The 54,172-nt window shown below is 45.1% G+C and overlaps 5 protein-coding genes across 5 annotated transcripts; all 5 read left to right on the top strand.

Annotated features, from left to right (window-relative positions):
- Nucleotides 1-18,954: 18,954 nt before the first annotated feature.
- LOC136789138 (heat shock transcription factor, X-linked-like) lies at nucleotides 18,955-20,988 on the top strand. Its single transcript, XM_066989142.1, has 2 exons — nucleotides 18,955-19,843; nucleotides 20,311-20,988. Exons 1-2 carry the CDS (start codon nucleotides 19,187-19,189, stop codon nucleotides 20,986-20,988), a joined length of 1,335 nt encoding a protein of 444 aa, XP_066845243.1. The 5' UTR covers nucleotides 18,955-19,186.
- A 6,248-nt stretch (nucleotides 20,989-27,236) lies between these two features.
- LOC136789024 (heat shock transcription factor, X-linked-like) lies at nucleotides 27,237-29,265 on the top strand. Its single transcript, XM_066988496.1, has 2 exons — nucleotides 27,237-28,120; nucleotides 28,588-29,265. The coding sequence occupies exons 1-2, from the start codon at nucleotides 27,464-27,466 to the stop codon at nucleotides 29,263-29,265; spliced, it is 1,335 nt and encodes a 444-aa protein (XP_066844597.1). The 5' UTR covers nucleotides 27,237-27,463.
- Nucleotides 29,266-35,455: 6,190 nt separating this feature from the next.
- Nucleotides 35,456-37,489, top strand: LOC136788902 (heat shock transcription factor, X-linked-like). Its single transcript, XM_066987932.1, has 2 exons — nucleotides 35,456-36,344; nucleotides 36,812-37,489. The coding sequence occupies exons 1-2, from the start codon at nucleotides 35,688-35,690 to the stop codon at nucleotides 37,487-37,489; spliced, it is 1,335 nt and encodes a 444-aa protein (XP_066844033.1). The 5' UTR covers nucleotides 35,456-35,687.
- Nucleotides 37,490-43,871: 6,382 nt separating this feature from the next.
- On the top strand, nucleotides 43,872-45,688 carry LOC136788418 (heat shock transcription factor, X-linked-like). Its single transcript, XM_066987192.1, has 2 exons — nucleotides 43,872-44,543; nucleotides 45,011-45,688. The coding sequence occupies exons 1-2, from the start codon at nucleotides 43,887-43,889 to the stop codon at nucleotides 45,686-45,688; spliced, it is 1,335 nt and encodes a 444-aa protein (XP_066843293.1). The 5' UTR covers nucleotides 43,872-43,886.
- Nucleotides 45,689-51,994: 6,306 nt separating this feature from the next.
- LOC125181821 (heat shock transcription factor, X-linked-like) lies at nucleotides 51,995-53,926 on the top strand. Its single transcript, XM_066986346.1, has 2 exons — nucleotides 51,995-52,781; nucleotides 53,249-53,926. The coding sequence occupies exons 1-2, from the start codon at nucleotides 52,125-52,127 to the stop codon at nucleotides 53,924-53,926; spliced, it is 1,335 nt and encodes a 444-aa protein (XP_066842447.1). The 5' UTR covers nucleotides 51,995-52,124.
- The last annotated feature ends 246 nt before the right edge of the window (nucleotides 53,927-54,172 follow it).

Here is a 54,172-nt window from a genome sequence, read left to right as displayed (position 1 = left end):
GAAGTATAAGTTATTCTACAGATGTAAAAAAGCCAATATCTGCTGTCTAATAAAACACCTGTTGCCTCACTTTTTTTAGTTGTGCTACTCTCGATTCATCTCAGTTTCCTAGTATAAGTGGTATTTTAGTAACATATGACCTCATTCATGCTAAAATGGTGTTTCACAGATTGTCAGTCACTATTTAAAAATACACTTTAAATATTCCAACATATGGAAGATGTTCCAAGGAGAAATTTTTTAAAAAATGCTTTCCCTAAAACTGTACATAAAGTGAAATCTTATTTTAATAATTCCCCTGAGTACTAACAGAATCACATTTTTGTCAATTTCTGATTTTGTTGCAGATTATTTTTGCAGAAAAAAAAATGTTAAAACAAACCATTACAGGAGGCATCTGGTCCACTTTACTCACATTGAGGCTGATCAGGGTGAAGCTGCTCCATGCCATAGAAAATTGACTTTAAAGGCATAAACATTGGTGAGCTACATCCTTTAGCTTCACATTACCTGTAGAATTTCCAAAAACACCTAGATTGTAAAGCTCAGAACTTGTCAGATATTAAAATCTAGATGGTATATTCCATTTGTCTGTCATGGTAATTTAAAAAGTGCCTTCACACCAGCCACAAAAATAAGTTATTTGTTGATCCAATCTCATCTTGCAGTCCATAAGGATAACCATCTCAAGTCTGCATGGAACTGAGTAGAGAAGTGTTTTTTTCTTCAGTAGGTTTCATCCTCGGTGAGATCAGAACATCCAATATGATGAATTCAAACTACAATTTTTTCCAGACAGAAATCCAAAGGCAGAGGTCAATACTTCTCTTTTGTCTTTTGGATGATAGGAAGGTATAGATAAAATATGCATTACTTAGTTTCATCTCATTCACAACCGTATATCCCAAGTTCTAACGACTGGAGCAGCCAACAGAATACTTCATTACTCTTCTTAGATACTGCCTCCAGTCTCCTTCCCTGGGTAGTATTTTAATGGGGGTAAAATAACATACTTTCCCCCAAGCTCTACAATCATAAATGTCTGAACCCTATCAGATGAAATTAATTAATTAAAAACAACCTGACGCAGACATTGAACAGTGACAAAAAATAGCACATAAATGTTATAATTAACGGTAAATTGACGTGCAGTAGCTGAATTCAGTTATATAGGGTCATACCGATCTAATGAAGGAGATTGTTCCAGAGAAATTTAAAAAATTGGCTTAGTCGAGGTGATGTGGAATTACCGGAGCTGACTCAACATTTTTTCACCTGCTTTATGACCATCTGGAAATAACTGCATCTTGAATCATTTGAAAGTCTAACTGGTGAAAAGCTCTGTCTCTTCCACAGCAACCTCTAGAGAAAAACTGTGGGCCGCTAATGCTGCTAACAGGAAGAAAGCTTAAGCCTTTGAGATAGGATGCTGCTTTGGCATCCTCTCATATCTCTTGGGTGGAAAATAAGATGAAAGCTGAAGTTAGAAATATTATTGGAAAAGGATCACTGTTGTCAGAAATCAACAGGTGCAAACTTACACACTTCACTCGCATCAGCATAGAGATGCAAATAACCTTTAGAAACTAAATACAGGAAGAATGGTGACAGGTCATCTCAACAGGGAATGATGGAGGATATGCAAAGACAGGGTGCAATGCACTAGGAGATCACCAGCCAAATGTTCAAAGCTAGCACTGGCTAGTACTGGTTAGCTGGAAACACCAGCACTTTCTTGAAAGAACTAAAACCAAAAGACATCAATTTTGTTTATTGATTTTGTCACTAAACCACATCCAATTGTTCTAGTACAGAAAGACAATTCTCTTACAGCCGCATAAAAGTAAAGTAGTCACTCCATTTCAATTGGAATTGCCATGTCCCGAAGGCATGTTTAGTTTACCTTGCATAAGAACTTACCGGAAGGGAATACTGCAAGACATTACATCCTCACTTGTTGATGATGGCTGAGGTCGTCATACTCTTATGGATATAGGCACGAGACTTCTAAACTAACACACTTTTTCATCAAACTTTCCTGCTATCAGGAAGAAATCAGCCTCCAGAAGAACCTGTGGCAAAATTCCCACCTGCAAACATGGAGGAGAAATTAAGAAACAATACACTCTAGAATATTTATTAGCAAAACTTGTTCATTATGAAGCACTGCTTATAACAGTCTAGAAAGTCCTCACACCTCCTCTAGATATTTATTTTCCCTCTCTCCTCGAAGAGAAAGCATATGGTACTATAACCAGCAAGAGTACAGAAGACAGTTCTGCAGTGGTGTGCAAGTATCAGGCCCAGGACTATCACACAATGACAGGATGTGTGTGCATGAATTTATCTTGATCTATAGAATGAGCTACACTAAACAGGATATCATTATTGTTACAAAGTCAAACACTTTCAGGCTTATGAACAGCCTGCCTATTCACATATGGTTCAGAACCCTTGTGCATCTCTGATACGATCTTTAACAATGGATGCTTACACCACTTCCCCCCAACAACCCAAATTCAGCCAAAATGGCTTGTTCCAATGAAAGGTATTATATTTTTAAAAAGGCACACTAGGAAAAAAAAATGTGCTTGCTCTGGCAGATGAATTGTACAAGACACATTCAAAGGCCAGCTTACCTGGGGATGGCCCTTTCCCAGAAAATAAGGCTGTTTGTACTGGGACACTGGCAAGACCAAGTGGGGTAAGGACAGTAAACCGCTTCTTTATTTGCTGGGGAAGAAGGTACTTGAACGTCATTCTTCCTAAAAGATGACCCGTGTGCCTGAGGCTGACTCTAAGTGAAGGACCAACCACAACCATTTTCTCGTTATTAATGCCATACTCTTCCTCATCTCACCAAATTTTAATAATGAACAAGCAGATATTCTTGTGATTTAATATAGAGGATTAAGCCAGTGATATTAATACGTCGGAATATTCCCATATTAAGACACCTACACAATACTAAGTATAACTATACTGCCAGGAAAGCTTGGCATTACCTTATTAACATTAGTCAAGATGACATATTGCTTCTAGAAATGACATAATATTGATATTTCTCGCATGAAAGAAATGTGCTGGATCTGTCATCAGTTTCTCTTTCGCTCTCTATCAAAGATTAACAAAATACCCAAATTACTCATATGATTGTGAGTACTCCACAGGTGAGAATGCCAATGGTTTTAGCACTTTAATTAGAACGTGTCTGCTACAGGATTTTTGTCAGATTGGCAGTAATGACCCCCAAACATATTGTTTACCTTTAAAAACCCACAGTTTCAGACAACAGAGAATAATCACTGATTTGGTAGTTATTCACTTACACCTACCTCTTATTACGAATAGAAGCCGACGTTTACGGAGAGATACCTGCTCTTCAATGCTGCCCCTTAGAGGACACATTCAAGAAATTCATCCATTTCCTGTAAAAGAGCCTATGAAGACAAGACAGAAAAAACTGTATCGAGACAATGTAATGTTGCACTATTTGAAACCTACTAATTATTAACCTATTAACCACTATGGCATATTAACATGCAAAACTCCTTAATCACTTTTAGAAATTTTTTTTCGCTACAGCTGTGTTTGTCAAAAAACAAGCTTGATTCGCCATATCACTTTTGTGCAAGTCCTTTAATGGCATCCCAGTTTTAACTTTATGATTTTATTCATATGGTAATCCACAATAATCCAGGAATAAAATGAAATTTCCAAGCTAAACATGTACTGAGTCTTTTTCTTTTCTTTTTACTTTTTACTTTTTAAACTTTTTTCCCTTTTTTTTTTCTTTTTCCCTTTTTCTTTTTCTTTTTCTTTTTCTTTTTTCTTTTTCTTTTTCTTTTTTTTCTCTTTCTCTTTCTTTTCTTTTTCTCTTTTCTTTCTTTTCTTTTTCTTTTTCTTTTTCTTTTTCTTTTTCTTTTTCTTTTTCTTTTTCTTTTTCTTTTTCTTTTTCTTTTTCTTTTTCTTTTTCTTTTTCTTTTTTTTTCTTTTTCTTTTTCTTTTTCTTTTTCTTTTTCTTTTTCTTTTTCTTCTTTTTCTCCCTTCCTTTTATTAAGGTTTGTTGCTGGTACCAGCTAAATGTTTTAATACCATGAACTATACGCAGGCTGCCATAGCTCTTGCTTGAGCTCTCTAAATCCTGATTCTCTTGTGAAAGTGACAGCAATGCCACTTTAGCAGGGCAGCAGCAGGGAATACTCATCTCTAAATTATCTGAATTAGGAGATCCTGACAAAAATGTTTAAGAATCTCATCTTGCAGAATGCATGATCTCTATCCGTGTGTGACGCTTCATCATACCTTGAATACATATAGAAGAGCACAGTGAGATCTTAATATCTGGTAGCCATCCATTTCAGACGAAACATTATGAAACCCAAGACTGCAGTCTCAAGTATTCTCCAATGGCATCAAAAGAAAACCTGTAAGGTACATGGTGTAGCACACTTGAGAGGACAAATTGCTCATTCCAGGTTACAGCTTATATCATCAATCTGTCTACCATTTGACCATTATGCCTTCAAACATAGTGCAAAACTAAAAAATTGCTACTGAAATACATAAAATGAAAATTACTCCTGTTCTATTCTTTTGGCTCCTACAGTTTTACAGCCATAAATAAAATGACACTGGTTTAAAATGAGTAAAACCAGCTCTCAATAGAGCCCACATTTCTTGAAATGTTAAATCCAGTACAAGAGTGTTCTTTAGTAGTACCAGACCATTTCCATTACCACAGCTTAGTGGTTGATGAGATTGCAATTTTAAAACATTACTTTCAAGAGTTACAAAAAATATGGCATATAGACATGACAGACTGTTTTTGAATTTTAAAAATGCAAAAGAGTAAGAAAAAGAAACTTGCTTCATGCATTTATCTTAAAACCATATTTACTAGACAAATTATGTCATTATTGCCATAGCAATTATAAAATACTGATTTTTTTAAAAGATTGTCTAATTTCACTTGCTGAGAAGAATCCTTTTTTAACATTCTGAATATTCAAATATTACTAGGTTTTTGCTATTCATCTTCACATTGCCACTCACAGTTTTCACCATAAACTTATTTACTCCTCCTAAAGCCAAGAAACACACAAAAATTTTAAGCAGTAAGCTTCTATGAGACTGTATGATGACAAAGGATTCATTCTTTAATGGATTTAAGGGAGAAATATTGAAAGTATTTATCTGGAATCCTTTAGCACAGGCATCTAGTGATAAAGCACAATAATTTATTTTTATTTGTTTTTACAGTAAAATTACTGTACTTGGCATCCTAAAAAACATACACTCTGTGTTTTACTGTTTTTGTTTGGGCTGTGATTCCAGTATGTAAAATCAATTATTAGCTCTCAAATTCATAAAGTTTCATAAGTCCCATCAGAACAGCACATTTTCTGTCATAGTTCTTCTGTACATGCCAGTGATAATGGAAATTCAAGACTGAAGAGAAATTGCTGGTTAGACCATATCATAGAGGACTGGAGACATGGAAACATAATGAAGTACCCCATTAAGTGTGAGAGATCAAACTTCAGGACTCTGAAGGCTTGACAAGCAGACATCAGGCTGTCTGTGAGAGCAAAAGAAGTTACACTTGTGTCTTCAAAAGCATTGTAGATGGAATCACATACAGCTGAATGAATACTATGTTTTCCATCTTTTCCACAGATTCCTTGCTGAACCCTTAGTTGTCAAATGTCTTCTTTTATTTACAAAGAAAATGAAGTTTAAATGAAGCAAAAAGATAGCACTGTGGTTTGGAGTCCTGTAGACTCTGCCTTCTGCCACTCCCTTCTGTGAAGATGGTGTCCTCTGGGCCAACCTACCAAAAGCCTTTGTAAGTGATCAAACAAGCCAACTGCTTTCTCAGACCTTCTGCAGGTGTTTGGAAAGATGACTTCTTCCTAAATCCACAGCATGCTGATGTTTAAAGTAAGAGAGAAAGCGGTAGTATGGCTTGCTGCCATATATTGTCCTACTTCAAGCACTGGTTTAAAGTCTTCTGTTGTTTCTTTGCCAGTTGGCTGACAACAAGGACATCTGTTAGTGGATCAAAATAACCAGTGTGAAGCTTTAACATATGTTTTGGACCATTTTTACACAAGAGAATAATTAACAGAGAATCTGTTGTGAATCTCACATGTGGCTTACTGATGCCCAAATTTTAGTCCACAGAATTCAGAACCTAGACCATAAAGATTCATAACAAACATTTAGACATTCATTTCACTGTATTACATTTAAAAATGAATAAATGATAGAAATGAAGAAGCTCAAATGCGTCACAGATAAAATCAAGAGTTGGTAGCATATGCAATATCGGGGATGAAAAGAAGTTGTGACAATTATCCTTCAAAAGCAAAAAAAAAAATAAAATGGCAGAGAGTTCTTTACTGCTTGATTACTGTTTCAAGAATCTTAACCCCAAAAGAGGATTCAGAACTAAATCTGGATGATAGCCAACACGGAAAACTACTGACACTGCTGAGCTGGTGATGTGTTTTCGCCACCTTTGCCTTGGAACTTCAATGTCCAGTAACATCCTTTTGCTTCCCTAAGCCTAGTTCTCATGTCACCCATTCATTGTGTAGTACACAAAGCTTCCAGAGACCAAATGCTTAATAAATACACACAAATCCATGTGAAAAAAGTAATTCAGTGTTTTGGTAGCTTTACATATTGTCACAACACAGTATAAACACTAGTTACTGCTGATCAGATGTACACTAGGGAGATTGTCTTGTTAAGTAAACCACCATAACATTAATTTTGTGAACTATTACTTCTCTTTTAGATAGATTGAAGCACTGGACAATTGGCAACGTTATGAAGTTCCAGAAAGGCAAATGCCAGGAGCTGCACCTGGGATGGAGAAGCGCTGGCCACAGGCACGGCCTGGGAGAGGAGTGGCTGGGGAGAGGCTCAGCAGAAAGGGACCTGGGGGTGCTGGTCGACAGCTGGCTCAGCGTGAGCCAACAGTGTGCCCGGGGAGCCAGGAGGGCAAACTGCATTTTGGGGTGTGTTACACAGCACAGCCAGCCGGTCAAAAGGGGCGATTCTCCCGTTATATTTAGTGTTCGTGCAGCCTTACCTTGAATACCCTGTGCCATTCTGGGCTCCACAATATAAAAAGGATGTTAAGTTCCTTGAAAGTATCCAGAGGAGGGCAACAAAGCTGGTAGAAGGGCTGGAAAGCATGTCCTGTGAGGGACAGGTTCCTTGCAATTGAAGCTATTCTATGATTCCATAGTTTAGAGATAACTGGGCAAGAAGTCTTCCATTGACCTGAGTTCTAGAGAATTTATGAATTTCTAAATGGGTATATTTGGATGATGTATAATCAGGAAACCTAAGATTAATCCCCAGATAAGAATGGGGACAATACAAGAAACAAAATTTGCAGTTACTTGGACAAGGTCTTTAAAATTGTTTGGGTAGAGAAACAAAGTATAAAAAAATTGGAAAAAACTCTGTCCTTGTTCTAAAGATCTAGTACTGTTTTAGACCATCCTTAGAAAATTCCAGATTGGTCAAGGCATTACACAATGAAGAAAGATTACAGACCTCTGTGGTCCAAGCACCAGCAAATGTAAGTTCTGGTCTTGATCTCAGAATCCTACCTTTACATTTTTTCTACTTTGTGTCTGCAGAGCTGAAAGAAATGCAGATCAGGTGTAACAGTAACTTGTTTCTACAAGTCTACAAACAGTTGTGATTTCATTTACTCTTCATGAGTCCTTTTCTGTGTTATTTCTGCAGAAGTCTTTAGCTATTAGCTGAAAGCTCATATACTGGGGTAAGAATACACAAATGGTAAGAAGATTTTGCTTTCCTGACTAGCTTGCTCCAACAAGTGAGATAAGCCCAGGATGCTAGCAGCCCTTAGCCCAGGAGCTGTGCACTAATGGCCTAAGAAGTATTCATAGTTTATTAGAGTGCTCCTTTTCACTCTGTGGCAGGTGAGATAAGCACAATCTGGGAAAAGCTGAAGTAACTACTGCTGCTGTTACATACAGAATAATTTTCATCCTGATTGCTCAGCCCTATGTGGTTCACACTTCTGTTTGTCAGGTATAAGCATGATTCTCTGCAAACTAGGTATGGTCCTCAGGCTTCCCTCAACATGGCACTCACATTTTTTCATTGGCCAAACATCAATGTTGTTTGACAAACACAATCAGATATTAGTTACACTCACAGTTTCACCAAATACTTTTCTATTCCCTATTTTTCCAATTGTTTATGTTCCCACTGCTGAATAAGTAAATAGAAATTAAGCCCTTTAACATTCTGTCCTTTGTACAAACTTCCCAAGACCTTGTTAAATTTTACCATCCCAGAATTTGACAAACATATGCCCATAGATAAGCTGGGGATTTCCATGTGTACAGTAATAGATTTTGGCTGATGAAAGGACAGCCAACTGCCAATGGCCAACCCTCTGACCTTTGGATGGTCCTTTAGCATGGCAATATCTGTGCAGAATATAAATGGTGTATATGAATAGCTAAAAAAAGATCAAGGCCAAGTCAAAGTCATGCTTAGGCATCGAGTCCCAAGTAACTCCTGATTATAACAGAAGAGATGCTTCAGTGACAGTTTAATACAAACTAATATATGTATGTATATATTCATAATAATGCACATACATATAGCACACACATTTATATTCTAGCTTTAGTGGTATTCTAGCTTAAAAAAAAAAAAAAGAAAAAAAAGGAACCACTATAAGCTTCACTGAAGGCATCATACCAACAGGGCAGTTCCTGAAATAACTGAAGGTAGGGTAAAGCAGCACTGCCACAGAGAGACTCTGCCTTGTTTCCCTTCAGGTCTCCTCGTGCCAGCCCAAGATTTTGCACAACCATGTAAGTGAGCAGGAAAGCTGAAAGCTGGCCAAGCTGTATTGGGGTTAGTTTTAGTGCAGATCAGTTCTCTAATTTGCTTCACTGCTTGGGTGATCAAAAATCAGGCAAGAGAGGATTTGAGTGGAGGAGAAGGGGAATGCAGAGGTGAAAGAAGCAGGCAGACATGGGACTGCCTTTTTAGCCATTATCCTTCAAAATAATGGACCTGGAGTGTGAAATCATTGACCAGCAGCAACTTCCTTTAGGAACCTGCAATATTATAAGTAGAAACAAACACTGAATAAATTTTCTTCTCCAAAAAAAAGCAGCACTTAGGAAAAAGCCTAAACTGAAGTAAACTGGACTACTGAAGTGCTGAAGTAAGAAAAGGGGTTTTCACCCCCAGGTTGCTTACTTAATTGAAGAAGAGTTGACCTAATAGCAAGCACCATGCAATGTTGCAACTGTGGGCCTGCATGAGCTGTCTTTGCATTTTGCTGTAGTTCCAACATGACAAAAGCTACACTTCCTGTATATAATCATAAAATCACAGAATATCCTGAGTTGGAAGCAACCCACAAGAATCATCAAGTCCAATTCTTGGCTCCATACAGGCCCACCCGAAATCCAGACCATGTGGCTGAGAGCGTAGTCCAAACACTCCTTGAACTCCGGCAGGCTCGGTGCCATGACCACTGCCCTGGGAGCCTCTCCCAGTGCCCGACCACCCTCTGGGTGAAGAACTTTTCCCTAACACCCACCCTGACCCTCCCCTGTCCCAGCCCCATGCCGTTCCCTCGGGTCCTGTCGCTGTCCCCAGAGAGCAGAGCTCAGCGCCTGCCCCTCCGCTCCCCTCGTGAGGGAGCTGCAGGCCGCCAGGAGGCCTCCCCTCAGCCTGCTCTGCTCTGGGCTGAGCAAACCGAGGGACCTCAGCCGCTCCTCATATGTCTTGCCCTCCAGACCTTTTACCATTTTCATAGTTTCCTTTGGACACTCTCTAATAGCTCTGTGTACTTCTTATTTTGTGGCACCCAAAACTGCACACAGTGCTTCAGGTGAAGCCACATCAGTGCAGGGCAGAGCAGGACAATGCTTTCCCTCAACCGGCTAGTGATGCTTTGCCTGATGCACCCCAGGGTACGGGTGGCCCTCCTGGCTGCAGGGTACACTGTTGATACATATTCAACTTGCCACTGACCACAATGCCCAGATCCCTTTCTGCAGGGCTGCTCATCCCCCACTCTGTATGTATAGGCAATGTTGCCCCCACCTAGGGGAAGAATCCATCACTTATTGCTGTTTTATTCCATACAGCACTGATTGCCCGGCACTCTAACTTGTCAAGATCTCCCCACAAGGCCTGTCTATACTCAAGGGAGTTAACATCGCCTCATATTTGGTACAATCTGCAAACTTAGTGTGCATTCCAGTCCCGCATCCAGACACTACGTCCACATTGAACCGTTCCTTTACAAAAAGAAACACACTTGACCCTGTAGAGAGGGGTGTGATTGAAAAGGCTTGGAGAACATCACTGCTTTTGTTGAGTTGCTTTCTAAATTTCTCAACTGTCGAATCAAAGCATAAGAACCAAATCAAAGAAACAAGGGCTTGTACATCTACCATTTTATGTCATTAGCAAAATCTATATAGGTTTTATTCTGGTTGGACCTGCAGAGCAGCCTCTGGGAGACTGCTGACCTCAAGGAGCATCACCTGGGTACATAGCTACTCCCTTGCAAAAGCAGTGCTGTGCAAATCACAGAGCATTTACAGGAAGTGGCAGCAAACTAGGAAGAGATTGCTACATTCTTTAGTTAACATTGCTTGGGAAACTGATTTCCCTCCCCAGATGGAAAACGCACAGGGACATCAAGGAGGCCAGAAGAGAGCTATCACACAGGGAAGGGGAAGCAAGGTCTAGGGAAGAAGCGATCCCCTTTAAACACGGCTTTATGTGCTTCTTTTGAGTCGAAACACCCGTGGTACAGCACCAGCAGCAAGTGCTGGACAGCAACATCTGGCTGTTCCACTGTGATGTCACTCTGATGACGGGTGGGTGTCATGGTGATGCTCGAGCATCTCCCACCAGAACGCCCAGACAGACCAGCTGGGTCTCGCTCGCTGAGTGGCAGGACGAAGACTAAGCTGGCCACTGAAATGGCTTCAGGCGGAAACTTCAGTGAAAATGAGATAAAAGAAATTAAGAGGGAGCCGCTTCCAGCAGAAACTTCACCTGTTTCTGCTCCAGACAAGCTGGTTGAATCCTCAGAGTCCCCTTCTGCTGAGCCTCTGGGTCAGCACAGAGGAGCAGCTTGTGATGGTGCTGCAGCATCAGTAAAGGAAGAAATGGATTGGCTGGCTTCCACTGATAACTGTGAGAGCAAACCCTGCAGTTCTTCTGAGGAGAGCGCTGTCAAAGCCAACGTCTTCTCCTTCCTCAGTTTCCCAGAGAAACTGTGGCAACTAGTTGAAAGCAACGACTTTAAGACCATTTGGTGGGGTCACTGTGGAAACTGCATTGTGATTGATGAAGAAATATTTAAAGCGGAAGTGCTGGGAAGGAGCGGGCCTCAGAAAATTTTTGAGACTGGGCGTATGAAAAGTTTCATCCGTCAGCTTAACCTGTACGGATTCACCAAAATGCAACAGGACTTCCAAAGATCTGCCTCACTTCCTGAATTCCTTGCAGAAGAAGATGCGTTTTCTGCTCACAGGAAGGTACATCACTTGCTCCACACACGAACCAACACTCACAATAGTCTAGTGGGAGATATGGGCGTAGGCCTTGGCAATACAGGAGATGAGGATGACAGTAAATGTTCTAAATTTAATGTCTTTCTCAGGCTGGTGTGGAGGTATTTTTCAGGTGGCGTTGATGAGTGGTAGAAATGTGGAGACAATATAATTGGGTTATACTCAAGGATTTCAAATTCATGGAATGGAAAGATAAATAAATCAGGCTATGATGAGTCTACTCAGTTGAATATATTCGCAAGAAATCTTGCTGTGCCATAGGTGAATTCTTTTTTCAACCGTGGGATGCATATTAGCAGTGTAGCATTACCTACCTGTTAGTTCTACCCAGAAGCATCTGAAAAGTTATGGTATCTGGGTTTCTTGATCAATTATTTTTTATTATTTTTGGAAAATGTTAGCAACTAACTTTCCTCCTTTGCATTTTTTAGTTACTCCTCTACCACAACCCCAACTTCAAGAGAGATTCTCCCCACCTGCTCGTCAACTGCAAGCGCCGTGTTGCTCTGAAGAGGAAAGCCACGGCTGCCCATGCAACGCAGGCGGCTCTGTATGGAAACTGCCCCAGCAGCAGCCCAGGCATCCAGCATGGGTGGGGAGCAGATGCCGGGGAGGAGAAGGACGGGATGGCAGCAGCTCCAGCAGAGCACACGCAGACAGCAGCCCCCGCAGGGCCCCCACTCCCAAAGCGCCAGGCAAAAGCCACCCCCCAGGCTAGCGGTGCCCATCCAGCCTCAGGCGTGGATGCTCCCTCCCTGCCAGGCCCCGCTGCAGAGGCAGCAGGCAGGGACGAGCAACAGCCTCCAGCCTCCTCCCAGCTGCCACCACGCAGCAGCCCGAGCCCATCTGCCTCTCCTACTCCCACACGGCACTACTTTCTGCCTCTCATGGGAGCCGGCTCGGCGCCTACGCACCAAAACGCGCCAGCTCCACGGATTCCCTGGGCCACCATACCTCCCTTCCGTCCTTTTGCAATTCTTGGGCCGGCAGCAGCCGCTGCCACGGCCATGCCGAATCCACCCGACTGGCAGCCCTCAGCAGCCCCACACTGCCCAACTTGCACCTGCAGCCCAAACAAGGCAGCTGCAGGCAATGGGCTGGAACCCTAGTGCAGGACCCTTTGGAGACAGTGGGGAGAGCGGCACCCAGTTACAGGTCCCTAGTTGTCCCTAGTTGTTCCTAGTTGTTCATAGCTGTTCATAGTTCATAGGCCGACTGTTTTGAAAATAATTGTTTGTATAATAAACCTTTTACAGTTCTCCTGTGTCTTTTCATTATTATTCCTATATACATTTTTATGGTGGAATCTCAGATCGAGTTTGTATTTCATTTCTCAGAAGGAAGGAGAAGCAACTGTTCTCACATCCATGTAGTGGTTTTCTCTAACGGTCAAGCTCCAGGTACTTAGCCATAGAGAGTAAAAGACTGGGTAATGTCGGCATGCTGCATGCACCGAGGATGCTCTTCCTAATGATGACTTCTGAGGGCAAGTTGAGAAAGTCTAAGTAACAGCATTTTAATTACAGAAGACTCAGAAAGGGAATGTCACCTTCATAGTAGGATGAATGCTCACAAGGGGAACACTCTACATCGCCAGGCAGTAACAACCTGTGCTGTGATTTCTGAGCTAACATTCATGAGGGCGCTGAGAAATCAAGTGCTTTGGAGAGGCATCCCTGAAAAGCAAGAGAACAGAGTTCAGAAATGATGAAACTATGTATATTTAAAATATTTATATTTATAGAAATGTTGGACCACTTGCCGGGTAAGGAATTGGCTGGATGGTTGCGCTCACAGAATTGCAGTCAATGTCCAAGTGGAGAACAGTACTGGGTGGTGTTCCCCAGGGGCCAATATTGGGACCACTGCTTTTTAACATCTTTGTCAGTGCCCTGGACAGTGGGATCAAGTGCACCCGCAGTAAGTCTTCTGATGACACCAAGTTGTGTGGCGTGGTCGACACACTGGAGGGAAGGGATGCCAGCCAGGGGAACCTGGCTCAAGAGGTGGGCCGGTGAGAACCTCATGGAGTTCAACAAGGCCAAGTGCAAGGTCCTGCACCTGGGCCAGGGCACTCCCAAGCACAAATATGGGCTGGGTGGAGAATGGGTTGAGGGCAGCCCTGAGGAGAAGGCCCTGGGGGTGTTGGTTGATGAGAAGCTCAACATGAGCCAGCAATGTGTGCTTAAGGCACAGAAAGCCAGCTGTATCCTGGGCTGCATCAAAAGCCGGGTGGCCAGCAGGGCGAGGGAGGTGATTCTCCCCCTCTGCTCTGCTCTCGTGAGACCCCACCTGGAGCACTGCCTTCAGCTCTGGGGCTCCCAGCACAAGAAGGACACAGAAGTGTTACAGTGAGTCCAGAGGAGGGCCCCAAGGATGGATCAAGGGGCTGGAGCACCTCTCCTGTGAAGACAGGCTGAGGGAGTTGGGGTGGTTCAGCCTGGAGAAGAGAAGGCTCCAGGGAGACCTTACAGCGGCCTGCCAGTACCTGAAGGGGGCCTACAGGAAAGCTGGGGAGGGACTCTTTGTCAGGGAGTGTAGTGACAGAACAAGGAATAATGGTTTTAAAATAAAAGAGGGTAGAATTGGATTAGCTATAAGGAGGAAATTCCTTACCGTGAGGGTGGTGAGGCACTGGCACAGGCTGCCCAGAGAAGCTGTGGATGCCCCATCCCTGGAGGTGTTCAAGGCCAGGCTGGAAGGGGCTTTGAGCAACCTGGTCTGGTGGGAGGTGTCTCTGCCCATGGCAGGGGGTTTGTTCATCGTTATAAAAGAACTGATATTGTTGTGGCTCGTTTGGAAGTAAAAACAGTTATTTGTAGTAGGAATGGGAAAATAATTGGATTTTATCTACCGAAACTTGGTAATGCTTCAACTTAAATGAGTAGAGAATAAAATACAACCTAAGTACAAGCTTTTGAAGATTAACTCGCAGAGCTTAGTCATTTATGGACATCTAAGGTTGGCAGTCTTAAAGGACTTGATTTTCCACAGTTCTGTGCTTACAGTTTTCTGAGCATCCTTTTTAAGGGTTACCAAATCGGTCACCATTTTCTAGTCACCATTTTAAAGTTTTGACTATTTTCGTAGGAGTTAAACCATTGATTTTGTCACTAAACTTTAAAATGTAAGTGCTATGCAGTTGTTTTTTCTTCTCTCCAATCTGAAACGTACCTAAAGTTCATATACATTGCATTAGGTAAGATCGGAATAGAACTTGATGATTCCTGAAGTTTTAAGAGATGCACATTTAGATAAATCTGATTCATTAACACTTTGTTAGCCTAGAAAATGTTGTTATTTTTATTAGCTTTCGCAGGTTTGCACTCTAGTAATAGATCCACACAGAGAAGGCTTTCACAACTAGGAAATTGTTTCATGACAAACTAGGATCTTGACAATTTGAGGACGTGTAAAGACTTCCAGAAATTGCTTTGGAATGGGTATCAGCGATCCAGGGAAGCAAGCCACTGAAGGTAGGGCATTGTATTTGAAGTCCATAACATAACGCTAGAATGATTTTATCTCCAACCCTCTCCAGAACAGGGGCAGGGGATGAGAGGGGAAGGATGCTCTCCGTGTTCTCGTTAGCAGAACTGAAATTGGATTTCACGAGCTTGAACAAAACGCTGTTCAGGGAGAACAACGGACAAACAGAATTAGATCTGCACAGGCTTGAAAAGAGTTAGTTGTTAAGAGGGGGTGACAGGAATGTCAGTTAAGAAAGGAAACAGAAGAATCTGGAGAATTCTTATATACTTGAACTTGTATTTAGTCCAGTAATGATAATTATGTTGATTAAATCTCAGTTGTATTTATGGAGAAAGTCTTTACTGAACAGTTTATCTTCGATTGCTAATGTTGCGGGGGAGGGAGGTAGAAGGAGAAGATCATTGAGTTTAGGGACTATTATTTATCTCAGCCTACTTTTAATTTTTTTCCGTAAAATTGTACCTTGTCTGATTGTTAGGATGACGCTAAACTTAATGAGGAGTTTAAAACAAAACAAACAAACAAATAAAAAAAACTCTTTTAAATGAAATCAAATAGAAAAGACTGGAAGGAAAATGAGATCACTTTTCCCCTTTCATCTCCTTAGTTTCGTCTTATTTTCTATTTTCAGAGTACCATATTGAACTCATGTCTAGGTTCGTATAAGAACAAACTTACTGCATGCAGTTTGAGATCTTGACTGGAGTGCAGGCGGTTTGAACGAAATAACCGGTAACATCTGATTCACTCTTGATTACACATGGATTCAAATGTTGCAGCCTAACTAATTGTGCTGTTTTTACCCTGCTGGGCAGCTGAACTCCAGTACAACTGCTCTCTCACTCTCCCTCCTCATAGAAAGGGGGAGAAGAGAGTACGATGGAAAGGATGGAAAAAAGGGAGGGGGAGAGGGGAGATAAGGATAATTTAATTAAAGTGAAAAGGAAGAGGAAGAAAACAAGCAAAAGCCGCATGGAAACAACAGGGGAAGAAGGAAAAACAATTATTCTCTAATTCCCACCAATGAGCGATGCTTGGGCCCATCCTCGGAAACAGGGCCTCAGTACATATAGTGGTGGTTTGGGAGGACAGATGTCTTCATGCAGAGACACCCTCCGCCCAACCCATTCTCCTTCCCCACCTATTACTGCAGACTCTGACACTACATGCTGTGCAATATCCCTTGGGTCGGTTTAGGTCAGCTGCCCTGGTGCTGTCCCCTCCCCACCTCTTGCCCACCCCCTGCCTGCTGGCTCTGGGGAGTTTGGAGGGAGTCTGGATGCTGTGCCAGCCCTGCTCAGAAATTTAAAATAAAAATAAATAAATAAATAAAATAAAAATAAAAATAAAAATAAAATAAAATAAAATAAAATAAAATAAAATAAAATAAAATAAAATAAAATAAAATAAAATAAAATAAAATAAAAAAAAATAAAATAAAATAAAATAAAAAAATAAATAAATAAAATAAAATAAAATAAAATAAAATAAAATAAAATAAAATAAAATAAAATAAAATGAAATAAACTATTGGTGTGATAGCTACAAGTTGGCTGTTCTAGCTACAAGTGCAGAGTACAACCCTTATATAGGCCCCTGCAGGGAAAGTTAACTCAATCCCAGCCAGACCCAGTACACTAATGTGTATGAAGTATAGAAAAGGTATAAAGGTGCAGAAGAGAAAAATGCAATACAATAGAGGAAAACAAGCTGAACCTAGTGCAATCCGCTCATAGTCCAAACCTGGGAGAAAAAAGAAAAAGAAAAAAAGAAAAATAAAAAGAATACTGGTTTAAAGCAGCAAAGGCAGGAACAAGATACAGCAGCCACACTTCTGTGAGAAACTCCATAGGCATGCAAAGAATATCAGCTCATCCTCTGACAGCCCAGTTTTGCATACTGCAATCCCAAATATGTTAGGGAAAATAAGTAAATAAATAAATAGATCATCAAACCAGCCACACACACAAAATGTACGCATGGAGGAGAAGTGGGTAAATGTGTGTCTGATGCTCTGTGAAAAACCTTTCCCTAATATCCAACCTGAATCTCCCCTGACGTGGCCTTATGCCATTCCCTAAGGTCCTATCACTGGTCAGCAGAGAGAAGAGTCTCCCGACAGTGAATTTGTAAGATAACGCAATTGACTCGTAGTCAAACTCAGATTCCCTAACACGTTCTTTAACTCCAGCGTGTGAAGAACAGTCCTGTCGAGGCCTACTGTGGCTTGTAAGCCTGAGCAAGACTTAGGTCAGGCGCAGGAGTAGAGCACACACCCCAAGACGAGCAGAGCGGGACATGCACTTCCCTCGACCGTCTAGCAGCGCTGTGCCTGCTGCACCCCAGCATACAGTTGGCATGCTGGTGACTTATATTCAACTTGCTGCTGACCAGAACCCCCAGATCCCTTTCTGCGGGGCTGCTCTCCAGCCTCTTGTCCTACAGCCTGTACAAAGAGCCAAGGTTGCCCTGTCCAGGTGCAGGGTCCGACACCTCCTCTTGTTGAACTTCATGCGCTTGGTGATGGCCCGGCCCTCTAACTTGTCCAGATCCCTCAGCAAGGCCTCTCTACCCTCAGCGGAGTCAGCAGCTTCTCCTGATTTAGTGTTGTCTGGAGATTTACTTAGTATGCATTTGAGTCCTGTGTGCAGATCGTTTTTAAAAACATGCAGAGAGGTGGCCCTAGAACAGAGCCCTGTGGAACCCCGCTAGTGACAGGTCACCAGACTGACATAACCCCCTGTGCTACAACCCTTTTGGCACAATCCACCAGCCAGTTGTTCACCCATCATATTATATGATGGGTGACAGACAGCAGAGAGCAGAGCTCAGCAGACAGCAGAGCTCAGCGCCTGCCCCTCCGCTCCCCTCGGGAGGGAGCTGCAGGCCGCCAGGAGGTCTCCCCTCAGCCTGCTCTGCTCTGGGCTGAGCAAACCAAGGGACCTCAGCCGCTCCTCATATGTCTTGCCCTCCAGACCTTTTACCATTTTCATAGTTTCCTTTGGACACTCTCTAATAGCTCTGTGTACTTCTTATTTTGTGGCACCCAAAACTGCACACAGTGCTTCAGGTGAAGCCACATCAGTGCAGGGCAGAGCAGGACAATGCTTTCCCTCAACCGGCTAGTGATGCTTTGCCTGATGCACCCCAGGGTACGGGTGGCCCTCCTGGCTGCAGGGTACACTGTTGATACATATTCAACTTGCCACTGACCACAATGCCCAGATCCCTTTCTGCAGGGCTGCTCATCCCCCACTCTGTATGTATAGGCAATGTTGCCCCCACCTAGGGGAAGAATCCATCACTTATTGCTGTTTTATTCCATACAGCACTGATTGCCCGGCACTCTAACTTGCCAAGATCTCCCCACAAGGCCTGTCTATACTCAAGGGAGTTAACATCGCCTCATATTTGGTACAATCTGCAAACTTAGTGTGCATTCCAGTCCCGCATCCAGACACTACGTCCACATCGAACCGTTCCTTTACAAAAAGAAACCCACTTGACCCTGTAGAGAGGGGTGTGATTGAAAAGGCTTGGAGAACATCACTGCTTTTGTTGAGTTGCTTTCTAAATTTCTCAACTGTCGAATCAAAGCATAAGAACCAAATCAAAGAAACAAGGGCTTGTACATCTACCATTTTATGTCATTAGCAAAATCTGTATAGGTTTTATTCTGGTTGGACCTGCAGAGCAGCCTCTGGGAGACTGCTGACCTCAAGGAGCATCACCTGGGTACATAGCTACTCCCTTGCAAAAGCAGTGCTGTGCAAATCACGGAGCATTTACAGGAAGTGGCAGCAAACTAGGAAGAGATTGCTACATTCTTTAGTTAACATTGCTTGGGAAACTGATTTCCCTCCCCAGATGGAAAACGCACAGGGACATCAAGGAGGCCAGAAGAGAGCTATCACACAGGGAAGAGGAAGCAAGGTCTAGGGAAGAAGCGATCCCCTTTAAACACGGCTTTATGTGCTTCTTTTGAGTCGAAACACCCGTGGTACAGCACCAGCAGCAAGTGCTGGACAGCAACATCTGGCTGTTCCACTGTGATGTCACTCTGATGACGGGTGGGTGTCATGGTGATGCTCGAGCATCTCCCACCACAACGCCCAGACAGACCAGCTGGGTCTCGCTCGCTGAGTGGCAGGACGAAGACTAAGCTGGCCACTGAAATGGCTTCAGGCGGAAACTTCAGTGAAAATGAGATAAAAGAAATTAAGAGGGAGCCGCTTCCAGCAGAAACTTCACCTGTTTCTGCTCCAGACAAGCTGGTTGAATCCTCAGAGTCCCCTTCTGCTGAGCCTCTGGGTCAGCACAGAGGAGCAGCTTGTGATGGTGCTGCAGCATCAGTAAAGGAAGAAATGGATTGGCTGGCTTCCACTGATAACTGTGAGAGCAAACCCTGCAGTTCTTCTGAGGAGAGCGCTGTCAAAGCCAACGTCTTCTCCTTCCTCAGTTTCCCAGAGAAACTGTGGCAACTAGTTGAAAGCAACGACTTTAAGACCATTTGGTGGGGTCACTGTGGAAACTGCATTGTGATTGATGAAGAAATATTTAAAGTGGAAGTGCTGGGAAGGAGCGGGCCTCAGAAAATTTTTGAGACTGGGCGTATGAAAAGTTTCATCCGTCAGCTTAACCTGTACGGATTTACCAAAATGCAACAGGACTTCCAAAGATCTGCCTCACTTCCTGAATTCCTTGCAGAAGAAGATGCGTTTTCTGCTCACAGGAAGGTACATCACTTGCTCCACACACGAACCAACACTCACAATAGTCTAGTGGGAGATATGGGCGTAGGCCTTGGCAATACAGGAGATGAGGATGACAGTAAATGTTCTAAATTTAATGTCTTTCTCAGGCTGGTGTGGAGGTATTTTTCAGGTGGCGTTGATGAGTGGTAGAAATGTGGAGACAATATATTTGGGTTATACTCAAGGATTTCAAATTCATGGAATGGAAAGATAAATAAATCAGGCTATGATGAGTCTACTCAGTTGAATATATTCGCAAGAAATCTTGCTGTGCCATAGGTGAATTCTTTTTTCAACCGTGGGATGCATATTAGCAGTGTAGCGTTACCTACCTGTTAGTTCTACCCAGAAGCATCTGAAAAGTTATGGTATCTGGGTTTCTTGATCAATTATTTTTTATTATTTTTGGAAAATGTTAGCAACTAACTTTCCTCCTTTGCATTTTTTAGTTACTCCTCTACCACAACCCCAACTTCAAGAGAGATTCTCCCCACCTGCTCGTCAACTGCAAGCGCCGTGTTGCTCTGAAGAGGAAAGCCACGGCTGCCCATGCAACGCAGGCGGCTCTGTATGGAAACTGCCCCAGCAGCAGCCCAGGCATCCAGCATGGGTGGGGAGCAGATGCCGGGGAGGAGAAGGACGGGATGGCAGCAGCTCCAGCAGAGCACACGCAGACAGCAGCCCCCGCAGGGCCCCCACTCCCAAAGCGCCAGGCAAAAGCCACCCCCCAGGCTAGCGGTGCCCATCCAGCCTCAGGCGTGGATGCTCCCTCCCTGCCAGGCCCCGCTGCAGAGGCAGCAGGCAGGGACGAGCAACAGCCTCCAGCCTCCTCCCAGCTGCCACCACGCAGCAGCCCGAGCCCATCTGCCTCTCCTACTCCCACACGGCACTACTTTCTGCCTCTCATGGGAGCCGGCTCGGCACCTACGCACCAAAACGCGCCAGCTCCACGGATTCCCTGGGCCACCATACCTCCCTTCCGTCCTTTTGCAATTCTTGGGCCGGCAGCAGCCTCTGCCACGGCCATGCCGAATCCACCCGACTGGCAGCCCTCAGCAGCCCCACACTGCCCAACTTGCACCTGCAGCCCAAACAAGGCAGCTGCAGGCGATGGGCTGGAACCCTAGTGCAGGACCCTTTGGAGACAGTGGGGAGAGCGGCACCCAGTTACAGGTCCCTAGTTGTCCCTAGTTGTTCCTAGTTGTTCCTAGCTGTTCATAGTTCATAGGCCGATTGTTTTGAAAATAATTGTTTGTATAATAAACCTTTTACAGTTCTCCTGTGTCTTTTTATTATTATTCCTATATACATTTTTATGGTGGAATCTCAGATCGAGTTTGTATTTCATTTCTCAGAAGGAAGGAGAAGCAACTGTTCTCACATCCATGTAATGGTTTTCTCTAACGGTCAAGCTCCAGGTACTTAGCCATAGAGAGTAAAAGACTGGGTAATGTCGGCATGCTGCATGCACCGAGGATGCTCTTCCTAATGATGACTTCTGAGGGCAAGTTGAGAAAGTCTAAATAACAGCATTTTAATTACAGAAGACTCAGAAAGGGAATGTCACCTTCATAGTAGGATGAATGCTCACAAGGGGAACACTCTACATCGCCAGGCAGTAACAACCTGTGCTGTGATTTCTGAGCTAACATTCATGAGGGCGCTGAGAAATCAAGTGCTTTGGAGAGGCATCCCTGAAAAGCAAGAGAACAGAGTTCAGAAATGATGAAACTATATATATTTAAAATATTTATATTTATAGAAATGTTGGACCACTTGCCGGGTAAGGAATTGGCTGGATGGTTGCGCTCAAAGAATTGCAGTCAATGTCCAAGTGGAGAACAGTACTGAGTGGTGTTCCCCAGGGGCCAATATTGGGACCACTGCTTTTTAACATCTTTGTCAGTGCCCTGGACAGTGGGATCAAGTGCACCCGCAGTAAGTCTTCTGATGACACCAAGTTGTGTGGCGTGGCCGACACACTGGAGGGAAGGGATGCCAGCCAGGGGAACCTGGCTCAAGAGGTGGCCGGTGAGAACCTCATGGAGTTCAACAAGGCCAAGTGCAAGGTCCTGCACCTGGGCCAGGGCACTCCCAAGCACAGATATGGGCTGGGTGGAGAATGGGTTGAGGGCAGCCCTGAGGAGAAGGCCCTGGGGGTGTTGGTTGATGAGAAGCTCAACATGAGCCAGCAATGTGTGCTTAAGGCACAGAAAGCCAGCTGTATCCTGGGCTGCATCAAAAGCCGGGTGGCCAGCAGGGCGAGGGAGGTGATTCTCCCCCTCTGCTCTGCTCTCGTGAGACCCCACCTGGAGCACTGCCTTCAGCTCTGGGGCTCCCAGCACAAGAAGGACACAGAAGTATTACAGTGAGTCCAGAGGAGGGCCCCAAGGACGGATCAAGGGGCTGGAGCACCTCTCCTGTGAAGACAGGCTGAGGGAGTTGGGGTGGTTCAGCCTGGAGAAGAGAAGGCTCCAGGGAGACCTTACAGCGGCCTGCCAGTACCTGAAGGGGGCCTACAGGAAAGCTGGGGAGGGACTCTTTGTCAGGGAGTGTAGTGACAGAACAAGGAATAATGGTTTTAAAATAAAAGAGGGTAGAATTGGATTAGCTATAAGGAGGAAATTCCTTACCGTGAGGGTGGTGAGGCACTGGCACAGGCTGCCCAGAGAAGCTGTGGATGCCCCATCCCTGGAGGTGTTCAAGGCCAGGCTGGAAGGGGCTTTGAGCAACCTGGTCTGGTGGGAGGTGTCCCTGCCCATGGCAGGGGGTTTGTTCATCGTTATAAAAGAACTGATATTGTTGTGGCTCGTTTGGAAGTAAAAACAGTTATTTGTAGTAGGAATGGGAAAATAATTGGATTTTATCTACCGAAACTTGGTAATGCTTCAACTTAAATGAGTAGAGAATAAAATACAACCTAAGTACAAGCTTTTGAAGATTAACTCGCAGAGCTTAGTCATTTATGGACATCTAAGGTTGGCAGTCTTAAAGGACTTGATTTTCCACAGTTCTGTGCTTACAGTTTTCTGAGCATCCTTTTTAAGGGTTACCAAATCGGTCACCATTTTCTAGTCACCATTTTAAAGTTTTGACTGTTTTCGTAGGAGTTAAACCATTGATTTTGTCACTAAACTTTAAAATGTAAGTGCTATGCAGTTGTTTTTTCTTCTCTCCAATCTGAAACGTACCTAAAGTTCATATACATTGCATTAGGTAAGATCGGAATAGAACTTGATGATTCCTGAAGTTTTAAGAGATGCACATTTAGATAAATCTGATTCATTAACACTTTGTTAGCCTAGAAAATGTTGTTATTTTTATTAGCTTTCGCAGGTTTGCACTCTAGTAATAGATCCACACAGAGAAGGCTTTCACAACTAGGAAATTGTTTCATGACAAACTAGGATCTTGACAATTTGAGGACGTGTAAAGACTTCCAGAAATTGCTTTGGAATGGGTATCAGCGATCCAGGGAAGCAAGCCACTGAAGGTAGGGCATTGTATTTGAAGTCCATAACATAACGCTAGAATGATTTTATCTCCAACCCTCTCCAGAACAGGGGCAGGGGATGAGAGGGGAAGGATGCTCTCCGTGTTCTCGTTAGCAGAACTGAAATTGGATTTCACGAGCTTGAACAAAACGCTGTTCAGGGAGAACAACGGACAAACAGAATTAGATCTGCACAGGCTTGAAAAGAGTTAGTTGTTAAGAGGGGGTGACAGGAATGTCAGTTAAGAAAGGAAACAGAAGAATCTGGAGAATTCTTATATACTTGAACTTGTATTTAGTCCAGTAATGATAATTATGTTGATTAAATCTCAGTTGTATTTATGGAGAAAGTCTTTACTGAACAGTTTATCTTCGATTGCTAATGTTGCGGGGGAGGGAGGTAGAAGGAGAAGATCATTGAGTTTAGGGACTATTATTTATCTCAGCCTACTTTTAATTTTTTTCCGTAAAATTGTACCTTGTCTGATTGTTAGGATGACGCTAAACTTAATGAGGAGTTTAAAACAAAACAAACAAACAAATAAAAAAAACTCTTTTAAATGAAATCAAATAGAAAAGACTGGAAGGAAAATGAGATCACTTTTCCCCTTTCATCTCCTTAGTTTCGTCTTATTTTCTATTTTCAGAGTACCATATTGAACTCATGTCTAGGTTCGTATAAGAACAAACTTACTGCATGCAGTTTGAGATCTTGACTGGAGTGCAGGCGGTTTGAACGAAATAACCGGTAACATCTGATTCACTCTTGATTACACATGGATTCAAATGTTGCAGCCTAACTAATTGTGCTGTTTTTACCCTGCTGGGCAGCTGAACTCCAGTACAACTGCTCTCTCACTCTCCCTCCTCATAGAAAGGGGGAGAAGAGAGTACGATGGAAAGGATGGAAAAAAGGGAGGGGGAGAGGGGAGATAAGGATAATTTAATTAAAGTGAAAAGGAAGAGGAAGAAAACAAGCAAAAGCCGCATGGAAACAACAGGGGAAGAAGGAAAAACAATTATTCTCTAATTCCCACCAATGAGCGATGCTTGGGCCCATCCTCGGAAACAGGGCCTCAGTACATATAGTGGTGGTTTGGGAGGACAGATGTCTTCATGCAGAGACACCCTCCGCCCAACCCATTCTCCTTCCCCACCTATTACTGCAGACTCTGACACTACATGCTGTGCAATATCCCTTGGGTCGGTTTAGGTCAGCTGCCCTGGTGCTGTCCCCTCCCCACCTCTTGCCCACCCCCTGCCTGCTGGCTCTGGGGAGTTTGGAGGGAGTCTGGATGCTGTGCCAGCCCTGCTCAGAAATTTAAAATAAAAAAAAATAAATAAATAAAATAAAATAAAATAAAATAAAATAAAATAAAATAAAATAAAATAAAATAAAATAAAATAAAATAAAATAAAATAAAATAAAATAAAATAAAATAAAATAAAATAAAATAAAATAAAATAAAATAAAATAAAATAAAATAAATAAATAAAAAAATAAATAAAATAAAATAAAATAAAATAAAATAAATAAAATAAAATAAAATGAAATAAACTATTGGTGTGATAGCTACAAGTTGGCTGTTCTAGCTACAAGTGCAGAGTACAACCCTTATATAGGCCCCTGCAGGGAAAGTTAACTCAATCCCAGCCAGACCCAGTACACTAATGTGTATGAAGTATAGAAAAGGTATAAAGGTGCAGAAGGGAAAAATGCAATACAATAGAGGAAAACAAGCTGAACCTAGTGCAATCCGCTCATAGTCCAAACCTGGGAGAAAAAAGAAAAAAAAAAAAGAAAAATAAAAAGAATACTGGTTTAAAGCAGCAAAGGCAGGAACAAGATACAGCAGCCACACTTCTGTGAGAAACTCCATAGGCATGCAAAGAATATCAGCTCATCCTCTGACAGCCCAGTTTTGCATACTGCAATCCCAAATATGTTAGGGAAAATAAGTAAATAAATAAATAGATCATCAAACCAGCCACACACACAAAATGTACGCATGGAGGAGAAGTGGGTAAATGTGTGTCTGATGCTCTGTGAAAAACCTTTCCCTAATATCCAACCTGAATCTCCCCTGACGTGGCCTTATGCCATTCCCTAAGGTCCTATCACTGGTCAGCAGAGAGAAGAGTCTCCCGACAGTGAATTTGTAAGATAACGCAATTGACTCGTAGTCAAACTCAGATTCCCTAACACGTTCTTTAACTCCAGCGTGTGAAGAACAGTCCTGTCGAGGCCTACTGTGGCTTGTAAGCCTGAGCAAGACTTAGGTCAGGCGCAGGAGTAGAGCACACACCCCAAGACGAGCAGAGCGGGACATGCACTTCCCTCGACCGTCTAGCAGCGCTGTGCCTGCTGCACCCCAGCATACAGTTGGCATGCTGGTGACTTATATTCAACTTGCTGCTGACCAGAACCCCCAGATCCCTTTCTGCGGGGCTGCTCTCCAGCCTCTTGTCCTACAGCCTGTACAAAGAGCCAAGGTTGCCCTGTCCAGGTGCAGGGTCCGACACCTCCTCTTGTTGAACTTCATGCGCTTGGTGATGGCCCGGCCCTCTAACTTGTCCAGATCCCTCAGCAAGGCCTCTCTACCCTCAGCGGAGTCAGCAGCTTCTCCTGATTTAGTGTTGTCTGGAGATTTACTTAGTATGCATTTGAGTCCTGTGTGCAGATCGTTTTTAAAAACATGCAGAGAGGTGGCCCTAGAACAGAGCCCTGTGGAACCCCGCTAGTGACAGGTCACCAGACTGACATAACCCCCTGTGCTACAACCCTTTTGGCACAATCCACCAGCCAGTTGTTCACCCATCATATTATATGATGGGTGACAGACAGCAGACAGCAGAGCTCAGCAGACAGCAGAGCTCAGCGCCTGCCCCTCCGCTCCCCTCGGGAGGGAGCTGCAGGCCGCCAGGAGGTCTCCCCTCAGCCTGCTCTGCTCTGGGCTGAGCAAACCAAGGGACCTCAGCCGCTCCTCATATGTCTTGCCCTCCAGACCTTTTACCATTTTCATAGTTTCCTTTGGACACTCTCTAATAGCTCTGTGTACTTCTTATTTTGTGGCACCCAAAACTGCACACAGTGCTTCAGGTGAAGCCACATCAGTGCAGGGCAGAGCAGGACAATGCTTTCCCTCAACCGGCTAGTGATGCTTTGCCTGATGCACCCCAGGGTACGGGTGGCCCTCCTGGCTGCAGGGTACACTGTTGATACATATTCAACTTGCCACTGACCACAATGCCCAGATCCCTTTCTGCAGGGCTGCTCATCCCCCACTCTGTATGTATAGGCAATGTTGCCCCCACCTAGGGGAAGAATCCATCACTTATTGCTGTTTTATTCCATACAGCACTGATTGCCCGGCACTCTAACTTGTCAAGATCTCCCCACAAGGCCTGTCTATACTCAAGGGAGTTAACATCGCCTCATATTTGGTACAATCTGCAAACTTAGTGTGCATTCCAGTCCCGCATCCAGACACTACGTCCACATCGAACCGTTCCTTTACAAAAAGAAACACACTTGACCCTGTAGAGAGGGGTGTGATTGAAAAGGCTTGGAGAACATCACTGCTTTTGTTGAGTTGCTTTCTAAATTTCTCAACTGTCGAATCAAAGCATAAGAACCAAATCAAAGAAACAAGGGCTTGTACATCTACCATTTTATGTCATTAGCAAAATCTGTATAGGTTTTATTCTGGTTGGACCTGCAGAGCAGCCTCTGGGAGACTGCTGACCTCAAGGAGCATCACCTGGGTACATAGCTACTCCCTTGCAAAAGCAGTGCTGTGCAAATCACGGAGCATTTACAGGAAGTGGCAGCAAACTAGGAAGAGATTGCTACATTCTTTAGTTAACATTGCTTGGGAAACTGATTTCCCTCCCCAGATGGAAAACGCACAGGGACATCAAGGAGGCCAGAAGAGAGCTATCACACAGGGAAGAGGAAGCAAGGTCTAGGGAAGAAGCGATCCCCTTTAACCACGGCTTTATGTGCTTCTTTTGAGTCGAAACACCCGTGGTACAGCACCAGCAGCAAGTGCTGGACAGCAACATCTGGCTGTTCCACTGTGATGTCACTCTGATGACGGGTGGGTGTCATGGTGATGCTCGAGCATCTCCCACCACAACGCCCAGACAGACCAGCTGGGTCTCGCTCGCTGAGTGGCAGGACGAAGACTAAGCTGGCCACTGAAATGGCTTCAGGCGGAAACTTCAGTGAAAATGAGATAAAAGAAATTAAGAGGGAGCCGCTTCCAGCAGAAACTTCACCTGTTTCTGCTCCAGACAAGCTGGTTGAATCCTCAGAGTCCCCTTCTGCTGAGCCTCTGGGTCAGCACAGAGGAGCAGCTTGTGATGGTGCTGCAGCATCAGTAAAGGAAGAAATGGATTGGCTGGCTTCCACTGATAACTGTGAGAGCAAACCCTGCAGTTCTTCTGAGGAGAGCGCTGTCAAAGCCAATGTCTTCTCCTTCCTCAGTTTCCCAGAGAAACTGTGGCAACTAGTTGAAAGCAACGACTTTAAGACCATTTGGTGGGGTCACTGTGGAAACTGCATTGTGATTGATGAAGAAATATTTAAAGTGGAAGTGCTGGGAAGGAGCGGGCCTCAGAAAATTTTTGAGACTGGGCGTATGAAAAGTTTCATCCGTCAGCTTAACCTGTACGGATTTACCAAAATGCAACAGGACTTCCAAAGATCTGCCTCACTTCCTGAATTCCTTGCAGAAGAAGATGCGTTTTCTGCTCACAGGAAGGTACATCACTTGCTCCACACACGAACCAACACTCACAATAGTCTAGTGGGAGATATGGGCGTAGGCCTTGGCAATACAGGAGATGAGGATGACAGTAAATGTTCTAAATTTAATGTCTTTCTCAGGCTGGTGTGGAGGTATTTTTCAGGTGGCGTTGATGAGTGGTAGAAATGTGGAGACAATATAATTGGGTTATACTCAAGGATTTCAAATTCATGGAATGGAAAGATAAATAAATCAGGCTATGATGAGTCTACTCAGTTGAATATATTCGCAAGAAATCTTGCTGTGCCATAGGTGAATTCTTTTTTCAACTGTGGGATGCATATTAGCAGTGTAGCGTTACCTACCTGTTAGTTCTACCCAGAAGCATCTGAAAAGTTATGGTATCTGGGTTTCTTGATCAATTATTTTTTATTATTTTTGGAAAATGTTAGCAACTAACTTTCCTCCTTTGCATTTTTTAGTTACTCCTCTACCACAACCCCAACTTCAAGAGAGATTCTCCCCACCTGCTCGTCAACTGCAAGCGCCGTGTTGCTCTGAAGAGGAAAGCCACGGCTGCCCATGCAACGCAGGCGGCTCTGTATGGAAACTGCCCCAGCAGCAGCCCAGGCATCCAGCATGGGTGGGGAGCAGATGCCGGGGAGGAGAAGGACGGGATGGCAGCAGCTCCAGCAGAGCACACGCAGACAGCAGCCCCCGCAGGGCCCCCACTCCCAAAGCGCCAGGCAAAAGCCACCCCCCAGGCTAGCGGTGCCCATCCAGCCTCAGGCGTGGATGCTCCCTCCCTGCCAGGCCCTGCTGCAGAGGCAGCAGGCAGGGACGAGCAACAGCCTCCAGCCTCCTCCCAGCTGCCACCACGCAGCAGCCCGAGCCCATCTGCCTCTCCTACTCCCACACGGCACTACTTTCTGCCTCTCATGGGAGCCGGCTCGGCGCCTACGCACCAAAACGCGCCAGCTCCACGGATTCCCTGGGCCACCATACCTCCCTTCCGTCCTTTTGCAATTCTTGGGCCGGCAGCAGCCGCTGCCACGGCCATGCCGAATCCACCCGACTGGCAGCCCTCAGCAGCCCCACACTGCCCAACTTGCACCTGCAGCCCAAACAAGGCAGCTGCAGGCGATGGGCTGGAACCCTAGTGCAGGACCCTTTGGAGACAGTGGGGAGAGCGGCACCCAGTTACAGGTCCCTAGTTGTCCCTAGTTGTTCCTAGTTGTTCATAGCTGTTCATAGTTCATAGGCCGACTGTTTTGAAAATAATTGTTTGCATAATAAACCTTTTACAGTTCTCCTGTGTCTTTTCATTATTATTCCTATATACATTTTTATGGTGGAATCTCAGATCGAGTTTGTATTTCATTTCTCAGAAGGAAGGAGAAGCAACTGTTCTCACATCCATGTAGTGGTTTTCTCTAACGGTCAAGCTCCAGGTACTTAGCCATAGAGAGTAAAAGACTGGGTAATGTCGGCATGCTGCATGCACCGAGGATGCTCTTCCTAATGATGACTTCTGAGGGCAAGTTGAGAAAGTCTAAGTAACAGCATTTTAATTACAGAAGACTCAGAAAGGGAATGTCACCTTCATAGTAGGATGAATGCTCACAAGGGGAACACTCTACATCGCCAGGCAGTAACAACCTGTGCTGTGATTTCTGAGCTAACATTCATGAGGGCGCTGAGAAATCAAGTGCTTTGGAGAGGCATCCCTGAAAAGCAAGAGAACAGAGTTCAGAAATGATGAAACTATGTATATTTAAAATATTTATATTTATAGAAATGTTGGACCACTTGCCGGGTAAGGAATTGGCTGGATGGTTGCGCTCACAGAATTGCAGTCAATGTCCAAGTGGAGAACAGTACTGGGTGGTGTTCCCCAGGGGCCAATATTGGGACCACTGCTTTTTAACATCTTTGTCAGTGCCCTGGACAGTGGGATCAAGTGCACCCGCAGTAAGTCTTCTGATGACACCAAGTTGTGTGGCGTGGTCGACACACTGGAGGGAAGGGATGCCAGCCAGGGGAACCTGGCTCAAGAGGTGGGCCGGTGAGAACCTCATGGAGTTCAACAAGGCCAAGTGCAAGGTCCTGCACCTGGGCCAGGGCACTCCCAAGCACAAATATGGGCTGGGTGGAGAATGGGTTGAGGGCAGCCCTGAGGAGAAGGCCCTGGGGGTGTTGGTTGATGAGAAGCTCAACATGAGCCAGCAATGTGTGCTTAAGGCACAGAAAGCCAGCTGTATCCTGGGCTGCATCAAAAGCCGGGTGGCCAGCAGGGCGAGGGAGGTGATTCTCCCCCTCTGCTCTGCTCTCGTGAGACCCCACCTGGAGCACTGCCTTCAGCTCTGGGGCTCCCAGCACAAGAAGGACACAGAAGTGTTACAGTGAGTCCAGAGGAGGGCCCCAAGGATGGATCAAGGGGCTGGAGCACCTCTCCTGTGAAGACAGGCTGAGGGAGTTGGGGTGGTTCAGCCTGGAGAAGAGAAGGCTCCAGGGAGACCTTACAGCGGCCTGCCAGTACCTGAAGGGGGCCTACAGGAAAGCTGGGGAGGGACTCTTTGTCAGGGAGTGTAGTGACAGAACAAGGAATAATGGTTTTAAAATAAAAGAGGGTAGAATTGGATTAGCTATAAGGAGGAAATTCCTTACCGTGAGGGTGGTGAGGCACTGGCACAGGCTGCCCAGAGAAGCTGTGGATGCCCCATCCCTGGAGGTGTTCAAGGCCAGGCTGGAAGGGGCTTTGAGCAACCTGGTCTGGTGGGAGGTGTCTCTGCCCATGGCAGGGGGTTTGTTCATCGTTATAAAAGAACTGATATTGTTGTGGCTCGTTTGGAAGTAATAACAGTTATTTGTAGTAGGAATGGGAAAATAATTGGATTTTATCTACCGAAACTTGGTAATGCTTCAACTTAAATGAGTAGAGAATAAAATACAACCTAAGTACAAGCTTTTGAAGATTAACTCGTAGAGCTTAGTCATTTATGGACATCTAAGGTTGGCAGTCTTAAAGGACTTGATTTTCCACAGTTCTGTGCTTACAGTTTTCTGAGCATCCTTTTTAAGGGTTACCAAATCGGTCACCATTTTCTAGTCACCATTTTAAAGTTTTGACTATTTTCGTAGGAGTTAAACAATTGATTTTGTCACTAAACTTTAAAATGTAAGTGCTATGCAGTTGTTTTTTCTTCTCTCCAATCTGAAACGTACCTAAAGTTCATATACATTGCATTAGGTAAGATCGGAATAGAACTTGATGATTCCTGAAGTTTTAAGAGATGCACATTTAGATAAATCTGATTCATTAACACTTTGTTAGCCTAGAAAATGTTGTTATTTTTATTAGCTTTCGCAGGTTTGCACTCTAGTAATAGATCCACACAGAGAAGGCTTTCACAACTAGGAAATTGTTTCATGACAAACTAGGATCTTGACAATTTGAGGACGTGTAAAGACTTCCAGAAATTGCTTTGGAATGGGTATCAGCGATCCAGGGAAGCAAGCCACTGAAGGTACGGCATTGTATTTGAAGTCCATAACATAACGCTAGAATGATTTTATCTCCAACCCTCTCCAGAACAGGGGCAGGGGATGAGAGGGGAAGGATGCTCTCCGTGTTCTCGTTAGCAGAACTGAAATTGGATTTCACGAGCTTGAACAAAACGCTGTTCAGGGAGAACAACGGACAAACAGAATTAGATCTGCACAGGCTTGAAAAGAGTTAGTTGTTGAGAGGGGGTGACAGGAATGTCAGTTAAGAAAGGAAATAGAAGAATCTGGAGAATTCTTATATACTTGAACTTGTATTTAGTCCAGTAATGATAATTATGTTGATTAAATCTCAGTTGTATTTATGGAGAAAGTCTTTACTGAACAGTTTATCTTCGATTGCTAATGTTGCGGGGGAGGGAGGTAGAAGGAGAAGATCATTGAGTTTAGGGACTTTTATTTATCTCAGCCTACTTTTAATTTTTTTCCGTAAAATTGTACCTTGTCTGATTGTTAGGATGACGCTAAACTTAATGAGGAGTTTAAAACAAAACAAACAAACAAATAAAAAAAACTCTTTTAAATGAAATCAAATAGAAAAGACTGGAGGGAAAATGAGATCACTTTTCCCCTTTCATCTCCTTAGTTTCGTCTTATTTTCTATTTTCAGAGTACCATATTGAACTCATGTCTAGGTTCGTATAAGAACAAACTTACTGCATGCAGTTTGAGATCTTGACTGGAGTGCAGGCGGTTTGAACGAAATACCGACCGGTAACATCTGATTCACTCTTGATTACACATGGATTCAAATGTTGCAGCCTAACTAATTGTGCTGTTTTTACCCTGCTGGGCAGCTGAACTCCAGTACAACTGCTCTCTCACTCCCCCTCCTCATAGAAAGGGGGAGAAGAGAGTACGATGGAAAGGATGGAAAAAAGGGAGGGGGAGAGGGGAGATAAGGATAATTTAAAAAAAGTGAAAAGGAAGAGGAAGAAAACAAGCAAAAGCCGCATGGAAACAACAGGGGAAGAAGGAAAAACAATTATTCTCTAATTCCCACCAATGAGCGATGCTTGGGCCCATCCTCGGAAACAGGGCCTCAGTACATATAGTGGTGGTTTGGGAGGACAGATGTCTTCATGCAGAGACACCCTCCGCCCAACCCATTCTCCTTCCCCACCTATTACTGCAGACTCTGACACTACATGCTGTGCAATATCCCTTGGGTCGGTTTAGGTCAGCTGCCCTGGTGCTGTCCCCTCCCCACCTCTTGCCCACCCCCTGCCTGCTGGCTCTGGGGAGTTTGGAGGAAGTCTGGATGCTGTGCCAGCCCTGCTCAGAAATTTAAAATAAAAATAAATAAAGAAAGAAAATAAAATAAAAAAAAATAAAATAAAATAAAATAAAATAAAATAAAATAAAATAAAATAAAATAAAATAAAATAAAATAAAATAAAATAAAATAAAATAAAATAAAATAAAATAAAATAAAATAAAATAAAATAAAATAAAAAAATAAAATATTGGTGTGATAGCTACAAGTTGGCTGTTCTAGCTACAAGTGCAGAGTACAACCCTTATATAGGCCCCTGCAGGGAAAGTTAACTCAATCCCAGCCAGACCCAGTACACTAATGTGTATGAAGTATAGAAAAGGTATAAAGGTGCAGAAGGGAAAAATGCAAAACAACACAGGAAAACAAGCTGAACCCTAGTTCAATCCGCTCATAGTCCAAACCTGGGAGAAAAAGAAAAAAAAAAAAAAAAAAAAAAAAGAATACTGGTTTAAAGCAGCAAAGGCAGGAACAAGATACAGCAGCCACACTTCTGTGAGAAACTCCATAGGCATGCAAAGAATATCAGCTCATCCTCTGACAGCCCAGTTTTGCATACTGCAATCCCAAATATGTTAGGGAAAATAAGTAAATAAATAAATAGATCATCAAACCAGCCACACACACAAAATGTACGCATGGAGGAGAAGTGGGTAAATGTGTGTCTGATGCTTTGTGAAAAACCTTTCCCTAATATCCAACCTGAATCTCCCCTGACGTGGCCTTATGCCATTCCCTAAGGTCCTATCGCTGGTCAGCAGAGAGAAGTCTCCCGACAGTGAATTTGTAAGATAACGCAATTGACTCGTAGTCAAACTCAGATTCCCTAACACGTTCTTTAACTCCAGCGTGTGAAGAACAGTCCTGTCGAGGCCTACTGTGGCTTGTAAGCCTGAGCAAGACTTAGGTCAGGCGCAGGAGTAGAGCACACACCCCAAGACGAGCAGAGCGGGACATGCACTTCCCTCGACCGTCTAGCAGCGCTGTGCCTGCTGCACCCCAGCATACAGTTGGCATGCTGGTGACTTATATTCAACTTGCTGCTGACCAGAACCCCCAGATCCCTTTCTGCGGGGCTGCTCTCCAGCCTCTTGTCCTACAGCCTGTACAAAGAGCCAAGGTTGCCCTGTCCCAGGTGCAGGGTCCGACACTTCCTCTTGTTGAACTTCATGTGCTTGGTGATGGCCCGGCCCTCTAACTTGTCCAGACCCCTCAGCAAGGCCTCTCTACCCTCAGCGGAGTCAGCAGCTTCTCCTGATTTAGTGTTGTCTGGAGATTTACTTAGTATGCATTTGAGTCCTGCGTGCAGATCGTTTTTAAAAACATGCAGAGAGGTGGCCCTAGAACAGAGCCCTGTGGAACCCCGCTAGTGACAGGTCACCAGACTGACATAACCCCCTTTGCTACAACCCTTTTGGCACAATCCACCAGCCAGTTGTTCACCCATCATATTATATGATGGGTGACAGACAGCAGAGAGCAGAGCTCAGCAGACAGCAGAGCTCAGCGCCTGCCCCTCCGCTCCCCTCGGGAGGGAGCTGCAGGCCGCCAGGAGGTCTCCCCTCAGCCTGCTCTGCTCTGGGCTGAGCAAACCAAGGGACCTCAGCCGCTCCTCATATGTCTTGCCCTCCAGACCTTTTACCATTTTCATAGTTTCCTTTGGACACTCTCTAATAGCTCTGTGTACTTCTTATTTTGTGGCACCCAAAACTGCACACAGTGCTTCAGGTGAAGCCACATCAGTGCAGAGCAGAGCAGAGCAGGACAATGCTTTCCCTCAACCGGCTAGTGATGCTTTGCCTGATGCACCCCAGGGTACGGGTGGCCCTCCTGGCTGCAGGGTACACTGTTGATACATATTCAACTTGCCACTGACCACAATGCCCAGATCCCTTTCTGCAGGGCTGCTCATCCCCCACTCTGTATGTATAGGCAATGTTGCCCCCACCTAGGGGAAGAATCCATCACTTATTGCTGTTTTATTCCATACAGCACTGATTGCCCGGCACCCTAACTTGTCAAGATCTCCCCACAAGGCCTGTCTATACTCAAGGGAGTTAACATCGCCTCATATTTGGTACAATCTGCAAACTTAGTGTGCATTCCAGTCCCGCATCCAGACACTACGTCCACATCGAACCGTTCCTTTACAAAAAGAAACACACTTGACCCTGTAGAGAGGGGTGTGATTGAAAAGGCTTGGAGAACATCACTGCTTTTGGTGAGTTGCTTTCTAAATTTCTCAACTGTCGAATCAAAGCATAAGAACCAAATCAAAGAAACAAGGGCTTGTACATCTACCATTTTATGTCATTAGCAAAATCTATATAGGTTTTATTCTGGTTGGACCTGCAGAGCAGCCTCTGGGAGACTGCTGACCTCAAGGAGCATCACCTGGGTACATAGCTACTCCCTTGCAAAAGCAGTGCTGTGCAAATCACGGAGCATTTACAGGAAGTGGCAGCAAACTAGGAAGAGATTGCTACATTCTTTAGTTAACATTGCTTGGGAAACTGATTTCCCTCCCCAGATGGAAAACGCACAGGGACATCAAGGAGGCCAGAAGAGAGCTATCACACAGGGAAGAGGAAGCAAGGTCTAGGGAAGAAGCGATCCCCTTTAAACACGGCTTTATGTGCTTCTTTTGAGTCGAAACACCCGTGGTACAGCACCAGCAGCAAGTGCTGGACAGCAACATCTGGCTGTTCCACTGTGATGTCACTCTGATGACGGGTGGGTGTCATGGTGATGCTCGAGCATCTCCCACCACAACGCCCAGACAGACCAGCTGGGTCTCGCTCGCTGAGTGGCAGGACGAAGACTAAGCTGGCCACTGAAATGGCTTCAGGCGGAAACTTCAGTGAAAATGAGATAAAAGAAATTAAGAGGGAGCCGCTTCCAGCAGAAACTTCACCTGTTTCTGCTCCAGACAAGCTGGTTGAATCCTCAGAGTCCCCTTCTGCTGAGCCTCTGGGTCAGCACAGAGGAGCAGCTTGTGATGGTGCTGCAGCATCAGTAAAGGAAGAAATGGATTGGCTGGCTTCCACTGATAACTGTGAGAGCAAACCCTGCAGTTCTTCTGAGGAGAGCGCTGTCAAAGCCAATGTCTTCTCCTTCCTCAGTTTCCCAGAGAAACTGTGGCAACTAGTTGAAAGCAACGACTTTAAGACCATTTGGTGGGGTCACTGTGGAAACTGCATTGTGATTGATGAAGAAATATTTAAAGCGGAAGTGCTGGGAAGGAGCGGGCCTCAGAAAATTTTTGAGACTGAGCGTATGAAAAGTTTCATCCGTCAGCTTAACCTGTACGGATTTACCAAAATGCAACAGGACTTCCAAAGATCTGCCTCACTTCCTGAATTCCTTGCAGAAGAAGATGCGTTTTCTGCTCACAGGAAGGTACATCACTTGCTCCACACACGAACCAACACTCACAATAGTCTAGTGGGAGATATGGGCGTAGGCCTTGGCAATACAGGAGATGAGGATGACAGTAAATGTTCTAAATTTAATGTCTTTCTCAGGCTGGTGTGGAGGTATTTTTCAGGTGGCGTTGATGAGTGGTAGAAATGTGGAGACAATATAATTGGGTTATACTCAAGGATTTCAAATTCATGGAATGGAAAGATAAATAAATCAGGCTATGATGAGTCTACTCAGTTGAATATATTCGCAAGAAATCTTGCTGTGCCATATGTGAATTCTTTTTTCAACTGTGGGATGCATATTAGCAGTGTAGCGTTACCTACCTGTTAGTTCTACCCAGAAGCATCTGAAAAGTTATGGTATCTGGGTTTCTTGATCAATTATTTTTTATTATTTTTGGAAAATGTTAGCAACTAACTTTCCTCCTTTGCATTTTTTAGTTACTCCTCTACCACAACCCCAACTTCAAGAGAGATTCTCCCCACCTGCTCGTCAACTGCAAGCGCCGTGTTGCTCTGAAGAGGAAAGCCACGGCTGCCCATGCAACGCAGGCGGCTCTGTATGGAAACTGCCCCAGCAGCAGCCCAGGCATCCAGCATGGGTGGGGAGCAGATGCCGGGGAGGAGAAGGACGGGATGGCAGCAGCTCCAGCAGAGCACACGCAGACAGCAGCCCCCGCAGGGCCCCCACTCCCAAAGCGCCAGGCAAAAGCCACCCCCCAGGCTAGCGGTGCCCATCCAGCCTCAGGCGTGGATGCTCCCTCCCTGCCAGGCCCCGCTGCAGAGGCAGCAGGCAGGGACGAGCAACAGCCTCCAGCCTCCTCCCAGCTGCCACCACGCAGCAGCCCGAGCCCATCTGCCTCTCCTACTCCCACACGGCACTACTTTCTGCCTCTCATGGGAGCCGGCTCGGCGCCTACGCACCAAAACGCGCCAGCTCCACGGATTCCCTGGGCCACCATACCTCCCTTCCGTCCTTTTGCAATTCTTGGGCCGGCAGCAGCCGCTGCCACGGCCATGCCGAATCCACCCGACTGGCAGCCCTCAGCAGCCCCACACTGCCCAACTTGCACCTGCAGCCCAAACAAGGCAGCTGCAGGCAATGGGCTGGAACCCTAGTGCAGGACCCTTTGGAGACAGTGGGGAGAGCGGCACCCAGTTACAGGTCCCTAGTTGTCCCTAGTTGTTCCTAGTTGTTCATAGCTGTTCATAGTTCATAGGCCGACTGTTTTGAAAATAATTGTTTGCATAATAAACCTTTTACAGTTCTCCTGTGTCTTTTCATTATTATTCCTATATACATTTTTATGGTGGAATCTCAGATCGAGTTTGTATTTCATTTCTCAGAAGGAAGGAGAAGCAACTGTTCTCACATCCATGTAGTGGTTTTCTCTAACGGTCAAGCTCCAGGTACTTAGCCATAGAGAGTAAAAGACTGGGTAATGTCGGCATGCTGCATGCACCGAGGATGCTCTTCCTAATGATGACTTCTGAGGGCAAGTTGAGAAAGTCTAAGTAACAGCATTTTAATTACAGAAGACTCAGAAAGGGAATGTCACCTTCATAGTAGGATGAATGCTCACAAGGGGAACACTCTACATCGCCAGGCAGTAACAACCTGTGCTGTGATTTCTGAGCTAACATTCATGAGGGCGCTGAGAAATCAAGTGCTTTGGAGAGGCATCCCTGAAAAGCAAGAGAACAGAGTTCAGAAATGATGAAACTATGTATATTTAAAATATTTATATTTATAGAAATGTTGGACCACTTGCCGGGTAAGGAATTGGCTGGATGGTTGCGCTCACAGAATTGCAGTCAATGTCCAAGTGGAGAACAGTACTGGGTGGTGTTCCCCAGGGGCCAATATTGGGACCACTGCTTTTTAACATCTTTGTCAGTGCCCTGGACAGTGGGATCAAGTGCACCCGCAGTAAGTCTTCTGATGACACCAAGTTGTGTGGCGTGGTCGACACACTGGAGGGAAGGGATGCCAGCCAGGGGAACCTGGCTCAAGAGGTGGGCCGGTGAGAACCTCATGGAGTTCAACAAGGCCAAGTGCAAGGTCCTGCACCTGGGCCAGGGCACTCCCAAGCACAAATATGGGCTGGGTGGAGAATGGGTTGAGGGCAGCCCTGAGGAGAAGGCCCTGGGGGTGTTGGTTGATGAGAAGCTCAACATGAGCCAGCAATGTGTGCTTAAGGCACAGAAAGCCAGCTGTATCCTGGGCTGCATCAAAAGCCGGGTGGCCAGCAGGGCGAGGGAGGTGATTCTCCCCCTCTGCTCTGCTCTCGTGAGACCCCACCTGGAGCACTGCCTTCAGCTCTGGGGCTCCCAGCACAAGAAGGACACAGAAGTGTTACAGTGAGTCCAGAGGAGGGCCCCAAGGATGGATCAAGGGGCTGGAGCACCTCTCCTGTGAAGACAGGCTGAGGGAGTTGGGGTGGTTCAGCCTGGAGAAGAGAAGGCTCCAGGGAGACCTTACAGCGGCCTGCCAGTACCTGAAGGGGGCCTACAGGAAAGCTGGGGAGGGACTCTTTGTCAGGGAGTGTAGTGACAGAACAAGGAATAATGGTTTTAAAATAAAAGAGGGTAGAATTGGATTAGCTATAAGGAGGAAATTCCTTACCGTGAGGGTGGTGAGGCACTGGCACAGGCTGCCCAGAGAAGCTGTGGATGCCCCATCCCTGGAGGTGTTCAAGGCCAGGCTGGAAGGGGCTTTGAGCAACCTGGTCTGGTGGGAGGTGTCTCTGCCCATGGCAGGGGGTTTGTTCATCGTTATAAAAGAACTGATATTGTTGTGGCTCGTTTGGAAGTAATAACAGTTATTTGTAGTAGGAATGGGAAAATAATTGGATTTTATCTACCGAAACTTGGTAATGCTTCAACTTAAATGAGTAGAGAATAAAATACAACCTAAGTACAAGCTTTTGAAGATTAACTCGTAGAGCTTAGTCATTTATGGACATCTAAGGTTGGCAGTCTTAAAGGACTTGATTTTCCACAGTTCTGTGCTTACAGTTTTCTGAGCATCCTTTTTAAGGGTTACCAAATCGGTCACCATTTTCTAGTCACCATTTTAAAGTTTTGACTATTTTCGTAGGAGTTAAACAATTGATTTTGTCACTAAACTTTAAAATGTAAGTGCTATGCAGTTGTTTTTTCTTCTCTCCAATCTGAAACGTACCTAAAGTTCATATACATTGCATTAGGTAAGATCGGAATAGAACTTGATGATTCCTGAAGTTTTAAGAGATGCACATTTAGATAAATCTGATTCATTAACACTTTGTTAGCCTAGAAAATGTTGTTATTTTTATTAGCTTTCGCAGGTTTGCACTCTAGTAATAGATCCACACAGAGAAGGCTTTCACAACTAGGAAATTGTTTCATGACAAACTAGGATCTTGACAATTTGAGGACGTGTAAAGACTTCCAGAAATTGCTTTGGAATGGGTATCAGCGATCCAGGGAAGCAAGCCACTGAAGGTACGGCATTGTATTTGAAGTCCATAACATAACGCTAGAATGATTTTATCTCCAACCCTCTCCAGAACAGGGGCAGGGGATGAGAGGGGAAGGATGCTCTCCGTGTTCTCGTTAGCAGAACTGAAATTGGATTTCACGAGCTTGAACAAAACGCTGTTCAGGGAGAACAACGGACAAACAGAATTAGATCTGCACAGGCTTGAAAAGAGTTAGTTGTTGAGAGGGGGTGACAGGAATGTCAGTTAAGAAAGGAAATAGAAGAATCTGGAGAATTCTTATATACTTGAACTTGTATTTAGTCCAGTAATGATAATTATGTTGATTAAATCTCAGTTGTATTTATGGAGAAAGTCTTTACTGAACAGTTTATCTTCGATTGCTAATGTTGCGGGGGAGGGAGGTAGAAGGAGAAGATCATTGAGTTTAGGGACTTTTATTTATCTCAGCCTACTTTTAATTTTTTTCCGTAAAATTGTACCTTGTCTGATTGTTAGGATGACGCTAAACTTAATGAGGAGTTTAAAACAAAACAAACAAACAAATAAAAAAAACTCTTTTAAATGAAATCAAATAGAAAAGACTGGAGGGAAAATGAGATCACTTTTCCCCTTTCATCTCCTTAGTTTCGGAGTACCATATTGAACTCATGTCTAGGTTCGTATAAGAACAAACTTACTGCATGCAGTTTGAGATCTTGACTGGAGTGCAGGCGGTTTGAACGAAATAACCGACCGGTAACATCTGATTCACTCTTGATTACACATGGATTCAAATGTTGCAGCCTAACTAATTGTGCTGTTTTTACCCTGCTGGGCAGCTGAACTCCAGTACAACTGCTCTCTCACTCCCCCTCCTCATAGAAAGGGGGAGAAGAGAGTACGATGGAAAGGATGGAAAAAAGGGAGGGGGAGAGGGGAGATAAGGATAATTTAAAAAAAGTGAAAAGGAAGAGGAAGAAAACAAGCAAAAGCCGCATGGAAACAACAGGGGAAGAAGGAAAAACAATTATTCTCTAATTCCCACCAATGAGCGATGCTTGGGCCCATCCTCGGAAACAGGGCCTCAGTACATATAGTGGTGGTTTGGGAGGACAGATGTCTTCATGCAGAGACACCCTCCGCCCAACCCATTCTCCTTCCCCACCTATTACTGCAGACTGTGACACTACATGCTGTGCAATATCCCTTGGGTCGGTTTAGGTCAGCTGCCCTGGTGCTGTCCCCTCCCCACCTCTTGCCCACCCCCTGCCTGCTGGCTCTGGGGAGTTTGGAGGAAGTCTGGATGCTGTGCCAGCCCTGCTCAGAAATTTAAAATAAAAATAAATAAAGAAAGAAAATAAAATAAAACAAAATAAAATAAAATAAAATAAAATAAAATAAAATAAAATAAAATAAAATAAAATAAAATAAAATAAAATAAAATAAAATAAAATAAAATAAAATAAAATAAAATAAAATAAAATAAAATAAATAAAATATTGGTGTGATAGCTACAAGTTGGCTGTTCTAGCTACAAGTGCAGAGTACAACCCTTATATAGGCCCCTGCAGGGAAAGTTAACTCAATCCCAGCCAGACCCAGTACACTAATGTGTATGAAGTATAGAAAAGGTATAAAGGTGCAGAAGGGAAAAATGCAAAACAACACAGGAAAACAAGCTGAACCCTAGTTCAATCCGCTCATAGTCCAAACCTGGGAGAAAAAGAAAAAAAAAAAAGAAAAAAAAAAAAGAATACTGGTTTAAAGCAGCAAAGGCAGGAACAAGATACAGCAGCCACACTTCTGTGAGAAACTCCATAGGCATGCAAAGAATATCAGCTCATCCTCTGACAGCCCAGTTTTGCATACTGCAATCCCAAATATGTTAGGGAAAATAAGTAAATAAATAAATAGATCATCAAACCAGCCACACACACAAAATGTACGCATGGAGGAGAAGTGGGTAAATGTGTGTCTGATGCTTTGTGAAAAACCTTTCCCTAATATCCAACCTGAATCTCCCCTGACGTGGCCTTATGCCATTCCCTAAGGTCCTATCGCTGGTCAGCAGAGAGAAGTCTCCCGACAGTGAATTTGTAAGATAACGCAATTGACTCGTAGTCAAACTCAGATTCCCTAACACGTTCTTTAACTCCAGCGTGTGAAGAACAGTCCTGTCGAGGCCTACTGTGGCTTGTAAGCCTGAGCAAGACTTAGGTCAGGCGCAGGAGTAGAGCACACACCCCAAGACGAGCAGAGCGGGACATGCACTTCCCTCGACCGTCTAGCAGCGCTGTGCCTGCTGCACCCCAGCATACAGTTGGCATGCTGGTGACTTATATTCAACTTGCTGCTGACCAGAACCCCCAGATCCCTTTCTGCGGGGCTGCTCTCCAGCCTCTTGTCCTACAGCCTGTACAAAGAGCCAAGGTTGCCCTGTCCCAGGTGCAGGGTCCGACACTTCCTCTTGTTGAACTTCATGTGCTTGGTGATGGCCCGGCCCTCTAACTTGTCCAGACCCCTCAGCAAGGCCTCTCTACCCTCAGCGGAGTCAGCAGCTTCTCCTGATTTAGTGTTGTCTGGAGATTTACTTAGTATGCATTTGAGTCCTGCGTGCAGATCGTTTTTAAAAACATGCAGAGAGGTGGCCCTAGAACAGAGCCCTGTGGAACCCCGCTAGTGACAGGTCACCAGACTGACATAACCCCCTTTGCTACAACCCTTTTGGCACAATCCACCAGCCAGTTGTTCACCCATCATATTATATGATGGGTGACAGACAGCAGAGAGCAGAGCTCAGCAGACAGCAGAGCTCAGCGCCTGCCCCTCCGCTCCCCTCGGGAGGGAGCTGCAGGCCGCCAGGAGGTCTCCCCTCAGCCTGCTCTGCTCTGGGCTGAGCAAACCAAGGGACCTCAGCCGCTCCTCATATGTCTTGCCCTCCAGACCTTTTACCATTTTCATAGTTTCCTTTGGACACTCTCTAATAGCTCTGTGTACTTCTTATTTTGTGGCACCCAAAACTGCACACAGTGCTTCAGGTGAAGCCACATCAGTGCAGAGCAGAGCAGAGCAGGACAATGCTTTCCCTCAACCGGCTAGTGATGCTTTGCCTGATGCACCCCAGGGTACGGGTGGCCCTCCTGGCTGCAGGGTACACTGTTGATACATATTCAACTTGCCACTGACCACAATGCCCAGATCCCTTTCTGCAGGGCTGCTCATCCCCCACTCTGTATGTATAGGCAATGTTGCCCCCACCTAGGGGAAGAATCCATCACTTATTGCTGTTTTATTCCATACAGCACTGATTGCCCGGCACCCTAACTTGTCAAGATCTCCCCACAAGGCCTGTCTATACTCAAGGGAGTTAACATCGCCTCATATTTGGTACAATCTGCAAACTTAGTGTGCATTCCAGTCCCGCATCCAGACACTACGTCCACATCGAACCGTTCCTTTACAAAAAGAAACCCACTTGACCCTGTAGAGAGGGGTGTGATTGAAAAGGCTTGGAGAACATCACTGCTTTTGGTGAGTTGCTTTCTAAATTTCTCAACTGTCGAATCAAAGCATAAGAACCAAATCAAAGAAACAAGGGCTTGTACATCTACCATTTTATGTCATTAGCAAAATCTATATAGGTTTTATTCTGGTTGGACCTGCAGAGCAGCCTCTGGGAGACTGCTGACCTCAAGGAGCATCACCTGGGTACATAGCTACTCCCTTGCAAAAGCAGTGCTGTGCAAACCACGGAGCATTTACAGGAAGTGGCAGCAAACTAGGAAGAGATTGCTACATTCTTTAGTTAACATTGCTTGGGAAACTGATTTCCCTCCCCAGATGGAAAACGCACAGGGACATCAAGGAGGCCAGAAGAGAGCTATCACACAGGGAAGAGGAAGCAAGGTCTAGGGAAGAAGCGATCCCCTTTAACCACGGCTTTATGTGCTTCTTTTGAGTCGAAACACCCGTGGTACAGCACCAGCAGCAAGTGCTGGACAGCAACATCTGGCTGTTCCACTGTGATGTCACTCTGATGACGGGTGGGTGTCATGGTGATGCTCGAGCATCTCCCACCAGAACGCCCAGACAGACCAGCTGGGTCTCGCTCGCTGAGTGGCAGGACGAAGACTAAGCTGGCCACTGAAATGGCTTCAGGCGGAAACTTCAGTGAAAATGAGATAAAAGAAATTAAGAGGGAGCCGCTTCCAGCAGAAACTTCACCTGTTTCTGCTCCAGACAAGCTGGTTGAATCCTCAGAGTCCCCTTCTGCTGAGCCTCTGGGTCAGCACAGAGGAGCAGCTTGTGATGGTGCTGCAGCATCAGTAAAGGAAGAAATGGATTGGCTGGCTTCCACTGATAACTGTGAGAGCAAACCCTGCAGTTCTTCTGAGGAGAGCGCTGTCAAAGCCAATGTCTTCTCCTTCCTCAGTTTCCCAGAGAAACTGTGGCAACTAGTTGAAAGCAACGACTTTAAGACCATTTGGTGGGGTCACTGTGGAAACTGCATTGTGATTGATGAAGAAATATTTAAAGCGGAAGTGCTGGGAAGGAGCGGGCCTCAGAAAATTTTTGAGACTGAGCGTATGAAAAGTTTCATCCGTCAGCTTAACCTGTACGGATTTACCAAAATGCAACAGGACTTCCAAAGATCTGCCTCACTTCCTGAATTCCTTGCAGAAGAAGATGCGTTTTCTGCTCACAGGAAGGTACATCACTTGCTCCACACACGAACCAACACTCACAATAGTCTAGTGGGAGATATGGGCGTAGGCCTTGGCAATACAGGAGATGAGGATGACAGTAAATGTTCTAAATTTAATGTCTTTCTTAGGCTGGTGTGGAGGTATTTTTCAGGTGGCGTTGATGAGTGGTAGAAATGTGGAGACAATATAATTGGGTTATACTCAAGGATTTCAAATTCATGGAATGGAAAGATAAATAAATCAGGCTATGATGAGTCTACTCAGTTGAATATATTCGCAAGAAATCTTGCTGTGCCATATGTGAATTCTTTTTTCAACTGTGGGATGCATATTAGCAGTGTAGCGTTACCTACCTGTTAGTTCTACCCAGAAGCATCTGAAAAGTTATGGTATCTGGGTTTCTTGATCAATTATTTTTTATTATTTTTGGAAAATGTTAGCAACTAACTTTCCTCCTTTGCATTTTTTAGTTACTCCTCTACCACAACCCCAACTTCAAGAGAGATTCTCCCCACCTGCTCATCAACTGCAAGCGCCGTGTTGCTCTGAAAAGGAAAGCCACGGCTGCCCATGCAACGCAGGCGGCTCTGTATGGAAACTGCCCCAGCAGCAGCCCAGGCATCCAGCATGGGTGGGGAGCAGATGCCGGGGAGGAGAAGGACGGGATGGCAGCAGCTCCAGCAGAGCACACGCAGACAGCAGCCCCCGCAGGGCCCCCACTCCCAAAGCGCCAGGCAAAAGCCACCCCCCAGGCTAGTGGTGCCCATCCAGCCTCAGGCGTGGATGCTCCCTCCCTGCCAGGCCCCGCTGCAGAGGCAGCAGGCAGGGACGAGCAACAGCCTCCAGCCTCCTCCCAGCTGCCACCACGCAGCAGCCCGAGCCCATCTGCCTCTCCTACTCCCACACGGCACTACTTTCTGCCTCTCATGGGAGCCGGCTCGGCGCCTACGCACCAAAACGCGCCAGCTCCACGGATTCCCTGGGCCACCATACCTCCCTTCCGTCCTTTTGCAATTCTTGGGCCGGCAGCAGCCGCTGCCACGGCCATGCCGAATCCACCCGACTGGCAGCCCTCAGCAGCCCCACACTGCCCAACTTGCACCTGCAGCCCAAACAAGGCAGCTGCAGGCAATGGGCTGGAACCCTAGTGCAGGACCCTTTGGAGACAGTGGGGAGAGCGGCACCCAGTTACAGGTCCCTAGTTGTCCCTAGTTGTTCCTAGTTGTTCATAGCTGTTCATAGTTCATAGGCCGACTGTTTTGAAAATAATTGTTTGCATAATAAACCTTTTACAGTTCTCCTGTGTCTTTTCATTATTATTCCTATATACATTTTTATGGTGGAATCTCAGATCGAGTTTGTATTTCATTTCTCAGAAGGAAGGAGAAGCAACTGTTCTCACATCCATGTAGTGGTTTTCTCTAACGGTCAAGCTCCAGGTACTTAGCCATAGAGAGTAAAAGACTGGGTAATGTCGGCATGCTGCATGCACCGAGGATGCTCTTCCTAATGATGACTTCTGAGGGCAAGTTGAGAAAGTCTAAGTAACAGCATTTTAATTACAGAAGACTCAGAAAGGGAATGTCACCTTCATAGTAGGATGAATGCTCACAAGGGGAACACTCTACATCGCCAGGCAGTAACAACCTGTGCTGTGATTTCTGAGCTAACATTCATGAGGGCGCTGAGAAATCAAGTGCTTTGGAGAGGCATCCCTGAAAAGCAAGAGAACAGAGTTCAGAAATGATGAAACTATGTATATTTAAAATATTTATATTTATAGAAATGTTGGACCACTTGCCGGGTAAGGAATTGGCTGGATGGTTGCGCTCACAGAATTGCAGTCAATGTCCAAGTGGAGAACAGTACTGGGTGGTGTTCCCCAGGGGCCAATATTGGGACCACTGCTTTTTAACATCTTTGTCAGTGCCCTGGACAGTGGGATCAAGTGCACCCGCAGTAAGTCTTCTGATGACACCAAGTTGTGTGGCGTGGTCGACACACTGGAGGGAAGGGATGCCAGCCAGGGGAACCTGGCTCAAGAGGTGGGCCGGTGAGAACCTCATGGAGTTCAACAAGGCCAAGTGCAAGGTCCTGCACCTGGGCCAGGGCACTCCCAAGCACAAATATGGGCTGGGTGGAGAATGGGTTGAGGGCAGCCCTGAGGAGAAGGCCCTGGGGGTGTTGGTTGATGAGAAGCTCAACATGAGCCAGCAATGTGTGCTTAAGGCACAGAAAGCCAGCTGTATCCTGGGCTGCATCAAAAGCCGGGTGGCCAGCAGGGCGAGGGAGGTGATTCTCCCCCTCTGCTCTGCTCTCGTGAGACCCCACCTGGAGCACTGCCTTCAGCTCTGGGGCTCCCAGCACAAGAAGGACACAGAAGTGTTACAGTGAGTCCAGAGGAGGGCCCCAAGGATGGATCAAGGGGCTGGAGCACCTCTCCTGTGAAGACAGGCTGAGGGAGTTGGGGTGGTTCAGCCTGGAGAAGAGAAGGCTCCAGGGAGACCTTACAGCGGCCTGCCAGTACCTGAAGGGGGCCTACAGGAAAGCTGGGGAGGGACTCTTTGTCAGGGAGTGTAGTGACAGAACAAGGAATAATGGTTTTAAAATAAAAGAGGGTAGAATTGGATTAGCTATAAGGAGGAAATTCCTTACCGTGAGGGTGGTGAGGCACTGGCACAGGCTGCCCAGAGAAGCTGTGGATGCCCCATCCCTGGAGGTGTTCAAGGCCAGGCTGGAAGGGGCTTTGAGCAACCTGGTCTGGTGGGAGGTGTCTCTGCCCATGGCAGGGGGTTTGTTCATCGTTATAAAAGAACTGATATTGTTGTGGCTCGTTTGGAAGTAATAACAGTTATTTGTAGTAGGAATGGGAAAATAATTGGATTTTATCTACCGAAACTTGGTAATGCTTCAACTTAAATGAGTAGAGAATAAAATACAACCTAAGTACAAGCTTTTGAAGATTAACTCGTAGAGCTTAGTCATTTATGGACATCTAAGGTTGGCAGTCTTAAAGGACTTGATTTTCCACAGTTCTGTGCTTACAGTTTTCTGAGCATCCTTTTTAAGGGTTACCAAATCGGTCACCATTTTCTAGTCACCATTTTAAAGTTTTGACTGTTTTCGTAGGAGTTAAACAATTGATTTTGTCACTAAACTTTAAAATGTAAGTGCTATGCAGTTGTTTTTTCTTCTCTCCAATCTGAAACGTACCTAAAGTTCATATACATTGCATTAGGTAAGATCGGAATAGAACTTGATGATTCCTGAAGTTTTAAGAGATGCACATTTAGATAAATCTGATTCATTAACACTTTGTTAGCCTAGAAAATGTTGTTATTTTTATTAGCTTTCGCAGGTTTGCACTCTAGTAATAGATCCACACAGAGAAGGCTTTCACAACTAGGAAATTGTTTCATGACAAACTAGGATCTTGACAATTTGAGGACGTGTAAAGACTTCCAGAAATTGCTTTGGAATGGGTATCAGCGATCCAGGGAAGCAAGCCACTGAAGGTAGGGCATTGTATTTGAAGTCCATAACATAACGCTAGAATGATTTTATCTCCAACCCTCTCCAGAACAGGGGCAGGGGATGAGAGGGGAAGGATGCTCTCCGTGTTCTCGTTAGCAGAACTGAAATTGGATTTCACGAGCTTGAACAAAACGCTGTTCAGGGAGAACAACGGACAAACAGAATTAGATCTGCACAGGCTTGAAAAGAGTTAGTTGTTAAGAGGGGGTGACAGGAATGTCAGTTAAGAAAGGAAACAGAAGAATCTGGAGAATTCTTATATACTTGAACTTGTATTTAGTCCAGTAATGATAATTATGTTGATTAAATCTCAGTTGTATTTATGGAGAAAGTCTTTACTGAACAGTTTATCTTCGATTGCTAATGTTGCGGGGGAGGGAGGTAGAAGGAGAAGATCATTGAGTTTAGGGACTATTATTTATCTCAGCCTACTTTTAATTTTTTTCCGTAAAATTGTACCTTGTCTGATTGTTAGGATGACGCTAAACTTAATGAGGAGTTTAAAACAAAACAAACAAACAAATAAAAAAAACTCTTTTAAATGAAATCAAATAGAAAAGACTGGAAGGAAAATGAGATCACTTTTCCCCTTTCATCTCCTTAGTTTCGTCTTATTTTCTATTTTCAGAGTACCATATTGAACTCATGTCTAGGTTCGTATAAGAACAAACTTACTGCATGCAGTTTGAGATCTTGACTGGAGTGCAGGCGGTTTGAACGAAATAACCGGTAACATCTGATTCACTCTTGATTACACATGGATTCAAATGTTGCAGCCTAACTAATTGTGCTGTTTTTACCCTGCTGGGCAGCTGAACTCCAGTACAACTGCTCTCTCACTCTCCCTCCTCATAGAAAGGGGGAGAAGAGAGTACGATGGAAAGGATGGAAAAAAGGGAGGGGGAGAGGGGAGATAAGGATAATTTAATTAAAGTGAAAAGGAAGAGGAAGAAAACAAGCAAAAGCCGCATGGAAACAACAGGGGAAGAAGGAAAAACAATTATTCTCTAATTCCCACCAATGAGCGATGCTTGGGCCCATCCTCGGAAACAGGGCCTCAGTACATATAGTGGTGGTTTGGGAGGACAGATGTCTTCATGCAGAGACACCCTCCGCCCAACCCATTCTCCTTCCCCACCTATTACTGCAGACTGTGACACTACATGCTGTGCAATATCCCTTGGGTCGGTTTAGGTCAGCTGCCCGGGTGCTGTCCCCTCCCCACCTCTTGCCCACCCCCTGCCTGCTGGCTCTGGGGAGTTTGGAGGAAGTCTGGATGCTGTGCCAGCCCTGCTCAGAAATTTAAAATAAAAATAAATAAATAAATAAATAAAATAAAAAAAAATAAAAATAAAAAAAAAAAAAAATAAAATAAAATAAAATAAAATAAAATAAAATAAAATAAAATAAAATAAAATAAATAAAAAAATAAAATAAAATAAAATAAAATAAAATAAAATAAAATAAAATAAAATAAAATAAAATAAAATAAACTATTGGTGTGATAGCTACAAGTTGGCTGTTCTAGCTACAAGTGCAGAGTACAACCCTTATATAGGCCCCTGCAGGGAAAGTTAACTCAATCCCAGCCAGACCCAGTACACTAATGTGTATGAAGTATAGAAAAGGTATAAAGGTGCAGAAGAGAAAAATGCAATACAATAGAGGAAAACAAGCTGAACCTAGTGCAATCCGCTCATAGTCCAAACCTGGGAGAAAAAAGAAAAAGAAAAAAAGAAAAAAAAAAAGAATACTGGTTTAAAGCAGCAAAGGCAGGAACAAGATACAGCAGCCACACTTCTGTGAGAAACTCCATAGGCATGCAAAGAATATCAGCTCATCCTCTGACAGCCCAGTTTTGCATACTGCAATCCCAAATATGTTAGGGAAAATAAGTAAATAAATAAATAGATCATCAAACCAGCCACACACACAAAATGTACGCATGGAGGAGAAGTGGGTAAATGTGTGTCTGATGCTTTGTGAAAAACCTTTCCCTAATATCCAACCTGAATCTCCCCTGACGTGGCCTTATGCCATTCCCTAAGGTCCTATCACTGGTCAGCAGAGAGAAGAGTCTCCCGACAGTGAATTTGTAAGATAACGCAATTGACTCGTAGTCAAACTCAGATTCCTTAACACGTTCTTTAACTCCAGCGTGTGAAGAACAGTCCTGTCGAGGCCTACTGTGGCTTGTAAGCCTGAGCAAGACTTAGGTCAGGCGCAGGAGTAGAGCACACACCCCAAGACGAGCAGAGCGGGACATGCACTTCCCTCGACCGTCTAGCAGCGCTGTGCCTGCTGCACCCCAGCATACAGTTGGCATGCTGGTGACTTATAGTCAACTTGCTGCTGACCAGAACCCCCAGATCCCTTTCTGCGGGGCTGCTCTCCAGCCTCTTGTCCTACAGCCTGTACAAAGAGCCAAGGTTGCCCTGTCCCAGGTGCAGGGTCCGACACCTCCTCTTGTTGAACTTCATGCGCTTGGTGATGGCCCGGCCCTCTAACTTGTCCAGATCCCTCAGCAAGGCCTCTCTACCCTCAGCGGAGTCAGCAGCTTCTCCTGATTTAGTGTTGTCTGGAGATTTACTTAGTATGCATTTGAGTCCTGCGTGCAGATCGTTTTAAAAACATGCAGAGAGGTGGCCCTAGAACAGAGCCCTGTGGAACCCCGCTAGTGACAGGTCACCAGACTGACATAACCCCCTGTGCTACAACCCTTTTGGCACAATCCACCAGCCAGTTGTTCACCCATCATATTATATGATGGGTGACAGACAGCAGAGAGCAGAGCTCAGCAGACAGCAGAGCTCAGCGCCTGCCCCTCCGCTCCCCTCGGGAGGGAGCTGCAGGCCGCCAGGAGGTCTCCCCTCAGCCTGCTCTGCTCTGGGCTGAGCAAACCAAGGGACCTCAGCCGCTCCTCATATGTCTTGCCCTCCAGACCTTTTACCATTTTCATAGTTTCCTTTGGACACTCTCTAATAGCTCTGTGTACTTCTTATTTTGTGGCACCCAAAACTGCACACAGTGCTTCAGGTGAAGCCACATCAGTGCAGAGCAGAGCAGAGCAGGACAATGCTTTCCCTCAACCGGCTAGTGATGCTTTGCCTGATGCACCCCAGGGTACGGGTGGCCCTCCTGGCTGCAGGGTACACTGTTGATACATATTCAACTTGCCACTGACCACAATGCCCAGATCCCTTTCTGCAGGGCTGCTCATCCCCCACTCTGTATGTATAGGCAATGTTGCCCCCACCTAGGGGAAGAATCCATCACTTATTGCTGTTTTATTCCATACAGCACTGATTGCCCGGCACTCTAACTTGTCAAGATCTCCCCACAAGGCCTGTCTATACTCAAGGGAGTTAACATCGCCTCATATTTGGTACAATCTGCAAACTTAGTGTGCATTCCAGTCCCGCATCCAGACACTACGTCCACATCGAACCGTTCCTTTACAAAAAGAAACCCACTTGACCCTGTAGAGAGGGGTGTGATTGAAAAGGCTTGGAGAACATCACTGCTTTTGTTGAGTTGCTTTCTAAATTTCTCAACTGTCGAATCAAAGCATAAGAACCAAATCAAAGAAACAAGGGCTTGTACATCTACCATTTTATGTCATTAGCAAAATCTATATAGGTTTTATTCTGGTTGGACCTGCAGAGCAGCCTCTGGGAGACTGCTGACCTCAAGGAGCATCACCTGGGTACATAGCTACTCCCTTGCAAAAGCAGTGCTGTGCAAATCACGGAGCATTTACAGGAAGTGGCAGCAAACTAGGAAGAGATTGCTACATTCTTTAGTTAACATTGCTTGGGAAACTGATTTCCCTCCCCAGATGGAAAACGCACAGGGACATCAAGGAGGCCAGAAGAGAGCTATCACACAGGGAAGGGGAAGCAAGGTCTAGGGAAGAAGCGATCCCCTTTAAACACGGCTTTATGTGCTTCTTTTGAGTCGAAACACCCGTGGTACAGCACCAGCAGCAAGTGCTGGACAGCAACATCTGGCTGTTCCACTGTGATGTCACTCTGATGACGGGTGGGTGTCATGGTGATGCTCGAGCATCTCCCACCACAACGCCCAGACAGACCAGCTGGGTCTCGCTCGCTGAGTGGCAGGACGAAGACTAAGCTGGCCACTGAAATGGCTTCAGGCGGAAACTTCAGTGAAAATGAGATAAAAGAAATTAAGAGGGAGCCGCTTCCAGCAGAAACTTCACCTGTTTCTGCTCCAGACAAGCTGGTTGAATCCTCAGAGTCCCCTTCTGCTGAGCCTCTGGGTCAGCACAGAGGAGCAGCTTGTGATGGTGCTGCAGCATCAGTAAAGGAAGAAATGGATTGGCTGGCTTCCACTGATAACTGTGAGAGCAAACCCTGCAGTTCTTCTGAGGAGAGCGCTGTCAAAGCCAACGTCTTCTCCTTCCTCAGTTTCCCAGAGAAACTGTGGCAACTAGTTGAAAGCAACGACTTTAAGACCATTTGGTGGGGTCACTGTGGAAACTGCATTGTGATTGATGAAGAAATATTTAAAGTGGAAGTGCTGGGAAGGAGCGGGCCTCAGAAAATTTTTGAGACTGGGCGTATGAAAAGTTTCATTCGTCAGCTTAACCTGTACGGATTTACCAAAATGCAACAGGACTTCCAAAGATCTGCCTCACTTCCTGAATTCCTTGCAGAAGAAGATGCATTTTCTGCTCACAGGAAGGTACATCACTTGCTCCACACACGAACCAACACTCACAATAGTCTAGTGGGAGATATGGGCGTAGGCCTTGGCAATACAGGAGATGAGGATGACAGTAAATGTTCTAAATTTAATGTCTTTCTCAGGCTGGTGTGGAGGTATTTTTCAGGTGGCGTTGATGAGTGGTAGAAATGTGGAGACAATATAATTGGGTTATACTCAAGGATTTCAAATTCATGGAATGGAAAGATAAATAAATCAGGCTATGATGAGTCTACTCAGTTGAATATATTCGCAAGAAATCTTGCTGTGCCATAGGTGAATTCTTTTTTCAACCGTGGGATGCATATTAGCAGTGTAGCGTTACCTACCTGTTAGTTCTACCCAGAAGCATCTGAAAAGTTATGGTATCTGGGTTTCTTGATCAATTATTTTTTATTATTTTTGGAAAATGTTAGCAACTAACTTTCCTCCTTTGCATTTTTTAGTTACTCCTCTACCACAACCCCAACTTCAAGAGAGATTCTCCCCACCTGCTCGTCAACTGCAAGCGCCGTGTTGCTCTGAAGAGGAAAGCCACGGCTGCCCATGCAACGCAGGCGGCTCTGTATGGAAACTGCCCCAGCAGCAGCCCAGGCATCCAGCATGGGTGGGGAGCAGATGCCGGGGAGGAGAAGGACGGGATGGCAGCAGCTCCAGCAGAGCACACGCAGACAGCAGCCCCCGCAGGGCCCCCACTCCCAAAGCGCCAGGCAAAAGCCACCCCCCAGGCTAGCGGTGCCCATCCAGCCTCAGGCGTGGATGCTCCCTCCCTGCCAGGCCCCGCTGCAGAGGCAGCAGGCAGGGACGAGCAACAGCCTCCAGCCTCCTCCCAGCTGCCACCACGCAGCAGCCCGAGCCCATCTGCCTCTCCTACTCCCACACGGCACTACTTTCTGCCTCTCATGGGAGCCGGCTCGGCACCTACGCACCAAAACGCGCCAGCTCCACGGATTCCCTGGGCCACCATACCTCCCTTCCGTCCTTTTGCAATTCTTGGGCCGGCAGCAGCCTCTGCCACGGCCATGCCGAATCCACCCGACTGGCAGCCCTCAGCAGCCCCACACTGCCCAACTTGCACCTGCAGCCCAAACAAGGCAGCTGCAGGCGATGGGCTGGAACCCTAGTGCAGGACCCTTTGGAGACAGTGGGGAGAGCGGCACCCAGTTACAGGTTCCTAGTTGTCCCTAGTTGTTCCTAGTTGTTCATAGCTGTTCATAGTTCATAGGCCGATTGTTTTGAAAATAATTGTTTGTATAATAAACCTTTTACAGTTCTCCTGTGTCTTTTTATTATTATTCCTATATACATTTTTATGGTGGAATCTCAGATCGAGTTTGTATTTCATTTCTCAGAAGGAAGGAAAGCAACTG

The sequence above is a fragment of the Anser cygnoides genome, chromosome 1 (assembly GCF_040182565.1).
Source record: "Anser cygnoides isolate HZ-2024a breed goose chromosome 1, Taihu_goose_T2T_genome, whole genome shotgun sequence".
In the NCBI taxonomy this organism is placed as follows: domain Eukaryota; kingdom Metazoa; phylum Chordata; class Aves; order Anseriformes; family Anatidae; genus Anser; species Anser cygnoides.
The sequence above is the reverse complement of the archived record's forward strand: the minus strand, read 5'-3'. Positions and strand labels throughout refer to the sequence as shown.

Coding starts and splice junctions, on each gene's coding strand:
- LOC136789138 (XM_066989142.1), top strand. CDS start 19,187: ATGGTGATGCTCGAGCATCTCCCACCACAACGCCCAGACAGACCAGCT. Junction 19,844..20,310: donor CGTTTTCTGCTCACAGGAAG/GTACATCACTTG, acceptor TGCATTTTTTAG/TTACTCCTCTACCACAACCC.
- LOC136789024 (XM_066988496.1), top strand. CDS start 27,464: ATGGTGATGCTCGAGCATCTCCCACCACAACGCCCAGACAGACCAGCT. Junction 28,121..28,587: donor CGTTTTCTGCTCACAGGAAG/GTACATCACTTG, acceptor TGCATTTTTTAG/TTACTCCTCTACCACAACCC.
- LOC136788902 (XM_066987932.1), top strand. CDS start 35,688: ATGGTGATGCTCGAGCATCTCCCACCACAACGCCCAGACAGACCAGCT. Junction 36,345..36,811: donor CGTTTTCTGCTCACAGGAAG/GTACATCACTTG, acceptor TGCATTTTTTAG/TTACTCCTCTACCACAACCC.
- LOC136788418 (XM_066987192.1), top strand. CDS start 43,887: ATGGTGATGCTCGAGCATCTCCCACCAGAACGCCCAGACAGACCAGCT. Junction 44,544..45,010: donor CGTTTTCTGCTCACAGGAAG/GTACATCACTTG, acceptor TGCATTTTTTAG/TTACTCCTCTACCACAACCC.
- LOC125181821 (XM_066986346.1), top strand. CDS start 52,125: ATGGTGATGCTCGAGCATCTCCCACCACAACGCCCAGACAGACCAGCT. Junction 52,782..53,248: donor CATTTTCTGCTCACAGGAAG/GTACATCACTTG, acceptor TGCATTTTTTAG/TTACTCCTCTACCACAACCC.